Here is a 72,089-nt window from a genome sequence, read left to right as displayed (position 1 = left end):
GACACCACGATCTGTTTCGGCTATTTCCTTCTCCCTCTGGCTTTCCAGTGAGGAAGATTCATTGAATGTTACATCCCTACTAATAATTAGCCCTGGAGTCTTTTGATCTGTGCACCACAACCTATAACCTTTCACTCCAGTTGCATACCCTAGAAATATGCACTTCTTTACCCTCGGCTCAAGTTTTCCATCCTTCACATGTAGGGGTGTGCATTCGATTTATCGATTCGATTTTGACCCTTATCGATAATTACTTATCGATTATCGATTTGTACATATGCTTATCGTTATCGTTTCAATAAGGTTTCGATTTTTTCGATTTCGATTTATCGATTTTTGGGGCTTATCGATTCGGTTATCGATTACACCAATAAGAAAATTTACGGGATTCCACGGAAAGTATATCGCTATAAACACGCCTAACTAATATGGACCAAAAGAAGCTAAAATAAGACGAACACCGTTTATAACATAAAAATTGTGTCAACAAGAACATGCAACGAAACTAAAGTAAGGGATCAAATGTATGCCACCAACACTCCAACGGTATAAAAAAAAATAAAAATACATCATTACGGCTAATTCTATTTTCCATTAATTTGAACTTCATTCCCTTGAGCTTTAAATATAATCATTCCTTAAATGTGGTAGATGAAATAATAGGGTTAGGGACTTAGGGTAAAGGAAAGGGTATTATAGAATAAGGGTAAAAAAATAATAATAATAATAAAAAATACAAAAATTAATTTTTTTTTTAATATTTCTTATCGGTTTATCGATAAACCGATAAACCGAAGAGGACAAAATCGAAATCGAAATCGATAACTCAATAAGGAAATTTCGAAATCGAAATCGAAATCAATAAATCGATATCGATAAACCGATAACAAATAATCGATTCGATTTATCGATAAACCTGATAATAGGTGAATTTGACTATAATCACACCTTAAATAATCACCTTCTTGTGCAGTTTTAATGCTAAAAGTGATGACAAAATGCTCTTATTAGTGCTTTTCATGATTTGTAGGTGATATATGTAGAAGGAAGGCTAAGGAGCAGTTTTGGAGTCAAAAGTGATGAAAAAGAGGCCAACTGTGAAATTTCCCAAGTGACCCGTGCAAAACAGGCCGAAGAATCAGAGAACTGGATCCACCGCGACCGCGGCAGAACCGCGGTGGGAAGCAGCTGCAGAAGATTGAGATTCCGCGAGGGTGTTTGGCCGCGGTTCTACCGCGACCGCGGCAGAACCGCGGCAGGCGCAGTAAACTTCAGGGACCAAAGTGTCAATTACGGGATTTTTAGACCTAAACCCTATTTAAAACATTAGACCTCGCACAAGAGAGGCATGTATTGTTTTTTTAGGTTTCTTAGCAAGGAAAACCATTGTGAGAAAATACTCTAAACATCTTTCTTCTTTTCTTTTGATTTTATGATGAATTCAATCTTAGTTTATTTTCCCATAGCCATGAGTAGCTAAATTCCTTGTCTAAGGCTTTGATGGAACCTATTGGGTGATGAACTTCTTGTTTATGTGAATACAAATTGCTAGTTTAATCTTTATTTATTCAACTTCGTGTTCGTTGTAGTTAATTGACAGGATCCTCAATTAGCTGTGCCTATTTAGTGTGCATAACTTGGAAAAGAGTGCATATTTAGGGTATTGTTGAACAACACCACACCTAGATTATTAGAGGAATCTATAATTGCGGGTTTAAAGGCGGGATTAGGAATAACGAAGCCTTGGGTGCAATCTAGAGTGAATTGTGCTAAATAAAGTAAGCTAGTGTAGCTCGGGAGAGTGCAATAGTAGATTACTGTAATTACTCGGGAGAGATTTGCGGTAAGATTAGCGTTCATGATTGATAGAGATATGTGGGTAAATTTGTATGAGCATAAACAGAAGGGATTCCATCAATAGGGGAAATCATTGCCTTAGCTTTTTCTCATAATTGTTTACAACCCTTTTAATTTAGTTACAGCCATTTAGTTACTTGCAAGCTAGTTATTAAAGAACACTCAACTGAGAATTTGAATATTTAAGAAGCTGGTTCTGAAGACTTAGTGGGTCTGAAGATAGCGGTTGATAGGTTAACTCTCTGTGGATTCGACCCTGGGCGTAATACTCGGGTTATATTTGCAACGTCCGCAGAGTCCTTTTTATAAGGCATAGTTGGGCGTGATCAAATTTTGGCGCCGTTGCCGGGGAGTTAACGGAACTATTAATTGCCATTGACAGAAATACAAAGATTCTTGTTGTAGTCAGTTTTCTCTCTACCAACTTTTTCATTGAAAATTTGACGGTTGTTGATCTGGGTGCACAGGTGCATGCCTAGAAATTCTACGAGGACTGGAGAACTGCTTGAAGGACTCTCGGACCCCGAGAAGACATTCCGGGCATTGAATCGTGCAAATAAAAGACTTCAACAATCACAACAAATACACCAACTCGAAATTGACATGGGCGACATAAACGACCTCAACGGGAACGTCAGGAATGAGCAATTGGCACCTCCTGTGCCTGAGGGTGCACTTTATGACTGGGCACAACCCACAGCTGACAATCTGGCCACTGCCATTATTGTGCCTGCGATACAAGCTGAATCGTTCCAGATCACAAATAACATGCTACACTTGTTGCAGAACAAGGGACTTTTTTCTGGGACACAAACAGAAGACCCTCAGCAACACTTAAAGAACTTCCTGTCTATTTGCAAAACTCAAAGGCAACCGAACGTGACTTCGGAAGCAATCAGATTATTATTGTTTCCATTCTCGGTGACAGGAGCTGCTCAGGTTTGGCTAAACTCGCTTCCCATAAACTCTATAGCAACTTGGGATGAGTTGGTCAAGCAATTTCACAACAAGTTCCATCCTCCCAACAAGACCGCTAAACAAATTGATGAGATTGTGAGCTTCAAACAGAAACCAATGGAGACACTACACGAGACATGGGGCAGGTTTAAAGGAATGTTGGTTATGTGTCCCCACCATGGTGTTCCAGAGCAGATGTTGGGACAACGGTTTTACATGGGACTGTCAGACAGCCTGAAGAATATAGTTGATGCCTCGGCTGGTGGGGCATTCTTGAGCAAGACTTGGAGAGAAGGTCAGAATTTGCTCGACAAGATGGCGCAAAATTCGAGTTGGACATCTAGGAATGCACCTATCACTCCAGTGGTGCACTCAGTGCCTCTTGATCCTTCTAATACAATGGCTGAAAACATGGCGACTCTTTTGACGCAAATGAGCATCCTCACCAAAAAGGTGGAGGAATCAGGGCAGAAGCAACAGGTTCATATAGTAGACACTACAAATGGGGGCTTGTGCACATCTTGCATTAGCCAGCCAATTGGTAATCCATGGAATACAGAGCATGATCATCATCACCAGCACCCTAAAGATATGAACTATGTGGCTAACTATGGGGGTCAGAGGCAAGGTAATCAGAACTGGGGTCAGCAGACTCAGCAGCAGTACATGCCACCGCAACCACAGTATAACGCCGGAAACAAGGGAGGCATGAGACCCCCCAACAATATGGCACCGTATCCTAGACCACAAGGGTACAACAATCAGCATCAAGGGTACCACCCACCTCAGCAACAGCAGGGTGGAAGACAAGAAGACGGGTTTGCAAGGCTTGAAGCAATGATGCAGCAGGTTATTGGGTCCAATGCTAAAATAAATGAAAGGGTGGATGCACATGATGCAGCTATCAAGAATATTGAGGTACAAGTGGGCCAGATTTCAATGTCACTTAACAATCGTCCTCAAGGGACATTACCTGCAGATACCCAAATCAATCCAAAAGATCAAGGCCCAAAGCAGCTGATGGCGGTGAGTCTACGAAATGGCAGGGATCTAGATGTTGAGCAAGAGAGAGCTCGAGAAAACATAGAGGCTGAGACACTAATTCCAGTACCCATTGAGCCGGATGACTCTACGAGATTGACAGAGGTAACAGTTCAGCCTGCTCCTGAAGAAAAGAATATGCAGCAAGAGACTGAGACAGTAGCTGAGCCAGTAATTGAGACAGTAGCGGAGCCAATAGTTGAGACAGTAGCTGAGAAGGAGAAATCCCAAGTAATTGGGAAGAAAAGACCTCCTGCACCACTTCCGCAAAGGTTGGCCAAGCATCAAAAGGAGGAGCAGTATAAAAAGTTCCTAGAGATGCTCAAACAAATCCAGATAAACATTCCATTGATTGAAGCGCTAAAGGAGATGCCAGGATTACATTAAAATGATGAAGGACTTGATGTCTCGGAAGTTTGACTTTCAAGACTTGTCGACTGTGACCCTTACTCAGACATGTAGTGCAGTGGTATCTAGACCTGTTGCTGAAAAGCTATCTGATCCAGGTAGATTTACAATTCCATGCACTATTGGAAACTATGCCTTTGCTAAGGCACTCTGTGATTGGCCGACAGGACTGTTAAGCGTCCATTTGGGATTCTTGATGATGTGCTTATTCAGGTGGGGAAATTCGTGTTCCCTGCAGATTTTGTAATCTTGGATTGCAAAGTGGATGAAGAAATTCCTATAATTCTAGGACGACCCTTCTTGGCCACGGGGAGAGCTTTGATTGATTGCGAGACTGGGGAGCTTAAGATGAGGCTCAATGATGAGGAAATTATATTCAATGTGCAGAAATCGATGAGGCGACCAAGTGAGTTCGCAAATTGTTCCCTTATTGATGCAGTGGATGTAATTGTAGAGGCTGATGACGAGGCGTTAACGGTTGAGGATCCCCTTGCTGCATGCTTGATAAATTTGGATGAAGTAAATGGTGAGGATTTGGCGGAATGGGTGTTGGCACTGGAAGGTAAAGGGTTCTGGGAGAGAAATCCGGAGTTTGAGCCCTTGCACTTAGAAAAGAGAGAGACCCCTCCAGATAAACCATCCATCGAGGAACCCCCTAAGCTGGAATTGAAGCATTTGCCAACCCACCTCAGGTATGAATTTCTGGGTCCTGACTCCACATTACCTGTTATTATCTCATCTGGTTTGTTAGATGTGCAGGTTCAACAGCTTCTACAGGTACTAAGGGAGTGCAAAACTGCCATTGGGTGGACCATGGCAGACATCAAGGGGATCAGTCCCGCCTACTGCATGTACAAGATTCTGCTGGAAGATGGGCACAAACCTTCCAGGGAACATCAGAGACGGCTAAACCCGAATATGAAGGAAGTGGTGAAGAAGGAAGTGATAAAATGGTTGGATGCGGGAATCATTTTCCCAATCTCTGACAGTAGCTGGGTTAGCCCAGTTCAATGTGTGCCTAAAAAGGGTGGCATGACGGTGGTAAAGAATGACAACAATGAACTTATATCAACAAGAACCGTCACAGGCTGGAGAATCTGCATGGATTATAGAAAGTTGAATCTAGCCACCAGAAAAGACCACTTCCCACTTCCCTTCATTGATCAAATGCTGGATAGATTGGCAGGGAGGTCACACTTTTGCTTCTTGGATGGGTACTCAGGGTACAATCAGATCTCCATTGCCCCTGAGGATAGAGAAAAGACCTCCTTCACATGCCCGTACGAAATTTATGCCTTCAGGAGGATGCCCTTTGGTCTATGCAATGCACCCGCCACATTCCAACGGTGCATGATGGCCATATTTACTGAAATGGTAGAAGATATAATGGAGGTGTTCATGGATGACTTCTCAGTGGTGGGGAACTCATTTGAGGACTGCCTAGTGAATTTGACGCGTGTGCTGAAACGGTGCATCGAGACTAACTTGGTTCTGAATTGGGAAAAGTGCCATTTCATGGTACAAGAAGGTATAGTCTTGGGGCACCGGGTGTCAAGCAAAGGAATAGAGGTGGATAGAGCAAAGGTTGATGTCATAGCAAAGCTGCCGCCGCCAACTTCAGTCAAAGCTATAAGGAGCTTTCTTGGACATGTCGGTTTCTACCAGAGGTTCATTAAGGACTTCTCCAAAATTGCCAATCCTCTCTGTAAGTTGTTAGAGAAAGATCACCCTTTTGTATTTTCTGATGATTGCAGGGTAGCTTTTGAGGAATTGAAGCAAAGGCTGGTCACAGCACCCATAATNGAATACAAATTGCTAGTTTAATCTTTATTTATTCAACTTCGTGTTCGTTGTAGTTAATTGACAGGATCCTCAATTAGCTGTGCCTATTTAGTGTGCATAACTTGGAAAAGAGTGCATATTTAGGGTATTGTTGAACAACACCACACCTAGATTATTAGAGGAATCTATAATTGCGGGTTTAAAGGCGGGATTAGGAATAACGAAGCCTTGGGTGCAATCTAGAGTGAATTGTGCTAAATAAAGTAAGCTAGTGTAGCTCGGGAGAGTGCAATAGTAGATTACTGTAATTACTCGGGAGAGATTTGCGGTAAGATTAGCGTTCATGATTGATAGAGATGTGTGGGTAAATTTGTATGAGCATAAACAGAAGGGATTCCATCAATAGGGGAAATCATTGCCTTAGCTTTTTCTCATAATTGTTTACAACCCTTTTAATTTAGTTACAGCCATTTAGTTACTTGCAAACTAGTTATTAAAGAATACTCAACTGAGAATTTGAATATTTGAGAAGCTGGTTCTGAAGACTTAGTGGGTCTGAAGATAGCGGTTGATAGGTTAACTCTCTGTGGATTCGACCCTGGGCGTAATACTCGGGTTATATTTGCAACGTCCGCAGAGTCCTTTTTATAAGGCATAGTTGGGCGTGATCAAAACCGATTCGAATGCACACCCCTACTCACATGAGCATAAGCAGGACAACCAAATATCCTTAAATTTGAATAATCAGCAGGCGAACCAGACCATACCTCAAAAGGAGTTTTGAACTCAATAATTGTGGATGGAGATCTATTGACCAAATAACAAGCTGTATTGATTGCTTCAGCCCAAAAATCTTTGCTAACACATGAGTGTGAAAGCATGCTTCGTGCCCTATCACAAAGCATTCTATTCATACGTTCTGCAACACCATTTTGTTGTGATGTTCCGACACAAGTGCGGTGTCTCACTATGCCCTCCCTGCTGCAGAAATTATCGAACTCAGAATTGCAAAATTCCAACCCATTGTCAGTTCGAAGACGCTTAACTTTTCTTTCCGTCTACCTCTCAACCATCGTCTTCCATTCAACAAATGTTGAAAATTCCTCATCTTTTGTTTTCAGAAAATACACCCACACCATCCTTGAGTAATCATTAATCAAAGTCATAAAATACCTGGCACCACTCTTGGAGGGAACTCTGTTTGGACCCCACAAGTCAGAGTGTATATAATCTAACTTGTCTCTGGTCTTGTGCTCGGCCTTCTTGATGAACTTTACCCTTGTATGTTTACCAAACACACAATGCTCACAAAAATTCAAAACTTGATTTTTGTACCCATTCAGCAAATTCTGCTTACTCAACAAAGACAATCCATTATCACTCATATGGCCAAGTCACAAGTGCCACAACTGAGACTGATTCAGTTCACTTTTCCCAGAAGCTACAACAGCTTCCCCTTCAACTACACTGGCCTGAAGATGATACACTTTAGAATGCAGTTTACCCTTCATGAGTACCATGGAGCCTTTACACACTTTAAGTATTCCATTCTTGGAGTGAAATTTATATCCTTGATCATCCAAAGTCGAAAGAGAAATCAAATTTCTCTTTATCCGAGGAACATGCCAACACTCAATGTTTCTGATAATTCCGTCGAACATTCTCAATTTGATGTTACCAACCCCCTCTACTGGTAATGGATTATCATCTCCCATATATACAGTCCCACTCATTTGTTTGTAAGTTGCAAACCAATTCTTGTATGGACACATTTGGAAAGTAGCACCAGAATCAAGAACCCAAGAATTTTTCCCATGACTAGAACTCACAGCACAAACTTCCCCTACATAGTCGCTATCATCAGAATTATTGCCAGTGTCAACAATATTTGCCGAATTATCTATTTTCTACTTCCCTCTTTTCTCCTTCAGCTTAGGACAATCTCTCTTGTAGCGACCTTGCTCCCCGCACTCATAACAGTGTTGCTTCCTTGCTCTAGACTTTGATCTTGCGGTTGACTTTTTACTGTTAAAGTCCTTTTGTTGTGTTCTTCCTCTAATCACAAGACCCTCACCCTTAATTCTGCTGTCTGGAAAGCTCTTTTTCAACTCTTTAGATTTTAGTGCATTACTAACATCTTCTAGTGAAATGCTGTCTTTCCCATATAGCAGTGTATTGGCAAAAGTATCATAAGACTGTGGTAAAGAACATAACACAATCAAGGCCTGATCCTCACTTTCAATTTTGGTATCCACATTCTTCAGGTCCATTATAATTGAATTAAACTCATCAAGGTAAGTATTAACAGGTGTACCTTCGTTCATATGGAGATTGTATAACCTCTTTTTCAGGTAGAGGCGGTTTGTCAGCGATTTCTTAGAATACAGATCTTCCAGCTTCTTCCATGCCGTTGCTGCAGAAGTTTCTTCAGCAATTTCCCGAAGAACGCTATTTGTAACGCTCATGAAGATCGCACTCAAAGCCCTCTCCTTCAGGTCTTCCTTCTTTGTCTCTTTCATATCTTTAGGAAAATCCTCATCAATTGCTTTCCATAGTCCTTGTAACACCAGTGACGATTTCATCCTAATATTCCATAGACTGAAACTAGAACCTCCGTCAAATTTCTCTACTTCGTACTTTGTTGAAGATGATGAAGACATCTTAACCCTAGATTATATGGAGAAACCCAAACCTTGCTCTGATACCAATTGTTGCGGAATATCGTGGGTTAACTAGCACACAATCACACATAAAGCAAATAGAGAAGAAAAATCAACACAAGGATTTAACGAGGTTCGGCTAAGCCTAATCCTCGTGGCAAATGAAGAGAGAGTTTTTCACTATGAATGAGAAGAAAAGCACAATCCAATCTCAAGAATCCCTAACTACAACCCCTATATATAGATCCCAAAAGGTCCCAAACATATATGAGAAAGGTTTTCCAATTTGACAAGGACTATAGGTTTTCCTTCCCCAAATCTATTAGGACAATGAGTTTTCCTAAACCTATAGCTAAAACCGTAATTATTTTTTAGAATCCAAAATACGTTTCTAGTAATATTTTTGTGACTCCCTCTCAATTCCATTTCCTTGAGTTCGTCCTTGTTTGTATTGTACTTAATTAGATACCATTTCCTACATTTTAGACGCCAAATTAGTGACGAGGCGGTTCGGAACTACATATATATTTGTGCCCCGTTTGAATATTCCCTGCCCCAGCCCGTTAAAGCCAGCACTACCACATTGTCATCCCAAGCTGTTTGAGTACAACAAAATTCCTGCAAAATGGAAGTGTTACCATAAGAATAATTCTGTACTCAAAAGAGTGAGAGTAGGGACTTTAAACTTTTTGTGGTAATTACTATATATGTAGAAAACTCTCATTTGAAGGAAAGTGAATACCAATTGGGATAACCCAAAAGAAAAGACAAACATTTAAAAACATGCAAGTAATATAACCCTTTCACAGCATGGGGAGGACCACACCCCTTAATTCATATTTCATTTTCACCTACCGATGACGTTTGAATTGGTGTAAAAAAAACTTCTCATGAATTTTTAAATTTTTTTCTTCCAAAAAATAAAATTTAACAGTCCTCTTCAATGGTGTTCGATTGAAAAACGGTCTTTCAAAAGATAGAAATTTAACGTTTTTCTGAAAACAAGGGCACGTCAACGGCTTCATGACGTACAATGAACTGTCCATACATTCTAGCTAGTGAGTGATAAAACCCCGTGGAAAGGTAAGTGTGTAATATTATATTCGCCCACAATAAATACGTAATAAGAATTTGGTCCATAATTTAGGTACCAACTTATATATTTTGCCTTTGAAAAATAAACTGAATATGACAACCCAGTAAAAGCGGTGGCGGATGTAATTTTTGCGTTATGAATTCAACCAAACTCAGTAATATAATTTTGACGTGAATAGTAAATATATATTTAAAAAATCACAAAATTAGAGGTACTGTAAGTTGATCAATGTTAAGAGTATTAAAGATCAAATCTAGCTATTAAGTTCAAATCTTGAATCCGCCACTGTTCAGAAAGACCATTAAGAATGATACATTCCCCGAAATCGCAGGCGGCAAAAAAAAATAAAAAAATAGAAAAGTTAATGTTGGCAGAAACATATACTCTTAATATAGTGTGATATTTGTTTTCTTCCCGTACGATTTTACCTAAAATATTTCACACTATTAAGAGATTCTTATATCTTATACGTATGCTTGCACTCTTTTCAACTACTAATGTCGGACTTTATTCGCGCACCCAGTAACTTAAATTAATCGGGAGACATTAGTTCCCGCCAATACTCAAATTATTGTCAGTTCGACAATAGAAAGGATTTATTAGGAAGGCTAGTAATAATAAGCTTTGACAGTCTAATCCAAAGGCAAAGTAACAAAATCCTGAGAGTCATAAGTAACAGTCCAGCTCCAGCAAAAGGTGTTTGATTGAAGCTGCGTACAGACGAGGCAATTCATAATAACCTTAGCTTACAATTTTCAAAAGATAGCTACATTAGTTAATCCCCACCGCATTTTTGGTTTCAAAGTTCCAACTGTCACATAATGGTGCCCTCAATCTAGCTTTAGTACACCTGATTAGGAAATTCAACTATTTTTTAATGATGGTCAACACTCTAAACCTATATATGATGATACAAAAAGCCTTGCATTATATGCATGAGTGGTTGCTATAGAAGATATTATAGGTATCAGTACGTATATGGCTTTTGATTTCTTCTCACCTGTGTGCATTTTGTGTTGCTGTCACACTAAAATAATTGTCAATGGATTTTTGCTAAAATATGGTGGATGGAACAAGTCATGTACGGAGCCAGAAATTTTAACAAAAAGATCCTAACAAATTGTTAGTCTTTCTGAGTTTAATTTGGTCTTTTACATGGAACTTCTGCTCAAAATTCCACTTCCATTTTATTGGACATCTGGGACCTGAGAAGTAAAAATTGCGATAAAACTGTTGGTAAGGATTTCTGTGGTAGTTGCTGGGCTGATAACCAGAGATGGAGTTGAGAGGGCCTAGATTGTTATTCAGGCCCAGAAAGGGTGCGGCTGAAGTGAAACACAAGTAACCAGATAGGGGGAAACTAGGAATTTTTACATTCCTATCCCACTTATGAAACCTTTTTACCCTACATGTTTAAGGTTTTACTTAATTACATTTAGCATACCAAATTACCATTTATATACCATATCTAATTAAGGTTATAATTAATGTGATATTTTATACTCCTTAATTTAAGCACTTCCGTTATTTGACAGTACTAAGTACTAATCCTCTGTTTCTCTCTCCTAACCCCTCATCCCCATACCCCCCACGTTCATTTGTACCCTCCCACGCTTATTCCTCCATTTTCCTTCTTCTGTAACCACTATCTTTACCTCTAAATTCAAACAAAATCCAGTAAACCCTACAAACAAATTCCTATCCTCATTTTTATTTACTTGAAGCTCATCAATGAAGATCAAGCAAGGTTCGAAAACGAGTCCAAAAAAACCAGCAGTAGGTGAATTACCCTCCTTTGATTTGGGTGTTTTATAGTCAACATAGATTATTGTTTAATTGTAGTATAAATGTAGTAATTTTATAGATACCCTTAAAAACAATACAACTTTATACAATACTTAAACTGATTTGTAGTTTATTCGTAGAAATTTTGTAGATAAAGAGAAAATTTTGTAGTCAACATTTTTTTTCAACATAGATTGTAGTGTAATTGTAGTATAAATGTAGTAATTTTGTAGATACCCTTCAAAACAATACTGCTTTATACATACGTAGACTGATTTGTAGTTTATTTGTAGATTTTTTATAGAAAATTTGAAGATTAGGAGAAAATTTTGTAGTCAACATTTTTTTTCAACATAGATTGCAGTTTAATTGTAGTATAAATGTAGTAATTTGTAGATACCATTAAAACAATATTGCTTTATTACATACTTAAACTGATTTATAGTTTATTTGTAGATTTTTTTTAGAAAATTTGTTGACTGGAGCTAGAGGAATGGAAAATTTGATTCTCTTTTTCTTCTTCATGGGAGACTCCCCGAAATCAGATTCCAATGTATCTTCAGGCGCAACAAATTGCTGGTGAATCTCGGTAATGGATGATGTTGGAGACATGAGTTGACTTACTGGGCGTGGATTAAAAGTTGCAGGGCGAGGACGTGAAAAATGAGGAAAGAGAAGCCTGCAGAAAAAGGAGGAAACAAATCTGATGTGAATATGAAAAAATATTTAGTCCCAAATTTTTAGGCGCCTAATTTGGAAGAAATCAGCTATTAATATTGGGTATTTAATGAATAGTATAAATTTTGTAGGAAAAATATAAACATGGCGGGTAATAATGGNTATAAACATGGCGGGTAACAATGGAATTATGCATATTTTTAGTAATAAAGTTTCATATATGGTATAGATAGAAAAAAATCCCGGAAAACTACATCATATAGCCGCTCCCAAAAGTAATAGTAAATAAAATATATATATATATATATATATATATATATATATATATATATATATAGGTATAGATATAGGTATAGATATATGTATATATTATACATAATTTATTTTCATACATATATTCGGCTAACAAATATAATTATTTTTGGCTGGTCGGCCAAATTGCCCCCAGAAATGTACGTTGTAGAAATGGCCTAGTTTGTATTCAGGCCCAGAATGGTACTGGGTAAAAGTAAAGAGATGCCCGCTGTATTTTGGCCTCATAACAACCGGTGTTTGAACAGAGACAAACCTATAAACAGTAGAGCTGTCAATATAGCTAGCCCAGCCGAGTGTAGTCCAGCCCATGCGGGCTTTGGCATTTGACGGGCTGGATTGGACTGGTCCACTATTTCGATGGTCCTTAAAATGGTCAGCCCAATCCAATCCTACGTGGGTCACGGGCCCCAAGGGTCGACCCATCATTTTTAAAATTATTTTTTATATTTGTAAAATTAACTTTTATCGTACAATGCAATATATATCTATCTATCAAATACTACAAACTTACAGAAAGCTTCTGCAATACTTAATAACTTTAGCAATTGTTCCAGTAGATTACTATAAAATATAAAAAAATGAGGACAATATTTCATTAATTAAAAGTTAATACTCAAAACAAACAACTCAAAAATATTTCAAGGTGCATCCAACACTAACAAATCATCTTCATCAAGCACATTTGAATCTTTTTGTGAAACAAAGATGTCTTAATATCTTTATTTTCATCTAAATCTATAATTATATATAACATTAATTAGTTAAATATTAAGAAATAATTAAAATTTAAGAACAAAAATATTTATATTCACCTAAAAAATATTACTAGTTTGAGATTGGACTACTCTTCTTGTTATTTATAGTTCCTTATATATTTAATTAGGGAAACTACCAGCGATGTCCATTTATAATTAGCTCATTACAAAAATTAGCCAATTCATAAAATGTTACTAATATTAGCCAAATATTACTAATATTAACCAATTAGCTATTTGTAGCAAAAAAATATCAAATTTTTGTTTTCTTTTGAGTGGGTGTTATTAGAATAGATTGGATACATCTTAAGGAGCTTGAATCTCAGTTTTGGGATGATTTGGTAAAGCTTTGAGGTGGTTTGAATTGATAATTCGAAGAAAAACTGAACATGAAAAAAATATGATATGTGTATCACACTGTGTATCATATTTTGTACCAATTGTGTATCACATGTATGTGTGAGATACATGCGTGTTACATGTATTTGATACATGTGTCGCAGAAGAATTTTTTGAACTCATTTAATTACGAATTTTGACACAAAACTAGTCCAAATCACCTCCAATCTTCCTCAACTTTGTATATTGACTTATCTATATGTTTTCAATGAATTTCAACTATACCCATTGAAAAAGTTCCCTTTTTTTGCTTAGATTTTTGTTATTGTATTTTTTTTTTTTGCATTTCATCACCTTATTTGCTACGTCATCCATGAAATTTGCTTTCCGTCTTGCATCTAATGTTGCTAATCATGCTTAAAAATATGTAAGAAAATCTTTGCGTGTGATTCTTGGAGAGAAAGAACCTTATTTATTTGGGTTTTCAATTTTTATATGTGCTTGGCTAGTTTTGGTAAGTCCATGACTAATGGCTAGAGGTTGGTAAATTGAGACTTATTTGGGACATTTGTGTAAGTTTTCCTTTTAATTAAATATGTTATTAAGCCCACGTCCGGCCCGACCGAGTCTTGGTCAAACCTCATGGGCCACGGGCTTACTTGGGCCTTAAAAGCCTTGTTGTTAAATGGGCTCCAGAAATCTTAGCCCAACCATATTAAATCACGGATTGGGTTGGGTCTACCCAAGGGGGAAGTGCACGATTAGCCACTACTAACACATGTATTTACTTTTAAGCCACTGTTTAAAATGTCTTTAGTCTTTAGCCACTGCTTTTAATAAACTTTACCTGCCCGGACGAAAACACCCTTCTGCTCATAAAAGTTCAGGACCAAGTGTCCTTAACTTTTGAACTTGCAACTCTAAGTTCAGGATTTCAGGATAACATGTCCTTAACTTTTGAACTTGTAACTCTAAGTTCAGGACTACATGTCATTAACTTTTGAACTTGGAACTCGAAGTTCAGGACCACCTGTCCTTAAGTTCTGTGCTTGTAACTCTAAGTTAAGGATTACTTGTCCTTAACTTTTGAACTTGTTAGTCTAAGTTCAGGACCAATTGTCCTTAACTTTTGAGCTTGTTAGTCTAAGTTCAGGACCAAGTGTCCTTAACTTTTGAACTTGTAACTGTAACCAAGTGTCCTTAACTTTTGAGCTTGTTAGTCTAAATGCAGGACTTCAGGACCCATTGTCCTTAACTTTTGAACTTGTAACTGTACGTTCAGGACCTATTGTCTTTAACTTTTGAGCTTGTTAGTCTAAGTTCAGGACCAAATGTCCTTAACTTTTGAACTTACAAGTTCAGGACCAAGTGTCCTTGATTCAAACCACCACATATGCACGTATTTAAGATTCTGATTTCCTAATTCCCCCCCCCCCCCCCCCCCGCCCATAAAATTCTAGTTCACCATACTAATAGTTATACTAAGTACTACTCATATTATTAAGCCTGTTAGCACTCTGATGAAAATATCACCTTTTTTCCCTTTTACCCTTTATATTCTTTTCTTTCTTTTTTCTAAGTCCTTAATTTGTTGATGATTTCCCTCTTCCTATTTACAATCATCTCGTCTCCTTCCTTGTATAGTCTGTCAATCTCCTCCACCTAAACCCCAAGAAAGAGAGAGGGGGAACTAGGTTAGGTAGTGAAATGAGCTCTTCAAGCTCACCTGGTCGATCTCGAAGAGGAGAAAAGAAACAAAGAGCAAGGACTTTTGACACTGAAGGGAAGAAGATGTGCTGGGACAAGGCGGGGTCAAGAGATAGAAGAAAGGGTAACACCGTCTTTTCGTGTTAATTTTAATAGACTAGTGGCTACTTTTGCTCAGCATTAAAAATACTGGATAAAAAGTAAATACCACTTTTAAAAAGTGGCTACCCCACACAATTTTTACTCTACCCAACGAGCCAAGCCCATATTGACGGTTCTAATAAACAAGAGTGACTTTCAAGCTGGATTTACCTCAAAATGTCAAAAACTAGACATAGCTACAACAATAATCCGGTTTTCTGGAGGTGGTGCATTGGTTATTACATGCTCAGAAACAGCTGCGAAGACACCCTCTAATAAAGGATGTCATCCGACATCCCTTCATTCTCTTATTTATGTGAATAATTGATTGTTTAAAATATAATATTTATTATAGGCATATATCGCTTGAAAACACAAAAAGTAATTAAATATCAATTTGGGACACGAAGTAAAACATATAAACTCAAATCTACTTACAAACAAGATAATTTTTTGATTGAAAAAATCCATACTGATTAGTTATATATCAAGTTGTATTTTTTTATATCATTAGGAAATTATAGACCGACAACGCTTACGCAAAATCTTAAGTATGTTGCTGCTCCGAAAACAGTCTTAGAAATAAAGGAGGTTTTAACTTTTGCCATCGAAAGATAGTATGTAATGAAATTGCTTGGTATTCCCCAAATCATTGCCTTAGAAATAAACCTCTCTTTCTTGTGGTAAAGACTTGGTGACAGCTCACAAGTACTATAGTAGTAAACTAGTAATATACTTATCCAACAATAATTTGTAGTTACAGGCGAATTCAGAATCAGTGAGTTCAAAATGAATATATTATCTTATTATACGGGTCCTAGATCCGTCTCTGACGGTAGGTGAGGCACGACCATAGTCATGAACCATACTCAGTAACCACTTGTGAAGTTTTCCTATTATCATCACTAGCTATTTCTTCAAGATTACTAGCAAAAACTTGTGCTTTCTTAGCTTCTTGAACCCAATCAATCCTAGCAATAAACACCAACAACAAAACCAAACAAACAGCAACTCCAACCACAAATCCTGTCAACAATCCAGTAAGACCAAGATGAATCTTGAAAGCCAAAACCACACCTAATGGTAAAGCTAAGAGATAAAATCCACTAATATTAGCATACATTCCTAGCCATGGCCTAGCCGTTCCTCGTACAATTCCTCCACAAACTGCTAATGGAAAATTAACCACTTCAAGTAATGCCATTAACAACATCATTTTCTTAACACCATTTATAATCCCTTTATTATGACTAAACAATGGCCCCCAAATTCCTCTTGCAGCTGCCATAACAGCACCACCAAGAAAACCCGAGCCAACGCTCATAGCTAACGATACATAGGCTGCGCGATAAGCAGGACCAGGACTATCTGCACCAAGCTCATTAGACACACGAATAGATGCACACGTTGATAACGAAAGCATAACAGAAAACAACAAATAATCAAAATTTAACACAATGGCTATAACTCCAATTGCTTGTTTAGCATTTGGTAGATGTCCTGTTAACAAAACCAAGATTTCATAACACCACCATTCAAGACAAGTAGTAAGACAACATGGTCCACATAATTTCAGTAGTCTGATCCAATCGCGAATTCTTTGATCCCACCATCCTCCTTCTTTCCATTTTCCTCCCTTTTTATTCTCTGCTATCACAACATAAATAGCCAAAAATATCATGATTAAAAAATCTGTTATCCAATAAGCCATAGAAACTCCTATTATACCCTTAGCCCTTGAAAGTAACATGGTTAATGGTACATGACATGCAACTGCTACAGCTGAGCTTAACATAATTGGGATTGTAATATTTTGTGTGCTTAAATAAGCCTTTAAAGGGCATAACAAAGAGGTGATAACCAAATCAGGGAGGAGATAAATGAGATACTTTTTGGCCATATTTGAAATATCTTCTTGCTGGCCAAAGTGAATGAGGATCTTATCAATATTTAGCCACAAGAAAGAAATAGGCAAACTGATTAATAGTAATAATAAAGTAGCCATAACAAGGGTCTTATGAAGAAGTTTGTAATTTTTGGCTCCAAAAGCTTGTCCACAAATTGGCTCCATTGCACCACAAAGGCCATTCAAGACAGAAAATCCGGTCACATTTGCAAATGTAAAACCAAGTGTTCCTCCAGCTAAATAAAGATCTCCAAGCCTACCGAGAAATGCAGTTGTGATGGCTGTTTTTGCAAACCATGTGAAGTTCATAGCCATCAAAGGAAGTAGTATTCCTTTTTGCAATTTTAGCTCTGAAAGGGGATTTTGCATGAGGTTTGATGCTGGCCATTTTTGTGTTACATTTTCTGGTGAAGGTGGCATATTTGGTGGTGGTATGTATTGGCTAAGATAGTGGTTTAATTCTTTCTATTTCTGCGTCTTTTTATCTTATACTTAAAATTGATGGCTAAATCAGTAAAATAAGAATGATAAGGTGCATGAGGGGCAGGATGAGTATCGTGAGGGGTTTGTTTTTTCTAAAAGATGACACAAAAAAAATGCCTTTTATGTAACGGCCAGTTAGGTAAAGAAGACAATAAGCGAAGAGCTTAATTTTGTGCAATGTCAGAAGTTAAACTCAAATTATTATACCATCACATTAAGTTGACGTATAATTAGATATAACTCTTCACAAAAAGTTAAAAGTAGGTAGGGGAGCCTCGGCGTAAATGGTAAAGTTATGTCACGTGACTAGGATATCACAAGTTTGAGCCGTGGAAACAGCCTCTTGCAAAAATGCAAGGTAAGAATGTGTACAATAGACCGTTGTAGTCCGGTCCTTCCCCAACCCCCATGTATAGCGAGAGCTTAGTGCACCATGCTGCCTTTTTTTCTTCATAAAAAGTATGAGCAACCACCTACTATAACCGGCTGAATTACATTAATAATATTTTTTTACATTGTAATTAAGTATATATAATCTAAATTTATTATTAAAAGAAGAGTTTGGTGATGCATTTTAGTACTTTTTAAAATATAATATAATGGCGGTCCCTCGTACACTACTGTTTATAGTGCGAGATGAGAATGCAAAAGCAAATCAATTATGTTAGAAAGATGCTGAAGGAAAGAAGAGATAATGCATGGTTGAGAAATCTTTATGAAAAAAGACTATTAGTGTTGCTTTATACAATCTTAAATCTTATTGATAAGTTCCGTGGAAAAAATAAACACTATAATTTGAAGCACTAATCCCATAATTCAGTCTCCAGTAGGCCATACGTGTCTCTCACTTCTCTTTCTAACATGATATTGTTAGATGGAGTATCTGTTTTTTGTGGAGAAATTTTACATATTACAATATTATCCTTATTTGCATTTCTTCTTTTGTTTGGTGGACACGGAATTGAATTGTAGTAAATCTTCATTTTATCCTAATTTCTTGATCAAAAGAAATTCTTAAAATATCAAGTAGCATAGACTTATGGTACACGTTAAACTACACGTGTGACTATATATAATTATATTATAGTGTCCTCTTTTCAATTTAAGTTCTCCCAAATTAATATTAATGCATTATCAAAAGATAAGTTTTTTTCTTACATATGGTTTGAATTCTACTCCTATTCTTTATCATGCAATTAATGTTTTACAGGAATGAATGAGAGATAAAATATGGTAAAACAACATGTTTGTTTTTTGGTTGGAAAATCTTCTTTAATTGTTGTTTAATACTCGGACATATTTTACAAATGGGGGAATATGATAAGGGATTCGAACAAGAATTGGAGGTAATGTCGATGAAAACTTAGTATTATTCTTAAAGAAGAATCAACCATAGGTTTTTCCCTCAATACTTGGAAACTACTCCTTTTAATCGTATCATACGAAGTAGGATGAGCTTAATTAACATCCCCGAAAATTCAAAGTGGCTTAAGAAAAAAAGAAATAATAAAGCAAGTTTAGAATATTTTAACCAGGTTGGAATATGCCATTTTCTTTTATGTATTTTCTGAAAGTGTTTGATGTGGAAATAACATTCTATGTAGAACTTGAAATTTAAAGTAATAACCTGTTATAGCCAGATAATTAAATTGACGGTATAAATTTATACACTATCAATATATACGAGTCAAACTCTTTCAAGAAAATAGCAATAATGACTCACCCACCCCCCCCCCCAACCCAAAACCCCCAACCCAAAAAAGAAAAAGAAGGAAAATCAGAAACTGATTGGCTCGTTATTAGTTTGAGTTCCTCAAAACTTAAATCAAAACTGGACCTTCAATCAAATTCTATGAAAACATAATAATTGTCCATGATTCCTCGTGTAATTGAGAAAGGTATCTTATATTGATATATAGATTAAAAACTAAAAATGCATCTTTTGTAGCTAAAATTGTTACTACTATATACATGCTACTAGTTGGTTACTGAAATTTATATCAGATATCTATAAGTTGATCCATCAAGAAATATCACATCGAATGGTCAAGCTAAACGCCAAAAAATGAATTAAATTAAACATTTTGCAAACAAATATAAAAGAAGTGTAAATAAATCAGATCCTTAATCATTATTGGCTTTTGACTATCGCCTAGACAGCTTTTCAATAACAAAACAAAAATATGCACTACAAAAGTACTTTTCTTGGGGAAAAAACGCTCAAAGACCTACAATTATTATGTAATGTACTTGTATGCAAAAATAGAAATGGAGGCAAAATATTGGAATTTATTATTAATGCGGCTCAAATTGTACAATAGCTCATCAACTGAATGGTTACAATGAACAACTGAACCTAAACTCCATTGTTGTCCGCCATTAATACCTGTGAATAGAAGAATTGAGGTTAGGGAAGGAGAAGAATAGAAGAAGAGAAATTGAGAGGGAACGAGAATAGAGAGGAGATGAAAATTACCGATCATAACTGCCTCTTCTGTTAGGCCCAAGATTAGTTATAAGCTAGCTGGCCCAACCAACCGACTTTGGGCTTTTAATCTCCACCCTTTATTTGATCTCTCTTATTCTAACCGTTAGATCTAAACCATGTGCCACTCACGTGTTTCAGTGTTTCATTTTCTAACCTAACACTTCTTCATTCTTCTAAGCCGACACATAACAATACCCCTCCGATGAAAATTGACCTTGTCCTCAAGGTTAGAGTTGTGCCACAAATTCTGGAAATTTGCTTCGAATGTAGCCCCAATCTTCCCAAGTTGCTTCATCTTCCCCCAAATTAGCCCACTGAACCAACACCTTGACTCCCACCCCATTGTTAACCTTTACCATCTTCCTTCTCAAAATAGCTACTGGATGAACCAAGACTTCTCCGTTTGCATCACAAATCGGTGGCTGCTGTTGTGGAGTGATGTCGGGGCCCACTCGTTTCTTCAACTGGGAAACATGAAATACCGGATGGATTTGGGATCCTGGAGGAAGATCTAGACGGTAAGCTACTTCTCCTATCCTCTGTAGAATCTTATAAGGGCCATAGAACTTAGCACTGAGTTTGAGATTCTTCCTTACTGCAATTGAAGCTTGCCTATATGGTTGAAGCTTCAAGTATACCCAATCTCCCACACTTAGGACTCTTTCTGATCTATTTTTATCTGCATAAAACTTCATTCTTGCTTGGGCTTGAATGAGGTTATCCTTCAGTTATTGTAGCATATATTGTCTTTGGGATATGCATGTCCTTACTTGGGACTGTACTGGTTGGGGTAAGGACCCCAGGGGAATCTGGTGTGGGGCAAACCCATATAATGCTTGGAAGGGGGTTGTTTTAAGAGCACTGTGGTGGTTTGTATTGTACCACCACTCAGCCAAGGGTAACCAATGGACCCATTGTTGAAATCTGCTAGTGCAAACACTGGTGCACTGGTCATAGCTTGTTTAAGGGTCTGAAATGCTTGATCTGCTTCTGAATCCCAATGAAAAGCATTCTTCTTTAGCAAGTTGGTCAGTGGTCTACTAATAACTCCATAAGATTTAATGGATCTTCTATAGTAACCAGTGAGTCCTAGAAATCCCCTTAGAGCCTTGATTGTGGTAGGAGTAGGCCAATTAGTCATAGCCTCAATTTTGGAAGGGTCAGTAGCAACCCCTTTTTCTGTTATGATATGTCCCAAGTATTCTACTTGTGATTGACCAAAAGAGCACTTTGAAAGCTTAGCAAATAGCTATTCCTTTCTGAGGACTCCTAACACACTGTTTAAATGTGTTACATGCTCTTCCATGGAAGGGCTATATATGAGGATGTCATCAAAAAACACCAATACAAATCTCCTGATATAGTCCTTGAACACATGGTTCATGAGAGACTGAAAAGTAGCAGGTGCATTGGTCAAGCCAAAAGACATGACCTTGAACTCATAATGCCCGAAATGAGTCCTAAAAGCAGTTTTATAAATGTCATTCTCTCCCATTCTTATTTGATGATAACCAGCCCTTAGATCTATTTTAGAGAAGATACATGACCCACACAACTCATCCATTAAGTCATCAACTAAAGGAATAGGGAATTTATCCTTTATGGTCATGTTATTCAAAGCCCTATAGTCTATGCAAAACCTCCAACTCCCATCCTTTTTCTTGACTAGCAGAACAGGTGATGAAAAGGGAGAATGGCTAGGTTGTATTATACCATTATGGAGCATTTCATTAACTTGCTTTTCTATCTCATTTTTTTGAAAGAAACTGTATCTGTAAGGTCTGATACTTACAGGGTTTGCATCTGTTTTCAGGGGAATCAAATGATCATGAGCTCTTTTTGGTGGTAATGAAGTTGGCTCCAAAAAGACATCTGGATACTTCTTCAGAACACCCTCAATTTCCACAGGTAACTCTCTTGCTTCTGATCCCTCTTCAGCTGATAAAGTGAACAGGTGTGACCAAATAGCCTGTCCTTTCTTTAACAACTGCTTGACCTACATTTGCCGACATGCTCTTCAGTTCAGACTGATTGTAGATCCCCTTAAGTTCCACTCTTTTACCTTTATGAGTTACTTGTACCTTGTAATCCACAAAATCCAAAAGGACTGGATTATGGGCTTTCATCCAATCCCCTCATAGTATCATATCATTACCTCCCAATTTAGTAATTCTGACTTTATCTTCAAATTCTACTCCTTGAATCCTCCACTTAAACTTGTGGCAGATGTACAAACTCATGAGATAGTTGCCATTGGCTACCGTGACTCTCATAGTCACAGCCTCAGAAATGAGACATCCAGTTCTTTTGGCGGCTTCCATATCCAAAAAGCTATGTGTACTTCCTGAATCCAACAAGATAGTTAAGGAGTTCTTCTTGGACTCTCCCCTTAGCTTAATGGTATTGGGAACCTCTGTTCCAGATAGGGCATTCAAACTGATTGCTTCATCTACTATTTCTTCTTCTGGAATGAGCATAGTCTCCTCTTGTTCCCTTATCTCTTCTATAGTCTCTTCTTGGGCAGCAGATATAGCATTCAACTGTCTCTGCTTACACTGATGCCCAGGGTGGTACTTTTCTCCACATTTCTAGCACAGTCCTTGGGCTTTCCTGCTTTTAAACAGTTTGTTATTCATGTAGTTAGAGCCATTATTCATTCCTCTACTTCCCTGGGTAGGGTATCCTGGAGTTAGCCCTTTGTTCCCTTGTACTTTCCCCCCTTTAGTAATAGTTGTTAGCAAGTTCTCCTTGTGTCTAGCCTTTTTCACTGCCTTATTAAAAGAATAAGGATCCAACATCTTTACTGTATGTCTAATTTCTTCTTTTAGTCCTTCAATGAAGAATTCTAAGAAAAATTCTTCAGGGATAGTGGGATTTCTAATCAACACCCATGCTTTTAGCTCTTCAAACTTTTCCAAGTACTCATCGACTGTTCCAGTTTGCTCTATTTTTTTAAATTCTCCAATTAGATTGAGTTTGCGGTTAGATGCACCCTCAAATCTGCTACAGATTTCAGTAGTAAATTCTGACCATCTAACTACTCCCTTGCTTATGTGATAGGAAAAGTACCATGGCTCAGCCTTACCATTGAGATGGATGACTGCTTCTTCTAATTTCTGCTGAGGATCAGTGATGTTGTTGTGCTGAAAGAACCTCTCACACTTTCTCAACCACGCACAAGGATCCACCCCTTCAAAATAAGGAATGTCAACTCGAGATTGTGAAGAATGGCCCAGATTTCTACTACCATGGACCTCCCTGTTCTCTCCTAGCCAAGATCTGCTGCTCAATCCTGTCTCTAAAGGACCTTCCATTAGAGCACTGCCTAGAATCCCATCTTGTGGTGGAAGGAGATTTTCCACCAACAACTCTAACTTCTTACCCAAGTCTTCTAGTCTCGCGTCATTCATAGATGTGTATTGCTGAAATTGTGATTCTAATTTTTTTATCGATTCATCTGTAGATTTAGATCGTGTTTCTGCTCCTATTATTGTGATTGGCCAGGAATCGCTCTGATACCAATTGTAATGTACTTGTATGCAAAAATAGAAATGGAGGCAAAATATTGGAATTTATTATTAATGCGACTCAAATTGTACAATAGCTCATCAACTGAATGGTTACAATGAACAACTGAACCTAAACTCCATTGTTGTCCGCCATTAATACCTGTGAATAGAAGAATTAAGGTTAGGGAAGGAGAAGAAATAGAAGAAGAGAAATTGAGAGGGAATGAGAATAGAGAGGAGAAGAAAATTACCGATCATAACTGCCTCTTCTGTTAGGCCCAAGATTAGTTATAAGCTAGCTGGCCCAACCAACCGAATTTGGGCTTTTAATCTCCACCCTTTATTTGATCTCTCTTATTCTAACCGTTAGATCTAAACCATGTGCCACTCACGTGTTTCAGTGTTTCATTTTCTAACCTAACACTTCTTCATTCTTCTAAGCCGACACATAACATATTAATCAATCTTTACTTGTAAAAATAGCACGGACTACCAGTTTTCGGATTAGTCATTCAAAAATAGCCACGTTTGCAAAGTCATTGAAAAATAGTCACTATTTTCTTGCAACCGGGTCCGGTCCAGCATAATATACTGGAGATCGGTGCACCTGTGTATGAACTTCCAGCATATTATGCTGGAACTCCAACATGCGAAAAGTTCCAGCATAATATACTGGAGATTGGAGCACATGTGTATAACTTCCAGCATATTATGTTGGACCGGTATATTATACTGGAACTCCAGTATATTATGCTGGAGTTCCAGTATACTTATGCTGGATCTCCATTATAATATGCTGGATTTCTAGTATACTTATGCTGGAACTCCTGTATAATATACTAGAGTATTTCCGGATTTTGAACAGTGTTTTCGTTCAAATTTATTTTTACATGAAAAGTGGCTAAATTTCGATTACTTTTGAAACTGTGGCTATTTTAGAATGACCACTTGTAAATCTGGTTATTTTTGAATTTCTCCCTCTTTACTTGTTATGCTTATGGTCACTTTGCATTCCACTTGTCCCCCTTCATAAGCTGCATGTAATAACCTTAACCTACTTAGGTTATTGTCTTTAATTATTTCATAATCTAGTGGTTGATGCATGTGTTTTTTTTTCTTTGGGACAAAGTGCATTTTTAACAAAGATATTTGGCCAAGTTTTTAAAAGAAAAAAAAAAGTGCTTTTGAGTAGAAACATAAGTACATTTTTTGAAAAACGGAAAAAATAGTTTCTAAAGCACTTTTGAAAATATACACATAGAAGCACTTTTAAAAGCTTGACTAAACATTAATTACTGCTTAAAAGTACTTTTTAAATTAATTAATCAAACACAAACTTCTTCTCGCCAATAGTGCTTTTATGAGTTCTTTTGAAATACGTTGATTTTAGAAGCTTGGCTAAATATGCTATAAGTCTCCCATCACAAGTAGCATCTCCTTTCATTTCCTTCCTATGTACTTAAAAAATTTAATCATTTTCTCTCTCTATATATCTATATATATTTTAGAATCATTCTTTAAGGTATACATGTTTTAAGATAATTAAATAAACTGTCGATAAGATAATCTTCCTCTCTCTCTCTACTAATTTTAGATAACTTTGTAAAGGAAGTATATTTATAACTACTATAGAATAGGTGAACTCCATAATAAGTTAATGGTGATATGTGACACCACCTCAATTATTTAATACTATTTCTTTGAGTGGTATTTCCCGTGTAAATTAACACAATGTTGTCAAAAGTTTAAAGGTTGTTTGTTGCTTGATGCTTATCAGATATGCACTAGTCTTAATTATTTAATCATGAATTGAAAGATAAGTTAACAATATATAGATCGTTGATTAAGGTTTTTGGATAAGAATATATAGTTAGAGAACACGTTATTATCCAGAAACTAAGTTGGATTAATCGTAATCGCGAACTAAATAGAGTATTTTATGGTAATGATTCCTAATGATTTCAAGATCATGCAATCAAAGAATAAAGTATGGATAAAGTAGGATTAAAAGTAAGACAAGTACCAAAATTCCTATGGAGATATCTTTGTTTAGGCTAATACGCTAATTGCTAAGTGGAATAATTTGAAGGAAATATACGAAGTCAACTCGATTTAAAATATTGTGGAGGAATTGATCCTTGGCAATTTGCAAAAATAAAGGATAATAGCGTCTGGAAAGTTATTGTAAAATCTTTTTAAACAAATATTTTGAGAAATTATTAGAAAACGTGTTGGAATAATTGTCTTTTAAAAGTCTTATTGTGTTCCAAAATATTTTTTTTAACAAAGTAAAGATATTATTTTAAAGAAAGCTTTTAATGTTTGTTGAGAAGAGTCCAAACAAATACTATTGAGATCATTAGGATACATACACTGTATTGTATTATTTATATTTGTTTAGGGTAGTTGTACTTATAGCATTACGAGTAGTACCAAGCGGTTATGCAGTTAGTTGAGTTAGTTAGACTTCCTAAAGTTAGTTAGTCAGTTAGTTGGAGTTTGGGTTCCGTTAGTTTTGCTTCTTATTCTCTTCTGCTTTTGTATTGTAAATATACACTGTAGTAGAGCTAATATGATTGAGACTTTCATTTCCAAATTCATTTTTCCTTCCTCTTGCAAATGCTCTTAATTTTCAGTCTTCTCCTCCAAGTCTCCAGTGACGCCATTGCTCTTCTCGAGCTCAACTGCACATTTGCTTTGCTTATTTGATGTGGTATCAGAGCGCAGTTGATCCTACGCGCATAAGATTGGTGTAGATCATCGTTAGCTCAATCTGCGCATTTCAATTGCAGGTAATTTTCGTCTTTGTGAAAAGTTAGGGTTCTCATATCTATATTTCTCTTTTCCTTTTCTCATCTCAAATACTGTTGATTGAGTAATCCTCATGGCTAATGATGAAGAAATCGAACACATCGATGTGGACTCAAGCAAGGAGTCCACTATTGACTCAAGTAGTCCATTATACATGCATCCATCGGATAATCCTGGTGCAATGTTGGTACCAGTCCCCTTTAATGGGATTGAATACAGATCTTGGAGACGGAGTGTGCTTCGAGCACTGTCAGTTAAAAATAAACTAGTTTTCATTAATGGTGATTGTAAGAAATCAGATCTAGAATCTCCAAAGTATAGACTATGGGAGAGATGTGATGATATGGTCACCTCATGGATTTTGAATTCCTTGGGGAAGGAAATTGCTGATAGTGTGGAATACGTTAATGATTCAGTCGAGTTGTGGAAAGAGCTGGAGGATCGTTATGATCAAACGAATGGTGCAAAGCTGTACCAAATCCAGAAAGAGATAAATGATCTGCCGCAGGGAACACTAGATATCACTGGGTACTATACCAGGATGAAGAAGCTGTGAGAAGAATTTAGCACTTTAAGTGCAAAGACACAATGCAGTTGTAATTGCACTTGTGGAGCTAAGGAGAACATGCACAAAGCTGAACAAGATAGACGATTGATCCAGTTCCTTATGGGACTTAATGAAGTGTACACTGTGGTAAGCTGAAGTATTCTCATGATGAATCCCCTTCCATCTTTAGCCCAAGCCTTCTCTTTGGTGATTCAAGAGGAGAAGCAGAGAGAGATCAAACCTAACAACCAACTGATGTTTGAGTCTGCCTCTTTTAAATGTCAATACCTCTAAGCAACCCACTTTCAAGACCAATTACAACCTAGGAAACAACTATACATCTAATAGTAGACCTCGTCCTCTGTGTGAGCATTGTAGAAAGCCGGACATACCAAAGATAAATGCTATAAACTCCATGGATATCCTCAAAGCTCCAGAACTCTAACCAGCCTTTCCAAAATAACAATCAGAGGTTTCAAAGAGCTAATCAGAATTTCAAAATCCCAATCAAGGTTTCAGGTTCAATAGAGGAAAAAGAACAGTAGCAAATATCCATGGTCCTCCAACTGACATGATGACTAACAATGGTGATGAGGGTGAACACCATAATAAGAGTCAGGGAATGAGTCACCAAAGAACAATATGGTCAACTCATGAGCTTGCTGCAACACTTCAAAACCAGTAGGGCAGGGAGGATCCCAACAGTCTAAACCTGAGCCCTGGAGCTGCCAACTTTGCAGGTATTGTAGTCTGTAGCTCTTCAGTTGATTTTGGTAAATTGTCATGTAGGTGCTTTAAATCTAAGACTGATACATGGATACTAGATTCAGGGGCCTCAAATCACATGACCTTCAATAGATCTTCAATGTGTGACATTACTGTCTTACCTTATCCCCTATTAGTCATATTACCCAAATGGTTACAAAGTTAGAGAGTAACAGAAGTTGGAAGTGTAAACTTGCACTAGGATTGTGTTACACAAAGTCCTTTTTGTTCCTTCTTTTAAATACAATCTCATTTCCATTCATTTGTTGACTTTACATCTCAGAGGAATTGCATTTTTTCAGTGATGGTATTTGTATGTTGCAGGCCCCTTCACTGAAGAGGCCTCTGGAGATTGGTAGGGTCAAAGATGGACTTTACTTCATGTGCTCTCAATGCTTGAAACACAAAGATGCCAGTTCTTCCTCTATTATAGTCAAGTCTTCTGTTCCTTGTTTGTTTGTTCACTCATGTATGTCCAAGATGCTTACTTTCCATCTGTACATGATCCCTTTTGAAATAAAATATCATTTGCTAGTAGACATACTTAATGTAAATGTTCCATCATCTATAAATAAAGTCAGAAGTTGTGTTTCTCTGAATTCTCATACACCTCATGAGAATGATATGTTGTGGCACAACAGACTTGGCATGTGCCTTTTGTGAAAATGAAGGGAATAGCATCAACCTGTACCTTTTCTTCTTAAACAACCTTTTGTGTGCTCAATATGTCCTATGGCCAGACAAAAATAGACTACCCTTTCCTCAAAGAACCAGCACTTCCAGTAATATTTTTGAACTGTTGCATGTCGACCTTTGGGGACCTTATCACACTACCACTCATAATAGCTGTGAGCACGTAATTTTTTTCCGACCAAAATACTCCTATAAATTCACAAAAAATAGATTTTTCTAGTTTATTTTTATTTTTGTAGAATTTTTAGGAATATCTGCTTAATTGCTTGTATTTTAGTTGCATTTTGCATATATTATAAGCATAGAAAATATCCAAAAAATATTCAAGTTTCATGTATTACGTTTTTAGGTTGATATTTGTATTTTAGGTTTAAGTTGTTAATTAATTGCATTAATAGACAAAAATCAAAATATTGGTCGTTTTTACATTTTTAGGCTTTAGTTACAAATTAGTAGTTTCCTTTCTTTAACTCTAAGTTAATTAATCATTGTTATGTTAAAAATAAGCAATTAATTTATTTTTATAAATCAGGTCTTTAGTTTAGGATTTTTAGTTAATTGAGTAAGTTTAAATCATGGAAAATGGAAAATCAAAAAAAGAGAGAGAAAGAAAATAGGCACGCTTTGTTTTAATTTGGAAATTGGGCCACATTTGGTCTCAGAAGCCCAATTCCCCTTCCCAATCCGCCAAGCCCAAATCCTTTCACCCAGTCCAGCCTCCCCACTTAACCAAACGACGTCATTTGGCGTCCATCAATCCAAGCCGTTGATCACCATTGATCTAACAGTTGGGAACTCATCACCCCACCCCATATATATGTCCTAACACCCCCAAACCCTAGAGGCCCCCCCCAGTTCCCACCCCGTCTCTCTTCAGCTAAACCTAGCCGCCCTTAAATCCTCTCCATCTCAACCCACACAAACCCTAGCCGCCGCCCACCGGAAATCATCTCACGGCGGCGACGGTCTCCAAACCTCCCCAAAATTCCTACCCTGTAACCACCACACCCAATTAACCCCAAATCCCTTACCGATTTCCCCAAATAGTTTCCCAAATTCCCCGAATTCCAGATCCAAGAATCAAGAAAATCTGGTTCATGACTTTTATGGGAGCGTCTGTCCGATTGGTTTAAAGTTCATGCAAATCGATTGATTTTGACAAGAGCAATCGTTTTGAATCAACTTTAACCCATTTCGGAGTAACCGGAGTCTGGCCAGCCTCATGGGATCTTCCTTGATCCTATTTTCTTCGATTATGGTATATCCTTACTATTGCAGTTTCTTTCATACTTTTTTTTTCTTTTTTTTCTTTTCTTTTGATCTATTATTTAGTACCTTTGAATCTTGAAGTTTTCTGTGCTTATTTTCATTGTTAGCATGTTTAGGTTAATGACTAATTGCCTTAGTTAATTACAATATGTTTTAGGATAATTTAAAATAAGTTTAACTAGTTAGGCTTGATTTGCATACCTCTTAGATTTATTGCTATTTAAATTGATTTAGTTGTTAGTTGATTGGGTACTAATAAGTTCAGAAGTTCAAATGATTTGTTGGGTAATTTGTACCATCTTTACTTTGATGTTNACTGGTTTGGACCAACGAAGGCTTAGATCAAGTCAAGGCCTGGGGTTGGTGCTGGATTTGGGCCTGTCTTGGGCCAGTTGGCCCCGACCCAAGAGGAAGGTTCTAGAAAGTGTACTGGCTGTCCAGAATAGTGTAGAAAACATGTGAAATATCTGGAATGGACAGCTGTCCAACAGTTGTCCATAGGCAGTTATGAAAGATGCCTTTTCTCCTTGAAATCTAGGGGTTGACTGGAGGGAATGATTCTTTTATTCTTTAGGCACATGACACATTTAGGACCTATTTAAAAGGACCTTTTCACTTTCATTTGGAGAGAGGGAACATACCTGAAAATCCTCTAAAAAATCCAGCTCTCAGCTTTTCTATTTCTTGACTCTTTACAAAGTTTGGAAAACATCTCCTTTGATTTTCTGGGTTCTTGAGTTGCGATATGGATTGACAGTGAAGTTGTGTTTGATTTTTACTGCTGTTCTTTGCTGCTGATTCCACTGTTTTCTTGCTATTACTCGCTGATTTCAGAAGAATATTTTTCTTAACTCATTCACTATTTATCTTCAGGTAACCCTTGAAGTTTGAATGACAAATGGAGTGCAAACATATTTTGGAGGATGTACTTATGATTTGAAGTTAATATTCAAATGTTGATTTTCAGTTTTATATATGTTCTTACAAGTCATTTGACCTTTTAGTTTCTTCTTTTGAACTAAATATGTTGGATCTGTTGTTAGTCGATAATTTAGTAGGGCTCTCATGTTTGAATGCTCAAAATGGTTTAGCTTTTTCGTGTGTTGTTCAAGTGTTCGGGTTGATTGATGTTGTTATTAGCTTGTTCTTGTTTATTTGTTAAAGGGTATAGGTTGTTATGCTGGTCGTGGTACTTCATTTGGGTTTTGATGTCCAAGTTCATCCACATTCAAAAGAAATTCAGTATTTAACGCTAAGTGATATCCAGATTGTATCCTTGAATTTCAGTTATGGTTGAAGTGATTACATGTCTGATTTTAATATGATTTTTAAGGTAGTATAAGCTAATATTGTATTGCTAATGGCATGTTAATGAGTTAAAGTCCATAACATGGTTATTCAGCATATTTGATTTTCAGAATTTAATAAACTGTTTTGTCATCTGTGTGTTTGAAGAAGATTGGCTTCAGTTAGGGCTTTAGTACGTTAATGGCTTTTCTGTTAAATTGCTGGGCCTGGCGTCAGCCCAAAAATGAGACAGATTGGTCGAAACCAGGCCTGACATAGTCTCTAGGCCCTTTTTTTCCGCTCCTGGGCTTAATTGCGAGCCCAAACAATATCAGTAATATTTTCCTTAATGGGGTTTCTCTAGATAACGTAGTGAGCTTATTGCTGGCCCAATCTTTTCCAAAATAATTAAAGTTCAACATATCTACCCAATGCATTTATAATTAGTAGCCTTACATCAAATTGCGAATTAGTTTTTAGAAGTAGGCATGAAATATTCGTAGTTTGCTGTAGGCGCGATTTAATATATCATCGTGATCGTGTACACGTTCGTGTGACATAATTACGATCTTAAAAACATCGAGTTATACGTTCGCGCAACTTCGACTAAACTTTCTTAATATTAATAAAGCGTTATTAATTGTGGACACGTACGCGTGACATGATTCTTGACGCGCCAAACAAATGAGTACACGTACGCGTGACTCGTTTTAGGATAATTTCTTAATTAAAAGAGGTGAAATGCACATAGGTTCTAAAACATGTAATTAAACAATTTAATAAGCCAGGTATATGATTAAAGCGACCGTGCTAAAACCACGAAACCCGGAAATGCCTATCACCTTCTCCCGGGTTAACAGAATTCCTTACCCGGATTTTCTGTGTTTCGCGGACTGTAAAACAGAGTCAAACTTCCTCGATTCGGGATTTTAAACCGGTGACTTGGGACACTATAAATTATCCCAAGTGGCGACTCTGAATTTGATATAAATAATCCTGTTTCGTTTGTCACTTAAATTGGAAAAACTCCCTTATATCCCATTCGGGTAAAAAAGGAGGTGCGACAGCTCTGGCGACTCTGCTGGGGACAAGAACCCAGAACTTCTGGTTCAGGGTTCAAGAATTCGATCTTTTAATATGATTGTTACTTGACTTTATTTATTGTTGATATTATTGTATTTTGTGGACCTAATGGGCTAATTGCTGTTTATTTACCGTTTTGATATTATTTGAACTGTATTAAAATGCCTTGTTACACCGCCCTTCTGAGTCTTCTAAAATATGGTGCACACGTACGTGTGGCCCACTTTCTATTAGAAGTCATACCAATTACAACGAGGCTTGGGTCAGCAACAAGGCCGGGCAGACTTTCGTGCTCCCGGTACATTGCCCCTACCTCGGCTCGAGCTATCCGCTAGGGTAAGCTAGGTCTAGAACATAACCCCAGGTTTAAACCTAGAATAACATAACCTCATGCCAGATCCCTAGTAGGAACGTTTGTTTGCATCACGTGCATTTGACTTAGGGGACTCAACACAGGGGTTGGGTCCGTCTAGGACAGGTGTACCCAAAAAAATAGACCATCGTGATGTATCTTACGTGCTATGTGAACATTTATTTGTTTCGGCTTGCATGCTGACCGGATAGGAAAAGAAAATCAAGAGGAAAACCAAGAGTGATGTAGGAAGGAAATAAAACCCGGTTCCGAGAACCCCGGTATTTGAAAATATCCCGAAACTCTGCCGAATTTTTTCAAAAAAAAAGGGGTTGAAAAGAAAAAAAAGAAAAGAAGAAGAAAGGGAAAAAAAGTCATTTCAAAATGAGTCATTCATGTTTTTCCAATTATGTCAACACTGACCGAACTACGCAGGTCTGATTTTCACCGGATGTGGGATACGTAGGCAACCTACGTAGGGTTCGGCTTCATTTTTGCAAAAGTAACCAAATAAAATAAAGTGTAGTTAGGGCTTTGGTCAAAAGAATAAGCCGACCCAGCTTCGGTTATGTCTTAAGTCGTTCTTGCCGGGATAGCCTTAGAGTATCTTTCAATTGTCGAAGGGCTATTTTCGTAAAGAACGGGCAAGTATGTCAGTAAGGTATCATTTTTGTTAGTATCTTTCCCCGGCCTCAAAATTTATTTGGAATTGTGAAGGGGCCACATTTACAGAAACAACCACTTTTGTTAAAAATAGCGTAGGGGGACCTTTTTCCTTTGATTTTTCTCCTTTAGAAGTTAAGAACTGGTTTTCGCAAAAAGGGTCCACCAGATTCAACCCTAACCTTAACCATCCACATGTACAAAATGAACACTGTCCAGAACCCGTCAGTATTAGTCATAGAACAGGCACAACTGCAACTTCGTATGTGGTGGTATGATTTAGATGAAGATGGCCAGGATTGGGTGAAAGAGCATTTGGGTGCCCTTACAGACATTATGGAAATCAAACCACGGGAGGATCTAATCAAGGCCTTGGTAACTTTTTGGGATCCTGTTCACAACGTTTTCCGTTTCTCGAATTTTGAGCTCACCCCTACTCTGGAGGAGATAGACGGATATATTAACTTTGGCCGGGACTTGAGAAAATAACAACTTATATTTCCTAAGGTCCCCCTCTGTGCACAAATTCTTTGATCTCCTGAATATCAACAAGCAAATGAAGAAGGCCCATGTAAACAAAGGATGTTGTTCCTTTTACTTCTTGTATTCCATGTTTGGGCACTCAGTTGGGTTCGAAACGCACGAAAAAGGATTGAACAACAAACAAGATAAGAGCATTTGGCAAATTCATCGTAGGTTCGCTTTCATAGTGGCGTTCTTAGGAATTATAGTCTTTCCGAATGAAGAAGGGACAATAGATATCCGCATGGCCAAAATCGCACAAATCCTCACTACCAAAAAAGATCATACACTTGCTCCTTTAGTGCTGGCAGACATTTATCGAGCGTTAACATTGTGTAGATCCGGGGCTCAATTCTTTGAAGGTTGTAATGTTCTTCTGTAAATGTGGTTGATCGAGTATCTACGCCATCACCCCAAATTCATGAGTTATGGCTCGAGCAAGGACAACTTCATCAAGAGTTATGAGGAAAGGGTGAAAGACTATAATTCTCTAGAAGGGTTTAAAGCCTGGGTCTCCCATTTAAGAACTCCAAAAGCAAGTCGGATTGAATGGACTCTAGGATGGATTCCGGTAACGGAGATCATACACATGACGGCTAAAAAAGGCTACCTAATGTTGATGGGTTTGAGAAGTGTCCAGCCATACACACCGCAAAGGGTTTTAAGGCAGTTAGGAAGATATCAGGTGGTGCCCGAAGATGAAGATTTATGCACCCAAGTCATTGAGCTACACCCAAAAACTACATTACCCAAGGATTTAGTCCAGCAGGATTGGAATGGTTGTCGATATCTGAAAAATGACACCCAGGAACTAGAGCTTGCGAGAGGGGAAGTGGATCCAGATTACGACGTGTGGCCCGAGCTCGATCCCGAGAGGCCCTCCAAGAGAGCGCATGTTCAGGCTTTTGATGATAAAGTCCGGGAAAGGTTGGCCTGGGGATAAAAGGAGAAAAAATATCAAGCCGCCATTCACACCCTGGAAGAAAAATTGAGAAATGTCGAATTCAATAATGATCTACAGGTACAAGAAGATGAAGGTGAAAGGAGAAGGTTGGCCCAAGAAAATGAAGACCTCTGAGCTCAAATTCAGAGGATGAAGATCGCCACTGAAAACCTAGCCAGAAGTAGACAAGATGAAAAACTCATAGTCTTAAACGAAAAGTGTGTGATTATGGGGCTGACTTGGAAAAGGCCGAAGAGGAATTGGCAAAAGCCCGAGCAAAATTGGCAAAGAATGCAGAAGGGCGGGCGAAGTTTTTTCAACAGCTAAAGAAAAGTATGACAGAGAAGTCATGTCTCTAAAGAAGAAGCTGACTACTCCTGAAAATGAAATGGCCCAGCAAACAATTAATTTCAAAGCAGAAATAGAGCATTGCTATGCACTAATTTGCCAACTGGAAGAAAGCATGCAACAATTACAGGACCAAAACAACATAGATACCCAAGTGTTGGAAGCTCGGGTGCAGCAAATAGGGGTTACTTCAGGAGAAAGGGGTCATCAGAACAAGATTAAAGAGATAGCTGACTATGTCGTGATGAAATGTCACGAATGTGAAGACATGACTAGGTCAATGTTTTTTGCTTCCGTGATGCATTCGTTTGCTAGGTGATGGATGACTTGGACCATCTTCAACAGGATATTGCACAAAGGCCCGCGCAAAGACCGGATAATGTTCCGCAGGCTCCCAGGGCAGCGGTGGAAGCTCTTATGTACTCCTGACTTTCTTTTGGTTTTAAGTCTGTATTTCATTTTTTGAGTCTGTTAGTTTTTTCAAGTTTGTTTTGTTTTTCCTATTTAGAGTCTGTATGTCAGTGTCCTTGTAACAGAAAATCCAAAAAGATTTTATTTTAATGGAATATTGACAACCCAAAAAATTTTCTTTCTTTTATTTTATATTTATCCCCTGAACTACGTAATGATCTGATTCATGCGGTGCCATGATACGTAGGCAATCCCATAGGATTCGATCATAACCATAAAATGAAAAGAGAGGAAAGAAAATTGAGTGAAATGAAAGAGTGGCAAAACAAGAGAACAAAAGAGAGTGCAAAATAAGGGGAGCGACAGGAACCAAGTGAGAAAATCAATAGTGATTAAAGAAATGCATTGAGAGAAAGAAAAGAAAGTAAAAAATGAAAAGAGTTAGTTAAGACCGAGATGAAGCATGCAACCGTTCAAATGCACGATAGAAGCATTCAACTATTTAGGTGCATGCATCCCAAACGTGCGATTGCCTATCTGTTAAACTCTTAAACGCTAACAAGTTGCTGTTGCTATTGAGTACGGGAAGGTGGTTAGTTTTTTTGGCATTCTGGAAAGCTACCCATATAACACCAGGTCTAAACACAAGGCGATCATGGCTAGCAAAGAATTAGACGCAAGTGTTGTTGACCCACAGAGAGAGATGGTGGAATATGAGTTTGGTTTGAAAGAAGATGTTCATAAGCTGAAACACTAAATGGCCGAAATGTATCAAGCATGCATTAGGGGGCATCCTCCACCGTCATACCCTGCCAACTACACAGAAAACCCTGTTTTCATCCCACCACTATCTTAATCCCAAGATCTCACTATTGTTGATCTATCCCCGCAGCATGCACCAGGCTTCACCCCTTACCACCACTATCCCGGCACCTCAACCCAAATTGTCCAAGCTCCCCCTGCCAAAGCAACCACATACTCTGCTCCGCCAGCTACCCCTGTCTTCGTAGCCCCTCTGCGAGCTATCCTCCATCGATCTTCTAGTGAGCCGGCATTCCAAGCCCAGGATAACCAATACTATGCCCCAGAGCCCACTTTCAAAGTCCCGGATCATTACTCCTACACTCCTCATTTTGAACTTCCTGTCGAAACCGAGAAGCCACCCAAAAACGCGGAGCAAGAGGAGATATTTAGGAAGGTAAAGAGTTTGGAACAATCACTGAGAAATATTCAAGGGTTGGGAGGCCAAGTGAGTGTGGCTTATAAAGATCTGTGCTTGTTTCCTGATGTCCAGCTACCTGCGGGATTCAAAATGCCCAAGTTTGACTTGTACGACGGGCATGGAGACCCCGTGGCCCACTTAAGAGGATTTTGCAGCAAAATGAGGGGTGCTGGTGGGAAAGATGAATTGTTGATGGCATATTTTAGTCAAAGTTTGAGTGGTGTAACATTGGAGTGGTACAACCGCCAGGACAACAGCAGGCGGTACACCTAGGATGACTTGGCCCAGGCTTTCGCTCGGCATTTCCAGTACAATGTAGAGATTGTCCCAGATTGCCTATCCTTCACTAAGATAGAGAAAAAGCCCAGTGAGAGCTTCAGGGAGTATGGTTTCCGGTGGAGAGAACAGGCGGCACGAGTCAACCCTCCAATAGAGGAAGATGAAATGGTGGAGTACTTTCTTTAGGCCTTGGAGCCTACTTACTTTGGTCATCTGATCTCAGCCATAGGTAAGTCTTTCAATGAAGTGGTGAAGATGTGAGGAATGGTAGAGGAAGGATTCAAATCAAGCAAGATCATGAGTTACTCTGCCATCAAATCAACTATACAAGCAATCCAGAATGGCACCGGGGGCATGTTAGGGAAAAAGAAGAAAGAAGATGTTGCTATGGTCGTTTCAGGATCATGGCATGGCCCAAGGGGTTCACCTCGCCATTACACCCAGCCTCGACCCCAACCTCAAACCTACACCCAAGCTCTATATAATCCACCCCAACACTACTTCCCACCACAAGACCCTCAATATTCAGTCAGACCACCCCATACCACATCCACCACGCACAGTCATATGCTCAACCCCCTCCTTACCCGCAATGGCATGCACCAGCTCCACAAAATCCTTATCCACCTCCACAAAAATACCGAAACTCTACTGGTCCAAGCTTTCGACCCAGGCCGGAGTATAGAAAGGAAAGGCAGCAGCGAAAGCAAACTTTCACCCAGCTCGGGGAGTCTTATGCTAGTTTGTTTCAGAGGTTAAGGCAGTTGGATGTTTTGAGGCCGATTGAGTTAAAACTACCAAATCCCCCTCCAAAGAACCTGGATTATTCCCTCAGGTGCGCATATTGTTCTGATGCTCCGGGGAACGACACAGAAAAGTGTTGGCATTTGAAGAGCGCCATCCAAGAGCTTATCGATACAAACCAAATTATGGTCCAGAGCCCGGAAGCTCCGAACATCAATCAAAATCCATTGCCAGCCCATGCTGAAACGCACATGATTGAGATAGTGTATAAGGATGGGGATCCCGAGAAGCCTTCAAAGTCTGTCATGATTATCCGTGCCAGTGAAGCAAAGCAAGGAATGCCGAAAGTGGTTGTGCCGCGGGCTGCAAGTAAGCCTTTCATAATCGTGGAAGGGGCTCGCATTGACCCTATTATTATTAAACATGTGACCCAGCAGCCGATAAATAACACCAAGGCTGTTCCATGGAATTACAAGCAAGTGATAGTAACTTATAAAGGGAAAGAAGTGGAAGAGGAAGTTAATGAAACCCAGGGGTTGACTCGTTTGGGGAGATGCTTTACCCCAGAGGAATTAAGGAAAGCTGAGCCATTCAAAGATAACCCAATCCCGGTAAAGAATCCAGTTACCGAGGAGGAGGCGAAAGAATTCTTGAGAAAAATGAAGGTGCAGGATTACTCCATCGTGGAACAATTAAGGAAGACGCCCGCTCAGATTTCTCTTCTATCACTGTTGATACATTCAGACGAGCACCGCCGGGCCCTCATGAAGATTTTGAATGAGGCACGTGTCCCTGATATGATTACAGTGAACCATTTGGAGAAGATTGCCAACAAGATATTCGAGGCAAACAGGATCACTTTCTCGGATGACGAGCTGCCTTTGGAGGGTACAAAACACAATCGAGCTCTTTATCTCACCGTGAAATGCGAGGATCTGTGGTCTCGAGGGTACTAGTTGATAATGGTTCCAGTGCAAATATTTGCCCTCTCTCCACTCTGCAAAAGTTGAAAATTGATACTGAAAGGATCCACAAGAACAGTATATGTGTTCGAGGTTTTGACGCAGGGGGAAAGATTCTATTGGCGATATCATGCTCGAATTGACAATAGGACTAGTTGAATTTACTATGGAGTTCCAGGTGTTAGATGTGGCCGTTTCCTACAATTTACTTTTGGGTAGACCCTGGATACATGTTGCCAAGGCAGTCCCTTCTTCCCTGCACCAGATGGCAAAGTTCAAGTGGGACAGACAGGAAATCGTTGTGCATGGTGATGAGAACTTATGTGCTTACAATGATACATCCGTCCCGTTTATTGAAGCCGAATATGATAAAGGGCCTTAGGTCTACCAAACTTTCAAAACGGTGTCAGTTGAGAAGATTCCGGAAGGGGAGTGTATTCCAGGTCCAAAGTTAGCCTCCGCATCCGTCATGGTAGTATCTGAAATGCTGAAGAATGGTTTTGTGCCGGGCAAAGGTCTGATCTTTACAAGGTATCGTGCGGCCAGTGTCTCTACCTGAACTTCTGGGTATGTTTGGTGTGGGATTCAAGCCCCCAGGGGACGAGGTAAAGAGGTCTAAAAGGTTGAAGAAGAAAGCATGGTCACTCCCTAAGCCTATCCCACGCCTCTCCAGGTCCTTCGTCAAGCCAGGGGTCGTGAAGCGCCCAGCGTCAGCAGTCCCAAAGCCTGTGGTTGAATTTGATGAAGAGCTGATTGAAAGGTTCCAGAGTCTATTTGATGAGGTGAACATGGTGGAAATTGGGGAAGGTTCCAGCAAAGCAAATGTGCAGTTTATTGCGCCAAAAGTGAAGCGTAACAATTGGAAGGCTACTGCTCTCCCTACTCGGAAGTAGTTTTGGTAGTTTGCTTTGTTTTCCTTTCTATTATCTGGGTTATTTCAGGGTTGTAATCCAGATTTTTAATTTTCGCTTTTTTTGATGTACAAACCCTTCTATCCTTTATTTTCAATGAAATGCAATTTCCTTTTTTCCATTACTCCTGATAGTGTCATTTTTGTCTTTCTTTGTAAAGTTCTTTTTATGCTGGTTTCAATGACATGACATGCATGAGGAATTTTCGGCCAAGTCTTAAAAGCCAATCTAACTCTGAAATAATAATTCAAGAAGTAGAGTGTAATGATGAAACAAAATATGTTGAAGAAGCGGCATTTGAGGAAATTAGTAAAGAACTAAATCATTTTGAAGAGAAACCCAAGCCTAATTTTAATGAAACTGAAGCAATCAATTTAGGAGATCCAGATAATATCAGGGAAACCAAGATAAGTGTACACCCGAACCCACAAATCAAGGAAGAAATAATCAAAGCACTGTTTGAATATAAAGATATTTTTGCACGGTCATATGATGACATGTCGGGTTTGAGTACTGACTTGGTAGTTCACAAATTGCAACCTGATCCGGCATTCCCTCCTGTCAAGCAGAAGTTAGGGAAGTTCAAGACTGACATGAGTGTGAAGATCAAGGAAGAAATCACAAAATAGTTGGATGCAAAGGTCATTCGGGTCACTCGATACCCCACTTGGTTAGCTAATGTTGTGCCAGTACCAAAGAAGGATGGTAAGACCAGGGTGTGCGTCGATTACCGGGATCTCAACAAGGCAAGTCCAAAGGATAACTTCCTATTGCCAAATATTCACATTTTGATTGATAACTGTGCCAAGCATGAAATCGAGTCTTTTGTGGATTGCTATGCGGGATATCTCCAGATCTTGATGGATGAGGAAGATGCAGAAAAGACAGCGTTCATCACGCCATGGGGAACATATTGCTACCGGGTAATGCCATTTGGTTTGAAAAATGCCGGGGCAACTTACATAAGGGCAATGACTACCATATTTCATGACATGATACACAAGGAGATTGAGGTTTATGTAGATGATGTGATCATAAAGTCAAGGAAGCAGTCCGACCATGTCGGGGACTTGAGAAAGTTTTTCTAGAGGCTCCGCAGGTACAACATCAAGCTCAACCCTGCAAAATGTGCATTTGGTGTCCCGTCTGGAAACCTATTGGGATTCATAGTCGGTCGGAGAGGCATTGAGTTGGATCCGTCAAAGATCAAAGCCATCCAAGAATTTCCACGCCAAAGAACAAGACTGAGGTGATGAGTTTGCTCGGGCGGTTAAACTACATCAGTAGGTTTATCGCTCAACTCACGACAACTTGTGAGCCCATTTTTAAGTTGCTAAAGAAGGATGCCGCGGTCAAATAGACTGACGAGTGTCAGGAGGCATTCGACAAGATCAAGAGGTACCTGTCAAACCCACCTGTGCTAGTCCAGCCGGAGCCTGGGAGACCTTTTTTAATTCTTTATTTGACAATCTTGGATAGTTCATTTGGTTGGGTGCTGGGTCAACACGACATCACTGGCAAGAAGGAGCAAGCCGTTTGTTATCTCACCAAGAAGTTCACTTCATACGAGGTCAAGTATACTCTCCTTGAAAGGACATGTTACGCCTTGAATTGGGTGGCACAAAAGTTGAAGCATTATCTGTCGTCCTACACTACTTACCTCATTTCTCGCATGGATCCTCTATAGTATATCTTTCAGAAGCCTATGCCCATAGGAAGACTTGCAAAGTGTCAGATTTTGCTCATAGAGTTTGACATCGTCTATGTGACCCGGACTGCGATGAAAGCCCAAGCCTTGGCCGATCATTTGGCCGAAAACCCGGTGGATGAAGAGTATGAGCCATTGAGGACTTATTTTCCTGATGAAGAGGTGATGCATATTGACGAGGCTGAGTAGGATGAAAATCCAGGTTGGAAACTTTTCTTTATGGAGCCGCTAACATGAAAGGTGTTGGAATAGGGGTTGTGCTCATTTCTGAAACAGGGCATCACTACCCTGTAACAACCCATATTCATTTCTATTGTACCAACAACATGGCTGAATACGAGGCGTGCATTCTGGGTTTGAGGTTAGCTATAGACATGGGAGTTCAGGAAGTATTGGTTTTGGGAGATTCAGATCTGTTGGTGCACCAGATTCAGGAAGAATGGGAGACTCGGGATTTGAAGATCATACTGTATCGACAATGTCTGCATGACCTTTGTCAACAATTCAGATCAGTAGAGTTCGGGCATATTCCTAGGATCCATAATGAGGTTGCCGACGCCTTGGCTACTCTGGCGTCAATGTTACACCATCCGGATAAGGCTTATGTCGACCCTCTGCATATTCAAGTTCGCGATCAGCATGCTTATTGTAACGTGGTAGAAAAGGAACTTGATGGTAAACCTTGGTTCCACGATATCAGGGAGTACATCAAGTCGGGGGTATATCCGGTACATGCCACGGGTGATCAAAAGAGAACGATTCGATGCCTGTCTAGTGGATTTTTCTTGAGCAGGGGAGTTTTGTACAAGAGAACTCCAGATCCTGGATTGTTGAGGTGCATAGATGCTAAACAAGCTTCTACCATCATGGCCGAAGTTTATTTCGAAGTTTGCGGGCCGCATATGAACGGATACATTTTGGCAAAGAAAATTCTTCGAGCAGGTTATTATTGGCTCACCATGGAACGAGATTGCATCAGCTTTGTGCGCAAATGTCATCAATGCCAGGTACACGGTGATCTGATTCATTCTCCACCATCGGAGTTGCATACAATGTCCGCACCTTGGCCTTTTGTTTCTTGGGGCATGGATGTCATTGGACCAATTGAGCCAGCAGTATCGAACGGGCACAAGTTTATTTTGGTGGCCATCGATTATGTCACCAAGTGGGTCGAAGCTGTAACTTTCAAGTCTGTGACCAAGAAGGCAATGGTGGATTTTGTCCATTCAAATCTCATTTGCCGGTTCGGAATCCCCAAGATAATCATCACAGACAATGCTGCTAATCTCAATAGTCACCTGATGAAAGAGGTATGCCAACAGTTCAAGATTATGCATCAAAATAAGGCAAATGGAGCTATTGAGGCAGCTAACAAGAACATAAAGAAGATACTTCGAAAGATGGTGCAAGGTTCTAAGCAATGGCATGAAAAGTTGCCTTTTGCTTTGCTGGGTTATCGCACTACTGTTCGCATTTCAGCCTTACTGAGGTTAAAGGAAATACAAGATATAACAGTGTAGAATAAGACAGTATACTTAAGTGCAACAGTAAAAATAACACAGGATAAAAGAACAACATCAACTTTAACAGAGACATAGAAATCATGGGACTGAAGCAGTTATACCCGCGGAAGTCGAGATTCCATTCCTTCGAATTGTTGCTGAAGCTGAAATTGATGATGATGAGTGGGTCAAAACCTGATTAGAGCAGTTAAGTCTGATTATGAGAAAAGACTGGCGGCAGTATGTCACGGTTAATTGTATCAAAAGAGAATGGCAAGAGCGTACAACAAGAAGGTGCGTCCCCGAAAATTTGAAGTGGGTCAGGAAGTATTGAAACGCATCCTTCCACATCAAGTTGAAGCTAAAGGCAAGTTTGCCCCAAACTGGCAGGGGCCGTTCATTGTAACGAGAGTGCTGCCCAATGGTGCTTTGTAATTAACAGATATAGAAGGCAAATGTGTAGATATGGCTGTCAATTCTGATGTAGTCAAGAGATATTATGTATGATTTCTTTGGTTTGTCTTCAATTGCATTATTTGTATTTGGCATGTTTCAAAGATTGAAATGACGAAGGCATTTTATTCTGCTATCTAAGCACTTTTATCCTTTGTTACCCCTTTTGAGCCTTATTTATTTTCTTTCATACCCTTCTTTTGGAATCGGAAGTAGAGTTTAAGAATAAAGAAAAGAAAAAGGAAAAGAAAAAAAAAGAAAAAAAGAAGAAGAAAGCTAAAAAGGAAGAAAAAGAAAGCAAAAGAAAAAGTAACAAAAACAAAGCAACTCTTATGTCTTGAACTATGTTCGACATGATTCCTTTTAAGGATACGTAGGCAGCCCTAAGGTTCAGTCCCATCAGAATAAAAATCCAAAATTCCCCAGACTCAAAGAAACAGGGGCAGAAGTTGTGGTGTTGCGAAAGATCTGGTTCCAAAAGTTGTAATTTTGAACCCTTTCCTTTTAAGCTATTTTGAGCCTGCATGCCGTTTTTTCTTTCTAACCCCGTCCAAAAGCCTACACTACGGTCCAAAGAAAGACCTTCCGATCAGTCTTTGAGGAATGCCAAGTCAAGCGAGATAGATGTATGAATCACATCATGGGTAGCACTCTGTTCATGCATAAGGAAAAATGAATAAATGAGAGAGCCTTATAGGTGAAAACCCTCGCGGGCACCATAAGACGACGGTGAGTTGACAGATGAATTAATGAGAGAGTCTTATTGGTGAAAACCCTCACGGGCACCGTAGGGAGATGGAAAGCTGAGAGAAAATTAAAATGAGAGAGTCTTATTGGTGAAAACCCTCACGGGCATCGTAAGGCGATGATGAGTTGAGATATGAACAAAGGAGAGAGGTTTGCTGGTGAAAACCCTTCAGGGTGCCACAAGCCGAATGAGGTTCGTGACTTTGCAGAGAGATTGGATTATGGGAATTCCGGTCGTAAAGGATGAAGACGGGGCATGATTTGAAATGTGATTCGGTGAATGGACTGGGCTGATTAATCCGAAATGCATGTCATGATCATTGGTGCCAGCTGCTTCACTCAGATAAGTCTCTTTTCTATTATTCCTCAAATAGTCATCTTGGTTCAAAATTTTCTTCTTTGTCCCTAATTCTCGAAATCGCTTCCTTTCATTTTCTTTTGGGTCTACTTCTCTAAGTCTCTCAATGGTAGCCTTGTTAAGCAAGCAAGAGAGGATTTCAAAGCCTATTACCAGATTTCAATTACACAAAGCAAAGGTCTGGCCAGAGCACATAAAAAATGGCGTGATTCAGAATAAGCAATAAAATTTTAATGGGAGTTCAAGTGGTCAAACGGCTTGTGAATTTTGAGGAAGTATAATGGTCCAAAATTGGCAAGATAGAGCTGTCAAATAACAGGCTGAGTGTAAGTTACCCGGGTCATTCAGGGTTCTGTGGTTGACGTTCGATCAGAAGGTTAAACCATTCTTTGCTAGCTCAAGGCAGCTAATCAGAACAAAGCATGGCAGGGGAAAGGCCACCACCTTCAGCAAGAATGTCGCAAACTAACCACCACATTTTCAAACTGATAAGATTTTCCTTGATTGAAACAGGGGCAGGAAATTTCGTTTGTTCTGAAGGGACCCTCCATAAAGAAAGCATGGCTCGGAGGCAAGAAATCCTATTCAGGATCCCCAAGAAGAGAGCATGGCTCAGGTAAATTCATTCTCGACTATTCAGGACCCTCCTGAATAATGGTATTTAGTTTAAAGTTTCAGGACCCTCCTGGATAATGGTATTTAGTTTAAAGTTTCAGGACCCTCCTGCATAATGAAATTTAGTTTTAAAGTTTTCAGGACCCTCCTGGATAATGGGATTTAGTTTAAGTTTTCAGGACCCTCCTGAATAATCGGATTTAGTTTTTAAGTTTTCAGGACCCTCCTGAATAATGGGATTTAGTTTTAAAGTTCCAGGACCCTCCTGAATAATGGGATTTAGTTTAAAGTCTTCAAGACCCCCCTGAATAATGGGATTCAGTTTCAAGTTTTCAGGACCCTCCTGGATAACGGGATTTAGTTTCTAGTTTTCAGGACCCTCCTGAATAATGGGATTTAGTTTTAAATTTTCAGGATCCTCCTGGATAATGGGATTTAATTTTCAATTATCAGGACCCTCCTGGATAATGAAATTTAATTTCAAGTTTTCAGGACCCTCTTCGATAATGGGAATTAATTTCAAGTTTTTCTGGACCTTCCTGGATAATGGGACTTAGTTTCTAGTTTTCATGACCCTCCTGAATCATGTGATTTAGTTTTAAGTTTTCAGGACCCTCCTGGATAATGGGATTTAGTTTCTAGCTTCAGGGTCTTCCTGGATAATGGGATTTAATTTTCAATTGTCAGGACCCTCCTGGATAATGGGATTTAATTTCAAGTTTTCAGGACCCTCCTGGATAATGGGAATTAATTTCAAGTTTTTCAGGACCCTCCTGGATAATGGGATTTAGTTTCTAGTTTTCAGGACCCCCCTGAATAATGGGATTTAGTTGTTTTCTGGACCCTCCTAGATAATGGGATTTAGTTTCAAGCTTTAGGGTCCTCCTAGATATTGGGATTTAACTTTCAAATTGTCAGGACCCTCCTGGACAATGGGATTTAATTTTTAAATTGTTAGGACCCTTCCGGACAATGAGATTTAGTCTTAAGTTGTCAGGGCCCTCCTGGATAATGGGATATAGTTTCAAGTTTTAGGACCCTCCTGGTAATGGGATCTAATTTTCAAATTGTCAGGACCTTCCTGGATAATGGGGTTCAACTAACACTCATGAGTGTTCTTAGTGGAAACTGGGGCAAAAAAGTTTCTTTTGTTTTGTCTATTTTGCTGTAGTATCAGGCATCCACCTGAAGAACGAGGGAAGTTATTTCAGAATTCCTTTCAAGTTCATGTCAAGCATTAAGTCAAGTAGCAGGCATCCACCTGGAGAACGAGGGAATTCATTTCAGAGTTAAGATCAGAGTTCAAGACAACAACAGGAACCCGCATGAAGAATGGGGTCAATTCAAGTTAGAAATAATAGAAGCTTGCCTCGAGAGAGCGAGTCAACAGTTCAAGATGCGCGGTAGAACTACAAAAGTTTCAAGATCAAGTTTGAAGACATATAGATAGGAATCTTGTAACTCATAGCTAATAGACTTGCCTAGCTTCTTTTCATTTTGATTTCGGTGTAATAAGGAGTTCAGCAAGCATGTAAGAGCAGCAGCAGTAGCAGCAGTGAAATCACAGCTTCTCGGTAGTCCCAGCTACCAAAACTTCAGACCCTAAAAACACCTCTAAAGTTCAACTCTACTGTTCCTTTAGTAGCTGATCTATTTTGCTGATTTTTACCAAAGTTAGAACAAATTCTCTTTGGGATTTCTGGTTTTCAAAGGTCGAAACATGGTTTAAGCTTGGAGCTGTGATACTGTTGTGTCTCTGCTGCTGATTTCATTTTTATTTGCTGCTTTTTGTTGATTTCAGCTCCCTTACCTTGCTTTTTTTTGTTCTATAACCAGGTACCTCTTGAACTTTGAGTCACCATTGGAATGCAAGCATGCTTTTTCTTTGAAAGATGTATTTGTAATATGAAGTTCATGTGCAAATTTTAACTTTCAATTTCTCTTATATGTTTCTTTCAAGTCATTCCACTGTTTTTGTAATTCTCTCTTTAGCTTTTTTTTTTTAAAGTCTTGGATCTACTATGCTAGTCTATGATCTGGTTAGGTCTCTCGTGTTTGAATGCTCAAAATAGTTTAGCTTTTCATGTATTATTCGAAATTCCAAGAGGATTAGTAACTCCAGTAGCTTTCTCGTCGTTCATTAGAGGATGTTGGTTAGTAGATCATGCATGCTCCCAAAAATGCGTTGTTTGGTTGCTGAATACATTCATTTTAATTGTCTCAAATTTCAGCATTTTTTAAAGTGATCACGCATTGGATATTAACGTGATTAAGGGAGTAGTTTAAGGCAGTTTTTAACTTATAATATTGCTATTAATGGTTTGTTAATGAATTAAGGCCTATAATGTGGTGGTTCAGTACTTTGATTTTCCAGAATTTATGTAGTGTTTTTTGTTATATGAGAAATAGAAGGAATCAGGTCTCATTAGGGCCTTAACGTTGAGGGCCTCCTACTAGAAACAGTTGGGCTTGGCCTTGGCCCAGATGAGGCAGCCTGGTTGGAACCAGGCTCAACGTGTTTTGCTCCTATTTTCTTTCACTTCCGGGCCCAATTTCGAGCCCAATCAAATTTCAGCAATTTTATTCATTAAGGTTTTGATAGCCTAATAGGATGACTACTGGCCCAATTCTTCCCAAAAAATAATTAAAGTTCAACCTATCTACCCAATGCATTTATATTTGGTAGACTTACATCAAATTGCGAATTAGTTTTAAGAAGTAAGCATGAATATTTGTAGTTTGTAAGCATGAATATTTGTAGTTTGCTTTAGGCGCGATATAATAAATCATCGTGATTGTGTACATGTTCGCGTGACATAATTACGATCTTAAAAACAAAATTGGGGTATGCGTTCCCGCAACTTCGACTAAACTTTCTTAATATGAATAAAGCATTATTAATTGTGGACATGTACGCGATACATGATTCTTGACGCGCCAAACAAATGAGTACACGTACCCGTGACTCGTTTTCGAATAATTTATTAATTAAAAGAGGTGAAATGCACGTAGGCTCTAAACCATGTAATTAGACAATCTAACTAAGCCAAGTATGATTAAAGAGACCGTGTTAAAACTACGGAACTCGGGAATGCCTAACCCCTTCTCCCGGGTTAACAGAATTCCTTACCCGGATTTCTGTGTTTTGCGGATTGTAAAACAGAGTCAAACTTCCCCGATTCGGTATTTTAAACCGGTGACTTGGGAAACCATAAATTATCCCAAGTGGCGGCTCTGAATTTGAATAAATAATCTCGTTTTGATTGTCACTTAAATTGGAAAAACTCCCTTATGCCCCCTTTTGGGTAAAAAAAGGAGGTGTGACAGCTAGGATCAAATAATACAGAGGCATCCCTGTGGCAGACTGAGATAATACCTGTGATCACAGCATCTGAAGCAATAGCATCCGTTCTGGCAGGGAGTGCATAAAAATGGGCCTGACCGCTACCTGATCGGCCTCCCCTTCTAGGGCGACCCCTAGTTGACTGACCTCCACCTTGAGCTGGCTGGGCGGGTGGGGAAGTAACTGGTGCTCAAGTTGATGGCTGACTCCTGCTGGGATGAACCTCCCGTAAGACAGGGACAAAATCTCTTAATATGACTGAAATCTCCACACTCAAAAGCAACCTCTCCCGGCAAATGGCGGTGGGGACTGAAGGGAGCCCCGAGCACCGGGATACCCACTAGAAGAACCAGTGAACTGATGGTGCATGACTCGAACTCTGAGCTAGAAGGGCACTGAGAGATGAGTGTCCCTGATGAAAATTGTGAGAACCATGACCCGATGATCCACCACGGTGACCCGGGCGCTGACTGATCATGTCTGAATGGACGGCCTCTGCCGTGCTGAAATTGACCTCCAGGAGGAACACCACCAAAACTACCAGATCCCCGAGGCCTCTTGGCCTCCCTCTCAACTCGCTCCTGGCGGGGAATTGACTCTATTTTCCGAGTAATGTCAACCAGCTCCTCAAAAGAAGCACCAATCACCCTCGGGAGTCGTGATGGCGCCTACTAGTGAAAGCTAGGCAAGCCAACCAATTGATTTATTTACCTTGTTTCTATTTTTAATCCAGTAACAATTTAGAACTAACAATTAATAAACAACATAATTTAGTAGGCGGAAGACTAAATTTCAAGTTTTAATAATGCTACCAATATCCATCCATAACAATCTACCCAAGACTGGTGTCACAACTTCACAGACTATCTAAGAGTACTACAAATAAAGGTCTGAAAGAAATAATACAACACTGTCTCTGGAAATACAAGAAAGAAACAGGAATAATACCTAGGAGGAGACGCCAAGGCCTGCGGACGCCTGCAGGACTACCTCGGGTCGCCTGATGAACGCGAAACAGCAATCTCACTACGGTCTGAAAGCTATAGCACTGGGATCTGCACAAAAGAGTGCAGAGTGTAGTATCAGCACAACCGACCCCATGTGCTGGTAAGTGCCTAGCCTAACCTCGGCGAAGTAGTGACGAGGCTAGGACCAGACTACCAAATAAACCTGTACAGTTAAATCATATACAGCGGAACAATACAAGCAGAAATGTACAGCTAAGGATGGGAGAGGGGAAACGTGCTGCGGGGACATCGAACAATACAAGCAGAAATCTGGGTCCGTTTGCTCAAAATGTTGACCAAAGTCAACCATAATCAAATTTTAACTCTAGAAATTTCTATTTCTCATAATTTCACATAGAAGGCTTTCCAAATATAGGTCCGGACCACGCACGCAAATCGAGGTGAGGTAAAAAGGATGTTTTAGGCCTCAGAATACTGAATTTGTTTCTAAAACGAGTGATGACCTTTTGGGTCATCACATCCTCTACCTTTAAAACAATCGTTCATCCTCGAACGGACATAAGAAGGAAGTACCTGAGTCGGGAAAAAGATAGGGATAACGGCTCCGTATATCGGATTTGGACTCCCAGGTCGATGCCTCAGCAGGCTGACCTCTCCACTGAACACGAAAGGAGGGGAAACTCTTCGATCTCAACTGACGAACCTGCCAGTCTAGAATAGCTACCGGCTCCTCCTCATATGACAAGTCCTTGTCCAACTGGACAGTGCTGAAGTCTAGCATGTGGGATGGGTCGCCGTGATACTTCCGAAGCATGGACACATGAAACACTGGATGCACGACTAATAAGCTCGGCGGCAACGCAAGTCTGTAAGCCACCTCCCCCACTCGATCAAGAATCTCAAACGGGCCAATGAACCTAGGGTTAAGCTTGCCCCTCTTCCCAAATCGCATCATGCCCTCATAGGCGACACCCGAAGCAACACCCGCTCAGCGACCATGAATGCCAAATCGCGAACCTTACAGTCGGCATAACTCTTCTGCCTGGACTGAGCAGACGAAGCCTATCCTGAATGATCCTGACCTTTTCCAAGGTATCCTGCACTAGATCTGTACCCAACAACCGAGCCTCTCCCGGCTCAAACCATCCAACCGGCGACCGACACCGCCTACAATACAACGCCTCATAAGGAGCCATCTGGATACTCGACTGGTAGCTATTGTTGTAGGAAAACTCTGCTAAAGGCAAGAGCTGATCCCACGAGCGTCCAAAGTCAATAACACAAGCTCGGAGCATATCCTCCAAAATCTGAATAGTCCGCTCGGGCTGCCCGTCCGTCTGAGGCTGAAATGCTGTGCTCAACTCAACCCGTGTGCCCAACTCCCGCTGAGCTGATCTCTAGAAATGTGAGGTAAACTGCGTACCTCGGTCCGAAATGATAGACACGGGCACACCATGAAGGCGAACAATCTCCCGGATATAGATCTCCGCTAACCTCTCAGAAGAATAGGAGACTACCACAGGAATGAAATGCGCTGACTTGGTCAGCCTATCAACAATAACCCACACTGCATCAAACTTCCTCTAAGTCCGTGGGAGTCCAACAACGAAGTCCATAGTGATACGCTCCCACTTCCACTCAAGAATCTCAATCTTGTGGAACAGACCACCAGGTCTCTGATGCTCGTACTTTAACCTGCTAACAATTCAAACATCGAGCCACATATGCAACAATGTCCTTCTTCATTCTCCTCCACCAATCATGCTTCCGCAAATCCCGGTACATCTTGGCGACGCTCGGATGAATAGAGTACCGAGAACTATGGGTCTCCTCTAAAATCAACTCTTGGAGCCCATCCACATTAGGCACACAAAATCGACCCTGCAGCCTCAAAACTCCATCATCTCCTAATGTACCCTGCTTGGCACCTCCGTGCTGCACCGTGTCTCTAAGGACACACAAATGAGGATCATCATACTGTCGATCTCGGATACGCTCCAATAAAGAAGAGCGAGAAACTATGCAAGCTAATACACGGTTGGGCTCAGAAACATCCAACCTCACGAACTGATTGGCCAAAGCCTGAACATCCAGAGCAAGCGGTCTCTCACCGATCAAAATATACGCAAGACTGCCCATACTGGCTGACTTCCTACTCAAAGCACCGGCCACCACATTGGCCTTTCCCGGATGATATAAGATGGTGATATCATAGTCCTTTAACAGCTCCAACCACCTTCTCTGCCTCAAATTTAGCTCCTTCTGCTTGAACAAGTATTGCAAGCTCTTGTGATCTGTGAACACCTCACATGCCACGCCATACAGATAATGCCTCAAATTCTTCAACGCGTGAACAATGGCTGCTAACTCCAAATCATGGACTGGATAGTTCTTCTCATGAATCTTCAACTGACGTGAAGCATAAGCAATGACCTTGCCATCCTGCATCAATACCACACCAAGTCCAATACGAGATGCATCACAATAAACTGTATATGGCCCTGAACCTGTGGGCAAAACCAATACTGGCGCCATAGTCAAAGCTGTCTTGAGCTTCTGAAAGCTCACCTCACACTCGTCCGACCACCTAAACTGAGCACCCTTCTGGGTCAACCTGGTCATCGGGGCTGCGATAGATGAAAACCCCTCCAAAAACCGATGATAATAGCCTGCCAATCCCAAGAAACTCTGTATCTCTGTAGCTGATGCGGGTCGAGGCCAGTTCTTGACTGCCTCTATCTCCTTTGGATCCACCTGAATACCCTCTGCTTAAACAACATGGCCCAAGAAAGCAACTGAACTCAACCAGAACTCACACTTCGAAAACTTAGCATACAACTGACTATCTTTCAGAGTCTGAAGAACCACTCTCAGATGCTGCTCATGCTCCTCTCGGCTACGGGAATAAATCAAAATATCATCAATGAGGACTATCACGAACGAATCCAAGTAAGGCCTGAACACTCGGTTCATCAAATCCATGAAAGTTGCTGGGGCATTTTTCAACCCGAATGACATCACCAAGAACTCATAATGCCCGTACCGAGTGCGGAAAGCTGTCTTAGGGACATCGGATGCCCTAATCCTCAACAGATGGTAGCCAGATCTCAAGTCGATCTTAGAAACACTTGGGTACCCTGAAGCTGGTCGAACGAACCATCGATCCTCGGCAATGGATACTTATTCTTGATTATGACATTGTTCAATTGCCGGTAATCTATACACATTCTCATCGATCCGTCCTTTTACTTGACAAACAACACCGGCGCACCCCAAGGCGAGACACTGGGCCTGATGAAGCCCTTATCAAGCAAGTCTTGCAACTGCTCCTTCAACTCTTTCAACTCAGGCAGGGTCATACGATACGGCGGAATAGAAATGGACTGAGTGCCCGAGGCCAAGTCAATGCAAAAGTCAATATCCCTGTCGGGTGGCATACTCGGCAGGTCTGAAGAAAATACCTCAGGATACTCACGAACTACAGGCACATAATCAATAAAAGGAACCTCGGCACTAAAATCACGAACATATGCCAAATAAGCCAAACACCCCTTCTCGACCATACGTCGAACCTTCATATATGAGATACACTACGGGCAGAATGACCAGGAGTCCCTCTCCACTCAAGACGAGGTATACCCGGTAAGGCTAAGGTCACAGTCTTGGCATGACAATCCAAGATAGCGTGGTAAGGTAATAACCAGTCCATCCCCAATATGACATCAAAATCAACCATGTCCAGCAGTAATAAGTCTACTCGGGTCTCAAGACCCCCAATCACAACTACGCAAGAACGATGAACACGATCTACCATAATAGAATCACCCACCGGTGTAGACATATAAACATGAGCGCTCAAAGAATCACTAGGCATAACCAGATACGCGCAAAAATTAGATGACACATAAGAGTGTGTAGACCTTGGATCAAATAGCACTGAAGCATCTCTACTACAAACCAGAACAGTACCTGTGATAACTGCATCGGAAGTCTCGGCCTCAAGCCTGGCTGGAAGAGCATAACATCGGGTTTGGGCCCCACCACTCTGAACTACATCTATGGGACGGCCTACTACTGGCTGGCATCCACTTCTAGCGGCCTGACCTCCACCTCTAATACCTCTACCTCCACCTCTAGCTGGTTGAGCGGGCTGTGGAACACTCGGTGCCTGAACCATGGAACGGGAACCCTGATGCTGAGAGCTGATCGATGCCCGAGGGCAAAATCTAGCAATGTGACCCATTTCACCACAAGTATAACAAGCCCTCGACTGCTGAGACTGCTGACCTTGACGGCCTGAATGAGTCCCTCAATGAACCTCCTCACTATCTCTCTCTCTCTCTCAGTGGGAAGAAACTTCTCCAAAAGCAGCTGAGAAAACTGATCCCAAGTCAAAGCTGGTGACCCAACTGGTCTAGCCAAACAATAATCTCTCTTCCAAGTCTCCGAAGACGTAGCTGATCTATCACCGTTCTGTGCTGCTGCTTGCTGAAGAAGCGGTACGTGACCTCACCATTCGCGAAGGAACAAGAGTGGAAGTTCAACTAGCATTGAGAAATCAAGTCGCACGACGGGAAAGAATAGATGTGAAATTTTTCCTAACTCTGTAGCCTCTAGGGATAAATACAGACGTCTCCGTACTGATCCCTCAGACTCTACTAAACTTGTCCGTGAATTGTGAGACCTATGTAACCTAAAGCTCTGATACCAACTTGTCATGACCCGGATTTCCCACCCTCGGGAGTCGTGATGGTGCCTACTAGTGAAAGTTAGGCAAGCCAACCAATTGATTTATTTACCTTGTTTCCACTTTTAATCCAGTAACAATTTTAGAACCAACAATTAATAAACAACATAATTTACTAGGCGGAAGACTAAATTTCAAGTTTTAATAATGCTACCAATATCCATCCATAACAATCTACCCAAGACTGGTGTCACAACTTCACAGACTGTCTAAGAGTACTACAAATAAAGGTATGAAAGAAATAATACAACACTGTCTCTGGAAATACAAGAAAGAAACAAGAATAATAGCTAGGAGGAGGCGCCAAGGCCTGCAGACGCCTGCAGGACTACCTCGGGTCGCTTGATGAACGCGAAACAGCAATCTCACTGCGGTCCGAAAGCTATAGCACTGGGATCTGCACAAAAGAGTTCAGAGTGTAGTATCAGCACAACCGACCCCTTGTGCTGGTAAGTGCCTAGCCTAACCTCGGCGAAGTAGTGACGAGGTTAGGACCAGACTACAAAATAAACTTGTGCAGTTAAATCATATATAGCGGAACAATACAAGCAGAAATGTACAGCTAAGGATGGGAGGGGGGAAACATGTTGCGGGGACATCGAATAATAACAGAAGAACAACGAATAAATATAAGGATCACCACAGCTCAATTGAAGATAGGAAGGGGGAATCATGCTGCGGGGTACAACAAGTATCAACAGAAAACCAACAATTAAATGTAGAGAAACCATAACTCAGTTATCAGTAAAAAAAGGAAATCAAAGACAAGTGCACGACATCACCCTTCGTGCTTTAACACTCTGTCACCAAAACAATGCACGGCATCACCCTTCGTGCTTTAACACTCTCTCACCAAAAACAATGCACGACATCACCCTTTGTGCTTTACACTCTTCCTCACCCAAGCAACAATCACAAAGCAATTTGGGCAGGGAATCAATAACATCACGATAAAATCAAGTAACAACAGGAAATCAGTAAGCACGTAAAGAATACCATAACTCAATTATCAGTAAAATCAGGAAAATCAAGGACAAGTGCACGGCATCACCCTTCGTGCTTTTACTCTCGTCCTCACCATGAAAATCAGTATAATTGGCACGGCATCATCCTCTGTGCTTTCACCTCACATAATCACTCGTATAAGGCACGGAATGGTACATCGTGCGGCATGGCATCACCTTCGTGCTTTAACACTCTCTCACCAAATCAATGCACAACATCACCCTTTGTGCTTTAACACTCTCTCACCAAAACAATGCACGGCATCACCCTTCGTGCTTTACACTCTTCCTCACCCAAACAACAATCACAAAACAATAAGGGCAAGGAAATAAATAAAATCACAATAAAATCCCGGCAAGGGAACAATATAAAAAACAACAACATCCCGGCAAGGGAACAATATTAAAAGCAACAACATCCCGGCAAGGGAACAATATGAAAAGCAACAACGTCCCGGCAAGGGAACAACACCATAATCCTCTTCTCTTTTTCACATTTACTTCACAACTCGATTCACAATTTGAGCCAATGCTCTATAAGGTTCGATTGCCAATTATGCTTCCACAAATCACTTTACTACTTGAGCCAACGCTCTTCACTATTCAAATACCAATATTCTTTCCACAAACCTTGCTCAACAATAGCAATCATCACATTAAACATGAACAATACAAATGGAGTCACATTAATCATAACCTAAGACTCACGTGCATGCTTGAAACCAACGTATAGATACTCGTCACCATGCCTATACGTCGTACTCAACAAAGAACACATAGTAAATAGGACACAACTCCTAATGCCTCGAGCTAAGGTTAGACAAAACACTTACCTCGATGCCTCGAACACAGTTCAAGCCTCAACTATCGCTTTACCTCTTGATTCCACCGCCAATTCGCTCGTATCTAGCCACAGGTTACTTAATTATATCAATAAATGCTAAATGAATCAATTCTAATGCATGGAAATAAGTTTTCTAAAGTTTTTCCCAAAAAGTCAAAAATCGACCCCAGACCCGCTTGGTCCAAACCCGAAATTCGGACCAAAACCCGATTACCCATTCACCCCCGAGCCCGGATATATAATTGGTTTTGGAATCCGACCTCAATTTGAGGTCTAAATCCCCAAGTTTCAATATTCTTAGGTTTTACCCAAAATTCCCAATTCCACCATGAAAACCCTAGATTCTAGGATGAAATCTTGTAAAAAGAAGTTAATGAGTAAAGAAAATGAGTTAGAAATCACTTACTTATGTTTTGGAGAAGAAAAGTTATTTGAAAAATCGCCTCTTATGTTCAAGGTTTTGAAAAATAAAAAATAACTGAAAATCCTATTTAAATATACCCATCTCAGACCCTCTGTGCGGACCGCACAAAATCGAGTGCGGCCGCGGAGCTCACAATGTTGACTGCAGTGACATGCTTTAGTATTTTGGCCATAACTTTATCTACAAATGTCCAAATTTTGATTTATTTATCTTTCTGGAAACTAGACACGAAGTGCTACAACTTTCGGTTTTGAATCATCTCAAAATTCCTTGTAGATCAAAAGATATAGGCTTCCAAAGTCAGACCAGTGAACCTGCGGATTCTTCCTCACCGCGGACTGCACAAAATCCTTTGCGGCCGCAAAGGCCCCTCCGCGGCAGCACAAAATCATTGCGGACCGCACTGGCGGGTTCAGAGATCTGCAACTTCTCTGAACCTGCAATGGCTATGTTTTAAGCCTAAAACATCCAGGAACTTACCCGAAACTCACCCGAGCCCTCGGGACTCCAAACCAAATGTGCATACTAACTCAAAAACATCATATGGACCTACTAGTGCGATCACATCATCAAATTAACATGTAAAACCATGAATTAAACCTCAAAACTCATCATTTTCATCAATAACACTTAAAGTTCATAACTCTTCAACCGGAAGTCCAACTCACGTCAAATAAACTCCATTTTCCATCAAATTTCACAGTCATCATTTAAATACTATAACAAGTTTGTACCGGGCTTCGGAACCAAAATACGGGCCCGATACCAATGGTTTCAAGCATTAATTATTTTCTTCATTTCTTAGATAGTTCAGCAAAACAATTTCTTTCAAAAATTGATTTCTATGGCTTGGGACCTCGGAATTCATTTTCGGGCATACGTCCAAGTCCCATATTTTACTGCGGACCTCCAGGGATCGTCGGAACACGGATCCGGGTTTGTTTGCTCAAAATGTTGACCAAAGTCAACCATAATCAAATTTTAACTCTAGAAATTTCTATTTCTCATAATTTCACATAGAAGGCTTTCCGGATATAGGTCCGGACCACGTACGCAAATCGAGGTGAGGTAAAAAGGAGGTTTTTAGGCCTCAGAACACTGAATTTATTTCTAAAATGAGTGATGACCTTTTGGGTCATCACATCCACGAACCTCCTAATCCTCTCCCTGTCTGTGGGAACCAACCAAACAGCATGACGGGCTAACTCAAAAAATCTCATCTCGTACCGCGTCACAGTCATATCATCTTGACACAACTGCTCGAACTATCTGCGCAGCTCCTCTCTGTGGGACTGAGGCACATACTTCTCCGAAAAGAGAAGAGAGAGCTACTGCCGGGTGAAGGGCGCTGCACCAACAGGCCTACGCCTCTCATAAGCCTCCCACCAAGTAAAGGCAGCTCCAGAAAACTGAAAGGTAGTTAATGAGACCCCACTGGTCTCCAGAATACCCGCCGTACGAAGAATCCTCTAACACCTATCCAAGAAACCCTGAGCGTCCTCGCCCTCTGTACCACTGAAAGTCGGAGGATGAAGTCTGCCAAACATCTCTAATCTACGCTGCTCGTCATCAGGCATGACTTGAACAACATAATCCTGAGCAGGTGCAACCGGCTACGCTGGTGGTGCCTCCGGTGTCTGTAGTCCCTGAACAACCTGCTCGGGTGTACGGGCGGCGGGAGTCTAAATGCCTCCCCCGGCCTGGGAAGTAGCTATTGTGGTAGAAACAGCGATCGCCCGAGCAAGACTGGTGCACACGGTCAAAAACTGAGCTAAGGTCTCCTGAAGACTTGGGATAACAATAGGCATTGTCGGTGCCTGAGCTGGTGCCGCTGGAACATCCACATCTGGGACCTGATCATGAACTGGGCCGGCTGGTGGATCTGTAGGTACTGCCCTAGCTGTTGTGTGGGCTACACCCCAGCCCCTACCACGTCCTCGATCGCGTCCTCAGCCTCTCGCGGCCCCAACTGGTGGTACTGGTGGCCGTCCGTCCTGACCGGTAGCACGTGTCTTCACCATCTGTGAGAGAATAGAATAACAGAAGTTTAGTTACCAGAATCAACAGATTCGCACGACAAGAATTCAAGAATTTGAAGTTTTCTTAATGGTTCTGCAGCCTCTCGAAGATAAGTAGAGACGTCTCCGTACCGATTCGCGAAACTCTACTAAACCTGCTCATTACTCATGAGACCTATGTAACCTAGGTTCTAATACCAACTTGTCACGACCCAAAACTAACCCGGTCTTGATGGCGTCTATCATGGAACTAGGCAAGCCGACACACACCCAAAAAATCCAATGATTCATTAAAATATATATAAATAGCCTTTTTCATACTGAAATTTCATAAAAGATTAAATTCAAAAACCAAAAATGCGGAAATAAAAGTCCGACCTCGGTTGTCACCAAGTCATGAGCAAATATTATAACTGTTCTGAGATATAATAAGATTACACAGTCTGAGAGTAGCCAATATACACTAAAAGGAAGATAAAGAAGGAGAAAGGCAGGACTGCGATCGCTAGGCAGCTACCTCGCTATCTCTGATGAAAGTCCGCGACTGGAATAGTCAACAGCCTCTACCGTGCCCTGAGATACCTGGAGCTGCACATAAGGTACAGGGGGTAATGTGACTACACCAACTCAGTAAGTAGCAAGTACAAACTATGGACTCATGGGTAGTGACGAACTAAACCTCAACAGGTAAAACACGATTAAACTGTACAGTAAAGTAGGCATGCTTGCAATTCAAGTATTCAGCTCAACAGTAAAGTAAATACCAATTTGAACAATGTGGAGTATAAAGCTCAGCAAATCTCTACGTGCCAATGCACAAAAATGCATGAAAATGTACCATGTACCTTCACTCTCTAGTGCTCAACCACTCAGTACTGTATATGGCCATCCGACCAAGGGAAGATCCATCATAGAATATATACACATCGCTGACAACAGTCACTCAGTACCGAGGAAAGCCATTCCAGCCCTATGGAGAAGATCCATCTTTGGGTATATTTCGGACAAGATCCATGTCGAGGGAAGATCCATCCCTCAAAATATCAACTGCGCTCACCAGAGTGTGTTACAGACTCCGGAGGGGCTCTTACAGCCCAAGCGCTATCATAATCATCAACATAACCGCTGCGGCGTGCAACCCAATCCCATAACTGTCACTTATAATCAGGCTCTCGGCCTCACTCAGTCATCACTCTCCAGTCTCACACACACGGGCTCACAATGCCATGGAACTAGCCCAAAACAATGATATGATATGCCAAATAGTAACAACCAAGACTGAGACATGATATGATATGCATGAATAAGACTGAGTACAGAATATGAATGAAACTAATGAAATGACAGCAAGAAACTACCACTCGGGTCTCACCAGTCTCGGCGTGAAGTCCTAACATGATAATTAGCATGATTTACAGCTCATTTACTTAATCACATAACAGAAACACGGATATCAGCAACAAGAAGTCACTAAGCAGTGCATGAAATGAACTAGGCCATAATTCTCACGGTGCACGCCCACACGCCCGTCACTTGGCATTTGCGTCACCTTAGTACTAGTCACATTACACATAGTTCGGGGTTTTGAACCCTTAGAACCAAGTTTGGAAGCGTTACTTACCTCAAACCAAGCCAAATCCTACCCCGCGATGCCCTTGCCTCTGGAATCGGCCTCCAAACGTCCTGAATCTAACCAAAAGCAATAAAATGCAGTCAATATAGGCCAAGAAACCAATTCTCACACGAAAAACTATCAATTTAGACAAAAATTCCGAAATTCACCCAAACCCGGCCCATGGGCCCACGTATCGGAATCTGACAAAAACCACAAAACTAGAAAGCCCATTCACTCACGATTCTATCCATACCAAGTTCATCAAAACCTGACATCAAATGGTCCCTCAAATTCCCAATCAAACTCTCCAATTTCCAATCCCTAACCCCTCATTTTTACCCCTAATCTTCACAAATTACTTGATTGATCAACGGAAAATCATCACATATACGAGTTTTAGGGCTCAAGCCACTTACCTTGCTGATAAACCCTTGAATTCCTCCTCAAAATCTCTCTCAAAAGCTCCAAGGCCGACTATAAATGGTGGAAAATAATCCAAATTTTGGAAAGTCCGCCTTTTATACATTCTGCCCAGAACTTCCGCATCTGCGGTCACCATGTCGCTTCTGCGACACCGCACCAGCGGAAAGTCCATCGCAGGTGCGATTCTCACTTAAATCCTAGAATCCACTTCTGCGGACCAATCCTCGCGCCTGCGGCTCCTGCCCTCCTTAGACTTGCCGCTTCTGCGGGCCCACACCTGCGGTCCCCACTCCGCAGGTGCGATTATGACAGCTGAATAAAAACATCAGCATTCCTCAAATTTCAACCTTGATCCGTCAACCTCCCGAAATCAACACGAGGCCCTCGGGACCTCTACCAAACATACCAACTACTCAAATATCAACATACAAACTTAGTCGAACCTTCGGAACACTCAAAACAATTTCAAAACACCAAATCACCCTCGGATTCAAGCCTAGGAACTTCTGAACTTCCAAATTCCGCAAACGATGCCAAAACCTACTAAATCACCTCCGAATGACCTGAAATTTTGCACACACGTCACAAAATGATGCCATAGACCTACTCCAACCTCTGAAATTCCATTCCGACCCCGATTTCAAAATTTTCACTATCGACCAAAAATTGCCAAATTTTCAATTTCGCCAATTCGAGCCTAATTCTACCACGGACCTCCAAGTTACATTCCGGACGTGCTCCCAAGTCCAAAATAATCTAACAGAGCTAACTGAACCATCAGAATTCACATCCGAGATCGTTTACACATAAGTCAACATCTGGTTGACTTTTCTAACTTAAACTTCTAAATAGGAGACTAAGTGTCTCATTCCATACCGAAACCACTCCGGACCTGAACCAACCAACCCGATACGATGAAATATAGTTGAGGAACATATAAGGAAACATAAATGGGGAAAACAGGGCTATAACTCATGAAGCGACCGGCCGTGTCGTTACAACTCCTAACAACCAAAGATAAAAGCTGCCTAATTCCAATATCTCCTTCAATCTCATAATATTTGCCAGATGGGCCAGTAATTATTACTTGTTATACCCAACATACCCTAATTTAGAAATATATTCATCTACTAAATCTTTAATGGACAAGAGTTCGGGGTCATAACCTCTCCAATGGCGGACTAAATTTTGTTAATAGACAGGTTTAGGCTCAGTAATTCACTCACTACTACAGTTGAAAATAATGTCCAAAGGAACCATCTTTAATCTACAAACATGAAAGAAAAAAATATATTAGAAGGCATAAACGAACAAATTAAATAAATTATAAATTATAAAAAATAGATACAAAAGGGTCCCCCTTAATAAAGAACTTAGGAACATAAACATAAAGTAACATATTAGTGGTCCCTCTTTAATAAAGAAAGTAGACCTTTACAATAAAATATACCTAATTTCTATGGTCCAATGTACTATGTCACATGCATAAGAGATATGGGGACCCAGTTTAATCATACCCAAACTAAAAAGATATAAAAATAAAACCACAACAACCTGTTAAAGTCACCAACCCTAAACCATAATCAACTTTTTCTTTAGGAAACAAACCAATAGATATAGAATATTATGGTCCCCCAAAATCCAGCAGAAAGACAATAACAAAAAGAAAACTCCAAACCCTAACGGAGAGCACAATATTTAAGGACCACCAACGAACAATCACATGAATGAGAACTGAAATGACCCGGCTGGTAGTTTTGAGATTATTAGCCCCGATCCCCTATCTATTGTTTCCTCTATTTCATTTTATGCTTATGTGACTTGCCGGGGGGATTTATTTTTGGTTTCGAAGTAAAATGGGACACTTAGTCCCTAAAATGTAAGCTTAAGTTCTAGGAATTTGACCGTAGTTGGAATTGTGTGAATACGACTCTGGAATGAAGTTTTGTTGGTTCCGTTATCTCCATGGGGTGACTTTGGACTTAGGAGCGTATCCGGATTCTGATTTTGAAGTTCGTAGTTGAATCAGGCTTGAAATGAGGAAAGTTGTATTTTTAGGAAGTTTGAACAGGAGTGGACTTTTTGATATCGGGATCGAATTCTGATTCAGGAAGTTGGAGTAGGTTCGTAATGTCAATTATGACTTGTGTGCAAATTGTGGGGTCAATCGGACTTGATTTGATAGGTTTCGGCATCGGTTGTAGAAGTTTGAAGTTTTATAGTTCATTAAGCTTGGATTGGGTGTGATTCGTGTTTTTAGTGTTGTTTGATGTGATTTGAAGGCTCGGCTAAGTTCATTTGATATTTTTGGACTTATTGGTATATTTGTTTGAGGTCCCGGGGACCTCAGGTGGATTTTGGGTGGTTAATGGACCAAATTTGGAGTTGAGTGAATTGCTAAAGTTAGGCATCAGCTGGTGTAATCGTACCTGGAGAGTTCCCATCGCAGGTGCGAGCTTGCAAAAGCGAGCGGTGATCGCAGATGTGGGGATGATGAGGATGTCCAGTGGTCGCAGGTGTGACGTGTAAGCCGCAAAAATGGAGCCTCTTCTGTGGAAGTATGATCGCAGAAGCGGAGTAGGTAAGGAAGCTGAGGTGGCCAAGGTTTCCGCAGAAGCGGACGATTGAGCGCCGAAGTGCGTCCGTGGATGCAGATGGTGGTGCAAAGATGCGATACCTGGGAGTTTAAGTGAACTCCGCAGGTGCGGAGTCTTCACCGCAAAAGCGGTACTGCAGAAGCGGAATTTGGACCGCAGATGCGATTTGACTTGGCAGAAAAGGGAAAGGTCGAGAGTTTTATTTTGTTATCAATTGTTGGACCTAGAGAGCTCGGATTGAGGCAAAATTTCGAGGGTTTTTCAAAGAAAACATTTGGGTAAGGATTCTACACTCATTTTTGCTTAATATCCACTAATCCATCATTAATTTTATCATTTAATTAAGGATTTGGATTGAGAAATTGGGGGGAAAAGGTGGAAGATCCTTAGGCCAAATTTTGGGATTTTAATCGAGGTTTTGGTATTGGATTTGTGTAATTTTGGTATGGGTGAAATCGTGGTTGAATAGGTGTTCATATTTTGTGACTTTTACCCGATTCCGAGATGTGGGCCCGGGTCGACCTTTTGGGGCAAATTTCTAATTTCTTGCTAAAGTCTTGATTTCATAATTAGATTAGTTTCTTATAGTTATATTTATTGTATGTAATTGCTTTTGGCTATATTTGGGCCATTCGGAGTTGGAAAGTTGAGGAAAAAACATTCTTACAGGCTGATTGAGCTTGGTTCGAGGTAAGTGACTTGCCTAACCTTGTTTGGGGGAAATCCCCTTAGGATTTGGTACTATATTAAAAAATTATGATATGTAAGCGCCGTGTACGCGAGGTGACGAGTGCATACACTGGCTAAATGTTAAAAAAACCCGGTTCTTGCTAAGTAGTCTTCTTTAATTAATTTAATTGAGTTACCCTAGCCTGTGTAGTCATAATGTTTAGCCTAATATCGCATTCCTACTTGCTTAAACTCTTACTTGCAATCTATGCAACATGCTTAATTGGACTACCTATTTTTCCTTGATTTGTATTCAATCTTTAAGTGTAGGAATTCTTGCTGCAAATTGTTGCTCCTTAAGTTATAAGTTGTGTATTTACTTTTGAGACTACGAGGCGGTACCTCGGGAGATCCCCTATTGCATATTTACTTTAGGGACTATGAGGCGGTACCTCGGGAGATCTCCTATTGCATATTTACTTTTGGAACTATGAGGCGGCACCTCGGGAGATCTCATGTTGCACATTTACTTTTGGGATGACTAGGCGGTACCTCGCGAGATCCCCTGTTAAGTATTTACTTTTAGGACTACGAGGTGGTACCTCTTGAGTGCCCCTGTTGCTATCTCTATGTGTTGTGTTATTAATTCTATGTAACTTCTCATTGTTAAATTCTCCGTATTTTCATTATATTGCTATATCTTCTGCCTTAATTATTATATTCCAGTAGGGCCCAGACTTGACCTCGTCACTACTCTACCAAGGTTAGGCTTGGTACTTACTGGGTACCGTTGTGGTGTACTCATGCTACTCTTCTGCACATATTTTATGTGCAGATCAAGGTACCTCCTACCAGTCCCGCTATTAGTAGAGAGTACGTGCTGCTGCTACGGAGACTTCAAAGTATATCTTCCAGCGTCCGCAGACCTCGTAGTCCCCCTCTATTATTTTATGTCATTCTTTTTTATTTTCCCTAGATGCTGATGTATAGAGACAATTAGAATAAAATTCCTAAGAGCTTGTGACTTTTGACTATTGGGTCTTCGGGAGTTGTTTATACTCGGAGTTGTTGGTTTTACTTGTACATGCCGAGCGACAGTTTTCCAGCTTTATCTATATATATACCTGTTGATGTTGAGGTTTAGTTGTTAATTATGTTGTTATTTCAGTTATTCCGCAATTGTTAGGCTTACCTAGTCTTAGAGACTAGGTGCCGCCACGACATCTTACGGAGGGAGATTTGGGTCATGACAAGTGGGTATAAGAGCTCTAGGTTCATAGGTGTTATGGGTCACAAGCAGGTTAGTAGAGTCTCGCGGATCGGTACGGAGACGTCTGTACTTATCTTTGAGAGACAATGGAACTGTTAGGAATAGGTTTCACTTCCTTGATTCCCTGTAGTGCGAAATTGTTGACCTCAGAATTTCTAAGCTACTGTCTTTCTATTCTCTCAAAGATGGTGAGGACACGTACAGCCGGATCAGATGACCAGGCACCCGTGCCCCCTACTAGATCCGCGAGAGGCCGGGGACGTCCATGTGGTGCAGCCAGAACACCCGCACGAGCTCCTACAGATGAGCTACCAGTAGCTCCAGTCAGAGCACAGGCACCTGAGATGCCTGTTACTGCACCAACTCTTCAGGAGACCCTCTCCCAGTTTCTGAGCATGTTCGGTACTTTAGCTCAGGCAGGGTTGATCTCGCTAGCTCCTACCATATCTCAGGCCGGGGGAGTAGCACAGACTCTCGCCGCCCGTACCCGAGAGAAGCGGGTTCAAGAGACTAGGTTCAAGAGGCCATACCATTGCAACCGGTAGCCCCAGTTCAGCCTGAGGGTAGGGCAGTAGTTTCTGAGGAGGAGCAGCTCAGGCTCGAGAGGTACAAGAAGTACCACCCTCCTACTTTCAGTGGCCTGGTATCAGAGGATGCCCAGGGTTTTCTTGAGGAGTGCCACCTTATCCTCCGTACTATTGGTGTAGCAGAGTCGAGTGGGGTTTCTTTCACTATGTTCGCGCTTAAAGGAGCGGCCTATCAGTGGTGGCATGCATATGAGTTGGGTAGTCTGGTCGAGGCAGCTTCACTCACATGGACTCAGTTCTCGGATATGTTCTTGAGGGAGTATGTTCCCCAAAGTCTTAGAGATGCATGGAGCGCCGAGTTTGAGAACTTGCGCCAGGGTCCTATGACTATCAGAGTATGTGGTTCGCTTCAATGATTTGGCCAGGCATGCACCAAATGGTTTCTATAGTTCGATAGCGGGTTCGTCAATTTATCAAGGGACTCGACCCTAATACCTGATTTAGCATGGCCCGAGAGTTGGAGATGGACATCGCATACCAGCAGGTAGTGGGGAATGCTAGGAGATTGGAGGGTATGCTGATTCGGAAGAGAAAGGAGAGAGAGGCCAAGAGGTCTCGAGAGTCTGGCACTTATAGTGGTACTCGTTCCCCAGCGGCAGCTCGTCATGGTAGGGTCTACATGAGTCTCCCTGTTCATTCAACACTTTCAGCCGCCAGTGGTATTCCGGCCACTCCTAGGACACAAGATCCTTATTATGCACCGCTGATAAGTGGATATTTTACCAACTCATCTCGTCTTTAAACTTAGATTTTTGCTATGTTTGGTTGATAAATCGTGTTTTTAATGTCATTTACTTCAATTTTACAGGTTGTATGTGATTTAGAAGTGACGGTGAAAAAACCAAGTGAAAACGAGTCAAAAATGAGCCAATTACCCTTCGTGAACGCGAAGGTGCAATGTGAACATGAAACAGCAGGAAGTCAACCCTTCGCGAACGTGAAGCAATAGGAAGCCACGCTTTGCAAACGCGAAGGAGAGACTGCGAACGCGAAGCAATAGAAATCCACCCTTTGCAAACGCGAAGGAGAGATCACGAACGCGAAGATGCAGAAAACTAACCTTCGCGAATGTGAAGGTATAATCGCGAGCGTGAAGAAGAAATTGGCAAAAAAACTAGGCAATTCTGGAATTTCACGTTTTTGACCCAAAACCATTTAATACACGACCTAGATCATCTTTGGCTTATTTTTCAGTCCTTAGACTAGGGAAGACAAGTTTTGGAGCTAGGGTTCTTGCACACACACTTTGGTCTTGAAGATTTCAAGCTTTTGATTGAGAATTTCTTACCCATTTATGTTCATTTCTTCATTTCCTTGCTTTGTTTTGAATATCTACGTGTGTAGTATTTATTTCAACACTTGAATCTTTTTTATGGAAATATTCATATTTAAAGTGTGGATTAAATATCTTGTTGTGCTTATGTATTGAACGGTTTTTATTTATAATGAACTGAGTTATTATTTCTTTAATTATTCTTGTTCTTTAATGTTTCCAAAGGGATTAGCTAACCCTAGGACTCACCCATTTACTTCGAATTAATTTTGGAAAAGATAATTTGGGGTTGGAAAAGATTAATTAACAAGAACTTGAGGCTTTAACCCTCACTTTATAGATTCTACCTAGGGATAGGATTGAACTACTTGTAGACATATCTTAATTGTTTTAGGGATAATTCAATTAGGAAGTCTTGTTAGTATTTCGGAGAAGCTAATATAGAATTATTACCCGAGACTAATTAACATAAACTCGCTCATATTTGTAAAATAGTGAAATTCATTGGATCGTTACTTGAGTGTAATTTTCCTTGTATCCATGCTTGTAGCCATTAATCATTTTACTTGCTTTCTAGGTTAGTTTTTATTTTTGCAATTAGTTATAAATATTATCTCAAAACATTTCTAAGTGTTTGGCTTAGCATAATAAGTGATAATTCTCTTAAACGCCTAATTCCCTATATATTGTTCTCTGTGGGATTCGACCCCGACTCATAGTTGGGTAAATTATATTGCATGCAGCCTTGTCTATTTACTTTTTAGTAGTGGATTTGGATGTCAGCAAAATTGCCGCCGTTGTCGGGGAACAATTTGGCGTATTTAGGTTGTTTGAGAAGTAAGCGTACGTGCTTTGGTCCAAACTTGTGAATATTTGTGTAATTAATTTTTCTTATCTTGGTTTATTTTCTTGTTTGTTTCTTGTTTATTTTCTTAGTTTTGAAAAATGATATCGCATAATGAAAATTGGTCGGATGGTAGTTGTTCATACTTTGATGACCCTTGTCCTTATTGTGGAGGACCACACCCGTGGCAAAATTATTTAAATTCTCCCGGGGGTGGATTGTGCGCACAATCTGAAACCCATGAGTGGAGTATTTGTCATAAGCGTGGTCATCAAAATGGTCATTAGGATAAGTGTGCTTTTCTGTCCATATCTTCCCCCATCCCCCGCTATGATGATTCCACAATTTGTGATGAAAATTATAGGGATATGGAAGTGGAAGAAATTGAGCATGATCAAAATGGAGAGTTCAAGCTCATGTTAGAATGCCTACTTGAAGGAGGAAACAAAGAGCAAAATGCATTGGAGGAGCTTTTAGAAAATAGTCTCCAAAATGATTTGGCGCTTGAAAGGTTGCGCTCACAAATGGGAGAAATTCTTGAAGCTTTAGAGGTCCAAAAAGCCTCGGAAGTGAATGATAGCCAAGAACCTTCCTTGGAGGTGGAAGTCGAAAATCCTTCTTTGGCACTTAATCCAAATCTAGAAGAACTCTCAAATGCTCAAATTGAGAGGATGATGCTCATGTTGAAGGCCATTCTTGAAAATGAGGAGAAGAAAAACTTCGCACTCGAGGACTTGAAGCAAGTCTTGACTCAAAATGATGAGAACATACGCACTTTGGAAGGTCAAATGAAAATATTAGTTGAGGCTCACTATGCCCACCAACATGAGAGTGTGGAAAGAGGTCAAGAAGAGTCCGACTTCGAGGAAGAAAGTGAGCTTTATTTTGAGGAGTCAAGAATTGAACATCCGCCAACCGACTCCATGCTTGTTAGTGATGCCAAGAAAAATATGGAATTAGAGTCAACCGGTGTAATTGAAAATATGGTTGAAAATGACTCTAGTTCGAGGGGACCAAGAGGATGTCAAACTCCAGAAAGAATTGAAATTTGGAGGCTTGATGTCAGATTCCTAGCATTTCTCAATATTGGAGTTATGTGGTGATATGGGAATTCAATTACATCAATCAATGAGGGATTGCGAGGAAGAAAAGAAAATGCCATACATTTTACAGTTTGAAGGTACAAGGAGGTAAAATAACATTCCTCACATGAAAGCCAAGAAGTGCAAAATGAAGAAATTAATGCTTGGTTTGATCATCTACTTACCACCCCCCATCGCTCGTGGTCACAAGCTTGATTCCATGTTAGGTGCCCAATTCAGATCGTCAAAGTGTCGAGAAAAGTGATAAAGTTGATATGTGTCGTGCCACGGCGTTAAATGCGGCTCTTGGTGGGAGACAACCCATTATTTTTAAATTTTTTAGTCGTTTTTGAGATTTTCTTTTTTAGAATAGCTTAGAATATTATATTTGACTAATCTGCCAAGTTTTAGAATTTTTGGAGTTGATTTGGAAATTGCAGAGGCATTGCTACGCGTTCGCTATGGTGCTTTGCGTTCGCGAAGGGTTATGAAAAATTAAGCCTACGCATCCGCGATAATGTCCTCGCGTTCGCGACTGTTGGCCAGCTTTTACTCTTTTTGTAGGCAATTTTTCCCTCGCAAACGCGAGCCTCAGGTAAGTGCCCAAAAATTAAAAACGCTGGAAATCTGAAAGACCAACACTTCTGCCCAAAACATAACAGTAGTTCTCCCTACTCCTTAAATCCCCAAAAATCAAATTCCCCATATTCTTCAAGTCCATTGCAATTTTCCATATCCATTTGCAAGGCATGTGATTTCCCCTCTTGTCTCTTAACTTTCTTCCCTTTTTCTTGGTGTGAAATGGTTGTTTGTACTTAGGGTTCGAAATTTTGAGTTCTAAATGTGAACCTTGTGTTTGAAAATTGTTGTTGTTTGCTGGGTGAGGTTGGTTGAGTGTGAGTGTGTAATTGTTAATGTCAAATTTTGGGCAAGATAGGTGCTAGCATATACTGGTAAACGAACAAGAAAACAATGCAAGCAAAGTGTTTGAAAAGATGCCTGAAAGAAAACTGGGTCTGGGCGAGGAAGATGACCTTCGCGAACGCGATGCTCTTCTCGCGAACGCGAATGGCAAATGTCTGGGGCAAAAAATTTTGACCTTCGCAAACGCGATGGTCTGCTCGCGAATGCGAAGGTCTAAATTTGGGGAAAAAAATTTTGCTCTTCGCGAATGCGGTATCCCTTACGCGAACGCGAAGAGCAATCACTAGCAAACCCAAAAATGGTTAAAAACAATAGCTTTGAACAGCTCTGCCCGGGACCTTTTTTGCCCATTTCTTTGGCCTAAATACTTCCTAATACATTGTTTTAAGTGTCTATATGAGCTTTTAACATTGTTGGTCTATTTTGTAGGTACTTTGGGCATAATATGGATCCGGAAAACAATGAAATTGAGCAAGATTATGTCCTCGAAGCTGAACAAGAGGAACCCTTTGATCATGACCGGTTTCTATCTACAGAATATGAGCGGAAATATGATGAACTCTTGTCAAAGACCATCGTCCGGGAAAGAGGCATAACCATGGAAAAGGTTGAAGCTAAAATGCCGGGCTTCTACACAAGATTGGTGGAAAGCAGGTGGATTTGTTTTGCCGATCAACCAAATGATGCCAACCACACAGTAGTGTTGGAATTTTATGCAAACGCCTTGAGGACCGACTTCCAAGGAACCTTAGTTACTACTGTGCGGGGTGTGCAAGTCAATTTCAGCCCTGAAATAATCAACGGAATTTATGGACTTCCCAGTGTCAATAATGAGGTTTACAGAGACAGAGCTAAAGTAGGAGGAAACCAGTGGTTAGTGGAAAAAATACATGATGGGGTGACCCCAAAGAGGATGACAGTGCACAAGGGAGTTGATTCTCATGATTTCACTGTTGAGGCAAAGACATGACTCTCTATTATCTGTGCAAGTGTCTTGCCTTCACAAATGGCACTGATGTGACACCAGAGAGGGCACTGATAATTGCTAGTATCATGGATGGACTACCTGTGAACGTGGAGGAGCACATTGTTAGAGTAATCGAGGAAGCCACCCATGGGAGGTCCAAGATCCTATTCTCCCATCCTTGATCACTCGACTATGCTTTGAGGTGTTAAAATGCCCAAATGATGTTGAGAAAGGTCTGGGAAAGCCGATGATCCATCCTTTGCTGAAAAGAGGACCAGTGACAAGCAGAAAAAGAGGAGGATTGATGTTGCATCCTCTTTATTGGGTAGTTCTCTATGGCCCCCACTGATCCCGCCGGATCCTTTGCACTTGAACTAGGGCCATTTGACCTCATGGGACCACTCCAGTCTGGCCCTCACGCTATGAGTCACTTATCTAGCCAGATACATGGAGTAGATGCACACATCAGGCAGCTTATAGCTGGCCTTCCTACTGGCACCTGGGGCTAGCACATCTACTGGACTGCTGCCCCACAATCCCTAGATGACGTGGTCAAAGAGCAAAAAGCAATAACGGGCAAGATGGAGGCCATGAACAACAGGTCGGAAAATATGAGCCGCCGACAAGGGAAGACTGAGAAGAGGAAGAGAAAGTTCAGGGAGCATGAGAAAAAAAAAAGCAAATTTCTGTCCAAAATGATGCACAATCTGAGTTCATTCTGTGGCTCACATGAATCAAAGGACGATGATGATGAGGATTTGGAGCTCAAATTTCCTACCACATCCAGCTCCGACTGATGCAGTTTTAGGAAGCACCTCCTTCATTTTATCTTGTTTTGTTTAGTTGCATTGAGGACAATGCAGCACTTTAGGTTGGGGGTGACTCATTTACATGTGATGATGTAGTTGGAGCATGATTATTTTTTTGTGACAACTTGTGTAGATTGGTTGACGTTGTAGTTTATTAGTAATAATTTGAATTTTAATTCTAGCATGTTAGCATTAATTTTTTTATTTTATTTATTATTTTTTTATTTTGCTATTTTATTTACTTGTAGTAGTACTAATTAAAATTCTTGGTTTTTCTTTATGTCGCGGTTCTTTTCCAAGGAAATGATTTGTGTCGAACTGGGTGACTTTTTCCTATGATGGATAGCGTGACAACTTTCTTAAGGGATTAGACTTGTTTAGTTTTTCTTTTCTTTTTTAGGTAAATATTTTTTAGTTAGTTTAGTAGCTAGTAGTGAATAAATTGGTTTTGGGTGTGATCTGGTATCCATAAACCAACGTGTGGCTTGTTTGGTACCAACATAATTTAAACTTTGGCATATGAAGTTTTGATCTTTAAAATGTAAAATGATTGAAGTGATAATCCTTGTTGTGAATTTT

General features: G+C 40.2%; 3 protein-coding genes across 3 annotated transcripts; 1 reads left to right on the top strand and 2 right to left on the bottom strand.

The window, feature by feature from the left end:
* Positions 16,234-18,051, bottom strand: LOC109231162 (protein DETOXIFICATION 56-like). Its single transcript, XM_019396731.1, has one exon. It carries the CDS (start codon positions 17,845-17,847, stop codon positions 16,378-16,380), a length of 1,470 nt encoding a protein of 489 aa, XP_019252276.1. The 5' UTR covers positions 17,848-18,051; the 3' UTR covers positions 16,234-16,377.
* Positions 21,648-23,808, bottom strand: LOC109231614. Its single transcript, XM_019397263.1, has 3 exons — positions 23,110-23,808; positions 22,576-22,986; positions 21,648-22,394 (listed from the first exon to the last, which is right to left on the bottom strand). Exons 1-3 carry the CDS (start codon positions 23,806-23,808, stop codon positions 21,648-21,650), a joined length of 1,857 nt encoding a protein of 618 aa, XP_019252808.1.
* On the top strand, positions 36,257-39,190 carry LOC109231613. Its single transcript, XM_019397261.1, has 4 exons — positions 36,257-36,337; positions 36,494-36,799; positions 37,666-38,795; positions 38,914-39,190. Exons 1-4 carry the CDS (start codon positions 36,257-36,259, stop codon positions 39,188-39,190), a joined length of 1,794 nt encoding a protein of 597 aa, XP_019252806.1.

This window comes from Nicotiana attenuata, chromosome 8, assembly GCF_001879085.1.
Source record: "Nicotiana attenuata strain UT chromosome 8, NIATTr2, whole genome shotgun sequence".
NCBI classification, from domain to species: Eukaryota; Viridiplantae; Streptophyta; class Magnoliopsida; order Solanales; family Solanaceae; genus Nicotiana; species Nicotiana attenuata.
Note: the sequence above shows the minus strand (reverse complement) of the source record. Positions and strands in the feature narration are given on the sequence as shown.

Bases quoted from the DNA above. Each gene is read 5' to 3' on its own strand.
- LOC109231162 (XM_019396731.1), bottom strand. From the start codon at position 17,847: ATGCCACCTTCACCAGAAAATGTAACACAAAAATGGCCAGCATCAAAC.
- LOC109231614 (XM_019397263.1), bottom strand. From the start codon at position 23,808: ATGAATGACGCGAGACTAGAAGACTTGGGTAAGAAGTTAGAGTTGTTG. The intron at 22,987-23,109 runs GTACAAGGGAAC...GGACTGTGCTAG, and splicing joins CTATTACTAAAGGGGGGAAA to AAATGTGGAGAAAAGTACCA. The intron at 22,395-22,575 runs GTCAGAATTACT...CGGCAAATGTAG, and splicing joins GAGTAGAATTTGAAGATAAA to GTCAAGCAGTTGTTAAAGAA.
- LOC109231613 (XM_019397261.1), top strand. From the start codon at position 36,257: ATGGCTAGCAAAGAATTAGACGCAAGTGTTGTTGACCCACAGAGAGAG. The intron at 36,338-36,493 runs GTTCATAAGCTG...CTATCCCCGCAG, and splicing joins AGTTTGGTTTGAAAGAAGAT to CATGCACCAGGCTTCACCCC. The intron at 36,800-37,665 runs GTAAAGAGTTTG...CACCACGCACAG, and splicing joins AAGAGGAGATATTTAGGAAG to TCATATGCTCAACCCCCTCC.